Source organism: Schistocerca cancellata, chromosome 1 (assembly GCF_023864275.1).
Source record: "Schistocerca cancellata isolate TAMUIC-IGC-003103 chromosome 1, iqSchCanc2.1, whole genome shotgun sequence".
Classification (NCBI taxonomy): domain Eukaryota; kingdom Metazoa; phylum Arthropoda; class Insecta; order Orthoptera; family Acrididae; genus Schistocerca; species Schistocerca cancellata.
This window is the reverse complement of record NC_064626.1, coordinates 41504175-41576263: the sequence shown is the minus strand read 5'-3', so window position 1 is coordinate 41576263 and position 72089 is coordinate 41504175.

Here is a 72089-nt window from a genome sequence, read left to right as displayed (position 1 = left end):
CATAGATCCATAGTTTTTCATAGGGACGTTATTATTGTGTTTATTCGACAATGTGTGGGCGCGAGGAATGCAATAAAGAAGGAATAGTACATCGGAAAGGAGACAGTCGTATCCCAAAAGACAACCCTGTTGTTTCCATAGAAACGTTTCTCGATTTAGAAGGAGACATCATAGAATCCGTAATTTTCCATAGGGACGCAATTTCTGTGTTTATTCTTCAATGTGAGGGCGCGAGGAATGCAGTAAAGACGGAATAGTGCATCGGAAAGGAGATGGTCGTATACCAGAAGAAAATTCTGTCGCTTCCATAAAAATGTTCCTCGATATAGGAGGAAACATAATAGAATCCGAAGTTTTTCATAGGGACGCAATTTTCGTGTTTATTCGTCAATGTGAGGGCGCGAGGAATGCAGTAAAGAAGGAATAGTGCATCGGAAAGGAGATAGTCGTATCCCATAAGAAAATCCTGCCGTTTCCATAGAAACGTTTCTCGATTTAGAAGGAGACATCATAGAATCCGTAATTTTCCATAGGGACGCAATTTCTGTGTTTATTCTTCAATGTGAGGGCGCGAGGAATGCAGTAAAGACGGAATAGTGCATCGGAAAGGAGATGGTCGTATCCCATAAGAAAATCCTGACGTTTCCATAGAAACGTTCCTCGATTTAGAAGGAGACGTATTGAATCCATAATTTTTCATAGGGACGCAATTTCTGTGTTTATTCTTCAATGTGAGGGCGCGAGGAATGCAGTAAAGAAGGAATAGTGCATCGGAAAGGAGATAGTCGTATCCCAAAACAAAATCCTGTCGTTTCCATAAAAATGTTCCTCGATTTAGGAGGAGACGCCATAGAATCCATAGTTTTTCATAAGGACGCAATTTCTGTGTTTATTCGTCAATGTGAGGGCGCGAGGAATGCAGTAAAGAAGGAATAGTGAATCGGATAGGAGATAGGCGTATCCCAAAAGAAAATCTTGTCGTTTCCATTGAAACGTTCCTCAATTTAGGTGGAGACGTCATAGAATCCATAATTTTTCATAGGGACGCAATTTCTGTGTTCATTCTTCAGTGTGAGGGCGCGAGGAATGCAGTAAAGAAGGAATAGTGCATCGGAAAGGAGATATCCGTATCCCAAAAGAAAATCTTGTCGTTTTCATAGAAACGTTCCTCGATTTAGAAGGAGACGTCATAGAAACCACAGTTTTTCATAGGGACGCAATTTCTGTGTTAATTCGTCAATGTGAGAGTGCGAGGAATGCAGTAAAGGAGGAATAATGCATCGGAAAGGAGATAGACGTATCCCAAAAGAAAATCCTGTCGTTTCCATAGAAATGTTCCTCGATTTAGGAATAGACGTCATAGAATCCATAGTCTTTCATAGGGACGCAATTTCTATGTATATTCGTCAATGTAAGGGCGCGAGGAATGCAGTAAAGAAGGAATAGTGCATCGGAAAGGAGATAGTCGTATCTCAAAAGACAACCCTGTCGTTTCCATTGAAGCGTTCCTCGATTTAGACGGAGACGTCATAGAGCCATAGTCTTTCGTAGGGACGACATTTCTGTGTTTATTCGACAATGTGTGGGAGGAGGAATGCAGTAAGAAAGGAATAGGGCATCGGAAAGGAGATAGCCGTAACCTATAAGAAAATCCTGTCGTTTCCATAGAAAAATTCCTCGATTTAGACGGAGACATCATAGAATCAGTAATTTTCCATAGGGACGCAATTTCTTTGTTTATTCTTCAATGTGTGTGCGCAAGGAATGCAGTAAAGAAGGAATAGTGCATCGGAAAGGAGATAGTCGTATCCCAGAAGAAAATCCTGTCGTTTCCATAGAAATGTTCCTCGATTTAGGAAGAGACGTCATAGAATCCATAGTTTTTCATAGGGACGATATTTCTGTGATTATTCGTCAATGGGAGGGCGCGAGGAATGCAGTAAAGGAGGAGTAGATCATCGGAAAGGAGCTAGTCGTAACCTATAAGAAAAACCTGTCGTTACCATAGAATAATTCCTCGATTTAGACGGAGACGTCAGAGAATACATAGTTTTTCATAGGGACGCAATTTCTGTGTTTATTCTTCAATGTTAGGGCGCGAGCAATGCAGTAAAGAAGGAATAGTGCATCGGAAAAGAGGTAGTCGCATCCCAAAAGAAAAGCCTTTCGTTTCCATAGAAACGTTCCTCGATTTAGAAGGAGACGTCATGAAATCCATAGTTTTTCATAGGGACGCAATATCTGTGTTTATTCTTCAATGTGAGGGCGCGAGGAATGCAGTAAAGAAGGAATAGTGCATCGGAAAGGAGATAGACGTATCCCTAAAGAAAATCCTGTTGTTTCCATAAAAATGTTCCTCGATATAGGAGGAGACATAATAGAATCCGAAGTTTTTCATAGGGACGCAATTTCCGTGTTTCTTCGTCAATGTGAGGGCGCGAGGAATGCAGTAAAGAAGGAATAGTGCATCGGAAAGGAGATAGCCGTATCCCAAAAGAAAATCTTATCGTTTCCATAGAAACGATCCTCGATTTAGAAGGAGACGTCATAGAATCCACAGTTTTTCATATGGACGCAATTTCTGTGTTAATTCGTCAATGACAGGGTGCGAGGAATGCAGTAAAGAAGAAATACTGCATCCGAAAGGAGATAGTCGTATCCCAAAAGAAAATCCTGTCGTTTCCATAGAAACGTTCTTCGATTTAGATGTAGACGTCATAGATCCTTAGTTTTTCATAGGGACGTTATTATTGTGTTTATTCGACAATGTGTGGGCGCGAGGAATGCAATAAAGAAGGAATAGTTCATCGGAAAGGAGATAGTCGTATCCCAAAATAAAATCCTGTCGTATCCGTAGAAACGTTCCTCGATTTAGAAGGAGACGTCATGAAATCTATAGTTTTTCATTGGGACGCAATTTCTGTGTTTATTCGTCATTGTCTGTGCGCGAGGAATGTAGTAAAGAAGGAATAGTGCATCGGAAAGGAGATAGTCGTATCCCAAAAGAAAATCCTGTCGTTTCCATAGAAACGTTCCTCGATTTAGAAGGAGACATCATAGAATCCGTAATTTTCCATAGGGACGCAATTTCTGTGTTTATTCTTCAATGTGAGGGCGCGAGGTATGCAGTAAAGAAGAAATAGTGCATCGGAAAGGAGATAGTCGTATCCCAAAAGACAACCCTGTCGTTTCCATTGAAGTGCTCCTCGATTTAGACGGAGACGTCATAGAGCCGTAGTCTTTCGTAGGGACGCAATTTCTGTGTTTATTCGACAATGTGTGGGAGGAGGAATGCAGTAAGAAAGGAATAGGGCATCGGAAAGGAGATAATCGTATCCCAAAATAAAATTCTATCGTTTCCGAAGAAACGTTCCTCGATTCAGAAGGAGACGTCATAGAATCCATAGATTTTCATAGGGACGCAATTTCTGTGCTTATTCGTCAATGTGTGGGCGCGAGGAATGCAGTATAGACGGAATAGTGCATCGGATATGAGATAGTCGTATCCCAAGAGAAAATCCTGTCGTTTCCATAGAAACGTTCCTCGTTTTAGAAGGAGACGTCATAGAATCCTTAGTTTTTAATAAGGGATGCAATTTCTGTGTCTATTCTTCAATGTGAGGGAGCGAGGAATGCAGTAAAGAAGGAGTAGTGCACCGGAAAGGAGATAGTCGCATCCCAAAAGAAAATCCTGTCGTTTCCATAGAAATGTACGTCGATTTAGAAGGAGACGTCATAGAATCCATAGTTTTTCATAGGGACGATATTTCTGTGATTATTCGTCAATGTGAGGGCACGAGGAATGCAGTAAAGGAGGAGTAGTTCATCGGAAAGGAGATAGTCGTAACCTATAAGAAAATCCTGTCGTATCCATAGAAAAATTCCTCGATTTAGACGGAGACGTCAGAGAATACATAGTTTTTCATAGGGACGCAATTTCTGTGTTTATTCTTCAATGTTAGGGCGCGAGCAATGCAGTAAAGAAGGAATAGTGCATCGGAAAAGAGGTAGTCGCATCCCAAAAGAAAAGCCTGTCGTTTCCATAGAAACGTTCCTCGATTTAGAAGGAGACGTCATGAAATCCATAGTTTTTCATAGAGACGCAATTTCTGTGTTTATTCTTCAATGTGAGGGCGCGAGGAATGCAGTAAAGAAGGAATAGTGCATCGGAAAGGAGATAGACGTATCCCAAAATAAAATCTTATCGTTTCCATAGAAATGTTCCTCGATTTAGAAGGAGACGTCATAGAATCCACAGTTTTTCATAGGGACGCAATTTCTGTGTTAATTCGTCAATGACAGGGTGCGAGGAATGCAGTAAGGAAGAAATACTGCATCGGAAAGGAGATAGTCGTATCCCAAAAGAAAATCCTGTCGTTTCCATAGAAACGTTCTTCGATTTAGATGTAGACGTCATGGATCCATAGTCTTTCATAGGGACGTTATTATTGTGTTTATTCGACAATGTGTGGGCGCGAGGAATGCAATAAAGAAGGAATAGTACATCGGAAAGGAGATAGTCGTATCCCAAAATAAAATCCGGTCGTATCCGTAGAAACGTTCCTCGATTTAGAAGGAGACGTCATGAAATCTATAGTTTTTCATAGGGACGCAATTTCTGTGTTTATTCGTCATTGTCTGGGCGCGAGGAATGCAGTAAAGAAGGAATAGTGCATCGGAAAGGAGATCGTCGTATCCCAAAAGAAAATCCTGTCGTTTCCATAGAAACGTTTCTCGATTTAGAAGGAGACATCATAGAATCCGTAATTTTCCATAGGGACGCAATTTCTGTGTTTATTCTTCAATGTGAGGGCGCGAGGAATGCAGTAAAGACGGAATAGTGCATCGGAAAGGAGATGGTCGTATACCAGAAGAAAATTCTGTCGCTTCCATAAAAATGTTCCTCGATATAGGAGGAAACATAATAGAATCCGAAGTTTTTCATAGGGACGCAATTTTCGTGTTTATTCGTCAATGTGAGGGCGCGAGGAATGCAGTAAAGAAGGAATAGTGCATCGGAAAGGAGATAGTCGTATCCCATAAGAAAATCCTGCCGTTTCCATAGAAACCTTCCTCGATTTAGAAGGAGACATCCTAGAATCCATAGTCTTTCATAGGGACGCTATTTCTGTGTTTATTCTTTAGTGTGAGGGCGCGAGGAATGCAGTAAAGAAGGAATATTGCATCGGAAAGGAGATAGTCGTATCCCAGAAGAAAATCCTGTCGTTTCCATAGAAATGTTCCTCGATTTAGGAAGAGACGTCATAGAATCCATAGTTTTTCATAGGGACGCAATTTCTGTGTATATTCTTCAATGTAAGGGCGCGAGGAATGCAGTAAAGAAGGAATAGTGCATCGGAAAGGAGATAGTCGTATCCCAAAAGACAACCCTGTCGTTTCCATTGAAGCGTTCCTCGATTTAGACGGAGACGTCATAGAGCCATAGTCTTTCGTAGGGACGCAATTTTTGTGTTTATTCGACAATGTGTGGGAGGAGGAATGCAGTAAGAAAGGATTAGGGCATCGGAAAGGAGATAGTCGTATCCCAAATAAAATTCTATCGTTTCCGAAGAAACGTTCCTCGATTTAGAAGGAGACGTCATGGAATCCATAGTTCTTCATAGGGACGCAATTTCTGTGTTTATTCGTCAATGCCTGGGCGCGAGGAGTGCAGTAAAGAAAGAATAGTGCATCGGAAAGGAGATAGTCGTATCCCAGAAGAAAATCCTGTCGTTTCCATAGAAATGTTCCTCGATTTAGGAAGAGACGTCATAGAATCCATAGTTTTTCATAGGGACGATATTTCTGTGATTATTCGTCAATGGGAGGGCGCGAGGAATGCAGTAAAGGAGGAGTAGTTCATCGGAAAGGAGATAGTCGTAACCTATAAGAAAATCCTGTCGTTTCCATAGAAAAATTCCTCGATTTAGACGGAGACGTCAGAGAAAACATAGTTTTTCATAGGGACGCAATTTCTGTGTTTATTCTTCAATGTTAGGGCGCGAGCAATGCAGTAAAGAAGGAATAGTGCATCGGAATAGAGGTAGTCGCATCCCAAAAGAAAAGCCTTTCGTTTCCATAGAAACGTTCCTCGATTTAGAAGGAGACGTCATGAAATCCATAGTTTTTCATAGGGACGCAATTTCTATGTTTATTCTTCAATGTGAGGGCGCGAGGAATGCAGTAAAGAAGGAATAGTGCATCGGAAAGGAGATAGACGTATCCCTAAAGAAAATCCTGTCGTTTCCATAAAAATGTTCCTCGATATAGGAGGAGACATAATAGAATCCGAAGTTTTTCATAGGGACGCAATTTCCGTGTTTCTTCGTCAATGTGAGGGCGCGAGGAATGCAGTAAAGAAGGAATAGTGCATCGGAAAGGAGTTAGCCGTATCCCAAAAGAAAATCTTATCGTTTCCATAGAAACGTTCTTCGATTTAGAAGGAGACGTCATAGAATCCATAGTTTTTCATAGGGACGCAATTTCTGTGTTTATTCGTCAATGTGAGGGCGCGAGGAATGGAGTAAAGAAGGAATAGTGCATCGGAAAGGAGATAGTCGTATCCCAGAAGAAAATCCTGTCGTTTCCATAGAAATGTTCCTCGATTTAGGAAGAGACGTCATAGAATCCATAGTTTTTCATAGGGACGATATTTCTGTGATTATTCGTCAATGGGAGGGCGCGAGGAATGCAGTAAAGAAGGAATAGTGCATCGGAAAGGAGATAGCCGTATCCCAAAAGAAAATCCTGTCGTTTCCATAGAAACGTTCCTCGATTTAGAAGGAGACATCATAGAATCCGTAATTTTCCATAGGGACGCAATTTCTGTGTTTATTCTTCAATGTTAGGGCGCGAGGAATGCAGTAAAGAAGGAATAGTGCATCGGAAAAGAGGTAGTCGCATCCCAAAAGAAAAGCCTTTCGTTTCCATAGAAACGTACCTCGATTTAGAAGGAGACGTCATAGAATCCACAGTTTTTCATATGGACGCAATTTCTGTGTTAATTCGTCAATGACAGGGTGCGAGGAATGCAGTAAAAAAGAAATACTGCATCCGAAAGGAGATAGTCGTATCCCAAAAGAAAATCCTGTCGTTTCCATAGAAACGTTCTTCGATTTAGATGTAGACGTCATAGATCCATAGTTTTTCATAGGGACGTTATTATTGTGTTTATTCGACAATGTGTGGGCGCGAGGAATGCAATAAAGAAGGAATAGTACATCGGAAAGGAGATAGTCGTATCCCAAAATAAAATCCTGTCGTATCCGTAGAAACGTTCCTCGATTTAGAAGGAGACGTCATGAAATCTATAGTTTTTCATAGGGACGCAATTTCTGTGTTCATTCGTCATTGTCTGGGCGCGAGGAATGCAGTAAAGAAGGAATAGTGCATCGGAAAGGAGATAGTCGTATCCCAAAAGAAAATCCTGTCGTTTCCATAGAAACGTTCCTCGATTTAGAAGGAGACATCATAGAATCCGTAATTTTCCATAGGGACGCAATTTCTGTGTTTATTCTTCAATGTGAGGGCGCGAGGAATGCAGTAAAGAAGAAATAGTGCATCGGAAAGGAGATAGTCGTATCCCAAAAGACAACCCTGTCGTTTCCATTGAAGCGCTCCTCGATTTAGACGGAGACGTCATAGAGCCATAGTCTTTCGTAGGGACGCAATATCTGTGTTTATTCGACAATGTGTGGGAGGAGGAATGCAGTAAGAAAGGAATAGGGCATCGGAAAGGAGATAGTCGTATCCCAAAATAAAATTCTATCGTTTCCGAAGAAACGTTCCTCGATTCAGAAGGAGACGTCATAGAATCCACAGTTTTTCATAGGGACGCAATTTCTGTGTTAATTCGTCAATGACAGGGTGCGAGGAATGCAGTAAACAAGAAATACTGCATCCGAAAGGAGATAGTCGTATCCCAAAATAAAATCCTGTCGTTTCCATAGAAACGTTCTTCGATTTAGATGTAGACGTCATAGATCCATAGTTGTTCATAGGGACGTTATTATTGTGTTTATTCGACAATGTGTGGGCGCGAGGAATGCAATAAAGAAGGAATAGTACATCGGAAAGGAGATAGTCGTATCCCAAAATAAAATCCTGTCGTATCCGTAGAAACGTTCCTCGATTTAGAAGGAGACGTCATGAAATCTATAGTTTTTCATAGGGACGCAATTTCTGTGTTTATTCGTCATTGTCTGGGCGCGAGGAATGCAGTAAAGAAGGAATAGTGCATCGGAAAGGAGATAGTCGTATCCCAAAAGAAAATCCTGTCGTTTCCATAGAAACGTTCCTCGATTTAGAAGGAGACATAATAGAATCCGTAATTTTCCATAGGGACGCAATTTCTGTGTTTATTCTTCAATGTTAGGGCGCGAGGAATGCAGTAAAAAAGGAATAGTGCATCGGAAAGGAGATAGTCGTATCCCAGAAGAAAATCCTGTCGTTTCCATAAAAATGTTCCTTGATATAGGAGGAGACATAATAGAATCCGAAGTTTTTCATAGGGACGCAATTTCCGTGTTTATTCGTCAATGTGAGGGCGCGAGGAATGCAGTAAAGAAGGAATAGTGCATCGGAAAGGAGATAGCCGTATCCCAAAAGAAAATTGTGTCGTTTCAGTAGAAACGTTCCTCGATTTAGAAAGAGACGTCATAGAATCCATAGTTTTTCATAGGGATGCAATTTCTGTGTTTGTTCGTCAATGTGAGGGCGCGAGGAATGCAGTAAAGAAGGAATAGTGCATCATAAAGGAGATAGTCGTATCCCATAAGAAAATCCTGCCGTTTCCATAGAAACCTTCCTCGATTTAGAAGGAGACGTCATAGATTCCATGGTTTTTTCATAGGGACGCTATTTCTGTGTTTATTCTTCAGTGTGAGGGCGCGAGGAATGCAGTAAAGAAGGAATAGTGCATCGGAAAGGAGATAGCCGTATCCCAAAAGAAAATCTTATCGTTTCCATAGAAACGTTCCACGATTTAGAAGGAGACGTCATAGAATCCACAGTTTTCATAGGGACGCAATTTCTGTGTTAATTCGTCAATGGCAGGGTGCGACGAATGCAGTAAAGGAGAAATACTGCATCGGAAAGGAGGTAGTTGTATCCCAAAAGAAAATCCTGTCGTATCCGTAGAAACGTTCCTCGATTTAGAAGGAGACGACATAGAATCTATAGTTTTTCATAGGGACGCAATTTATGTGTTTATTCGTCATTGTCTGGGCGCGAGGAATGCAGTAAAGAAGGAATAGTGCATCGGAAAGGAGATAGTCGTATCCCAAAAGAAAATTCTGTCGTTTCCATAGAAACGTTCCTCGATTTAGAAGGAGACATCATAGAATCCGTAATTTTCCATAGGGACGCAATTTCTGTGTTTATTCGACAATGTGTGGGAGCGAGGAATGCAGTAAAAAAGGAATAGTGCATCGGAAAGGAGATAGTCGTATCCCAAAAGACAACCTTGTCGTTTCCATAGAAGCGTTCCTCGATTTAGAAGGAGACGTCATAGAGCCTTAGTTTTTCATAGGGACGCAATTTCTGTGTTTACTCGACATTGTGTGGGAGCAAGGAATGCAGTAAAAAAGGAATAGGGCATCGGAAAGGAGATAGTCGTAACCCAAAATAAAATTCTATCGTTTCCGGAGAAACGTTCCTCGATTCAGAAGGAGACGTCATAGAATCCATAGATTTTCATAGAGACGCAATTTCTGTGCTTTTTCGTCAATGTGTGGGCGCGAGGAATGCAGTAAAGACGGAATAGTGCATCGGAAATGAGATAGTCGTATCCCAAAAGAAAATCCTGTCGTTTCCATAGAAACGTTCCTCGATTTAGAGGGAGACGTCATAGAATCCTTGGCTTTTAATAAGGGACGCTATTTCTGTGTCTATTCTTCAATGTGAGGGCGCGAGGAATGCAGTAAAGAAGGAGTAGTGCATCGGAAAGGAGATAGTCGTTTCCCAAAAGAAAATCCTGTCGTTTCCATACTAATGTTCCTCGATTTAGAAGGAGACGTCATAGAATCCATAGTTTTACATAGGGACGATATTTCTGTGTTTATTCGTCAATGGGAGGGCGCGATGAATGCAGTAAAGAAGGAATAGTGCATCGGAAAGGAGATAGCCGTATGCCATAAGAAAATCCTGTCGTTTCCATAGAAAAATTCATCGATTTAGAAGGAGACGTCATGGAATACATAGTTTTTCATAGGGACGCAATTTCTGTGTTTATTCTTCAATGTTAGGGCGCGAGGAATGCAGTACAGGTGGAGTAGTTCATCGGAAAGGAGATAGTCGTGCCCCATAAGAAAATCCTGTCGTTTCCAGAGAAAAATTTCCTCGATTTAGAAGGTGATGTCATACAATACATAGTTTTTCATAGGGACGCAATTTATGTGTTTATACAACAATGTGAGGGCGCGAGGAATACAGTAAAGAAGGAATAGTGCATCAGAAAAGAGATAGTCGTATCCCAAAAGAAAAGCCTGTCGTTTCCATAGAAACGTTCCTCTATTTAGAAGGAGACGTCATGAAATCCATAGTTTTTCATAGGGACGCAATTTCTGTGTTTTTTCGTCTATGTCTGGGCGCGAGGAATGCTGTAAAGAAGGAATAGTGCATCGCAAAGGAAATAGTCGTATCATAAAAGAAAATCCTGTCGGTTCCATAAAATTGTTCCTCGATATAGGAGGAGACATAATAGAATCCGGAATTTTTCATAGGGACGCAATTTCCGTGGTTATTCGTCAATGTGAGGGCGCGAGGAATGCAGTAATGAAGGAATAGTGCATCGGAATGGAGATAGCTGTATCCCAAAAGAAAATTCTGTCGTTTCAGTAGATACGTTCCTCGATTCAGAAGGAGACGTCATAGAATACATAGATTTTCATAGGGACGCAATTTCTGTGTTTATTCGTCAATGTGAGTGTGCGAGGAATGCAGTAAAGAAGGAATAGTGCATCGGAAATTGGATTGTCGTATCCCAAAGGAAAATCATGTCGTTTCCATAGAAACGTTCCTCGATTTAGAAGGAAACGCCATAGAGTCCATAGTTTTTCATATGGACGCAATTTCTGTGTTTATTCGTCAATGTGAGGGCGCGAGGAATGCAGTAAAGAAGGAATAGTGCATCGGAAAGGAGATAGTCGTATCCCAAAAGAAAATGCTGTCGTTTCAGTATAAACGTTCCTCGATTTAGAAGGAGACGTCATAGAATCCATAGTTTTTTATAGGGACGCCATTTATGTGTTTATACGTCAATGTGAGGGCGCGAGGAATGCAGTAAAGAAGGAATAGTGCATCGGAAAGGAGATAGTCGCATCCCAAAAGAAAATGCTGTCGTTTCAGTATAAACGTTCCTCGATTTAGAAGGAGACGTCATAGAATCCATAGTTTTTCATAGGGACGCAATTTCTGTGTTTATTCTTCAATGTTGGGGCGCGAGGAATGCAGTAAAGTAGGAGTAGTGCATCGGAAAGAAGATAGTCGTATCCCATAAAAAAATCCTGTCGTTTCCATAGAAAAATTCCTCGATTTAAAAGGAGACGTCATAGAATCCATAGTTTTTTATAGGGACGCCATTTATGTGTTTATACGTCAATGTGAGGGCGCGAGGAATGCAGTAAAGAAGGAATAGTGCATCGGAAAGGAGATAGTCGTATCCCAAAAGAAAATGCTGTCGTTTCAGTATAAACATTCCTCGATTTAGAAGGAGACGTCATAGAATCCATAGTTTTTCATAGGGACGCAATTTCTGTGTTTATTCGCAATGTGGGGGCGCAAGGAATGCAGTAAAGAAGGAATAGTGCATCGGAAAAGAGATAGTCGTATCCCAAAAGAAAATCCTGTCGTTTCCATAAAAACGTTCCTCGATATAGGAGGAGACATAATAGAATCCGAAGTTTTTCATAGGGACGCAATTTCCGTGTTTATTCGTCAATGTGAGGGCGCGTGGAATGCAGTAAAGAAGGAATAGGGCATCGGAAAGGAGATAGTCGTATCACAAAAGAAAATTCTGTCGTTTCAGTAGAAACGTTAATCGATTTAGATGGAGACGTCATAGAATACATAGTTTTTCATAGGGACGCAATTTCTGTGGTTATTCGTCAATGTGAGGAATCGAGGAATGCAGTAAAGAAGGAATAGTGCTTCGGAAAGGAGTTAGTCGTATCCCAAAAGAAAATCCTGTCGTTTCCATAAATGAGTTCCTCGATTTAGAAGGAGACGTCATAGAGCCATAGTTCTTCATAGGGACGCAATTTCTGTGTTAATTCTTCAATGTTAGGGCGCGAGGAATGCAGTAAAGGAGGAGTAGTTCATCGGAAAGGGGATAGTCGTACCCCATAAGAAAATCCTGTCGATTCCATAAAAACGTTCCTCGATATAGGAGGAGACATAATAGAATCCGAAGTTTTTCATAGGGACGCAATTTCCGTGTTTATTCGTCAATGTGAGGGCGCGAGGAATGCAGTAAAGAAGGAATAGTGCATCGGAATGGAGTTAGTCGTATCCCAAAATAAAATTTTATCGTTTCCGAAGAAACGTTCCTCGATTCAGAAGGAGACGTCATAGAATCCATAGATTTTCATAGTGACGCAATGACTGTGCTTATTCGTCAATGTGTGGGCGCGAGGAATGCAGTAAGGACAGAATAGTGCATCGGAAATGAGATAGTCGTATCCCAAAAGAAAATCCTGTCGTTTCCATAGAATTGTTCCTCGATTTAGAAGGAGACGTCGTAGAATCCATAGTTTTTCATAGGGACGATATTTCTGTGTTTATTCGTCAATGTGAGGGCGCGAGGAATGCAGTAAAGAAGGAATAGTGCGTCGGAAAGGAGATAGTCGTATCCCATAAGATAATTCTGTCGTTTCCATAGAAAAAGTCATCGATTTAGAAGGAGACGTCATAGAATCCATAGTTTTTCATAGGGACGCAATTACTGTGTTTATTCTTCAAAGTTAGGGCGCGCGGAATGCAGTAAAGGAGGAGTAGATCATCGGAAAGGAGATAGTCGTGCCCCATAAGCAAATCCTGTCGATTCCTTAGAAAAATTCCGCGATTTTGAAGGAGACCTTATAGAATAAATAGTTTTCATAGGGACGCAATTTCTGTGTTTATTTGTGAATGTCAGGGCGCGAGGAATGCAGTAAAGAAGGAATTGTGAATGGGATAGGAGATAGGCGTATCCCAAAAGAAAATCCTGTCGTTTCCATAGAAACGTTACTCGATTTAGAAGGAGACGTCATAGAATTCATAGTTTTTCATAGGGACGCAATTTCTGTGTTTATTTGCCAATGTCAGGGCGCGAGGAATGCAGTAAAGAAGGAATTGTGAATGGGATAGGAGATAGGCGTATCCCAAAAGAAAATCCTGTCGTTTCCATTGAAACGTTCCTCTATTTAGAAGTTTTTCATAGGGACGCAATTTCTGTGTTTATTCTTCAAAGTTAGGGCGCGAGGAATGCAGTAAAGGAGGAGTAGTTCATCGGAAAGGAGATAGTCGTGCCCCATAAGCATATCCTGTCGATTCCTTAGAAAAATTCCGCCATTTTGAAGGAGTCGTTATAGAATAAATAGTTTTTCATAGGGACGCAATTTATGTGTTTATACGTCAATGTGAGGGCGCGAGGAATACAGTAAAGAAGGAATAGTGCATCGGAAAAGAGATAGTCGTATCCCAAAAGAAAAGCCTGTCGTTTCCATAGAAACGTTGCTCGATTTAGGAGGAGACGTCATAGATCCATAATTTTTCATAGGGACGCAATTTATGTGTTTATTCTTCAATGTGAGGATACGAGGAATGGAGTACAGAAGGAATAGTGCATCGGAATGGTGATAGTCGTATCCCAAAAGAAAATCCTGTCGTTTCCATAAAAATGTTCCTCGATTTAGTAGGAGACGTCATAGAATTCATAGTTTTTTATAGGGACGCCATTTATGTGTCTATACGTCAATGTGAGGGCGCGAGGAATGCAGTAAAGAAGGAATAGTGCATCGGAAAATAGATAGTCGTACCCCAAAAGAAAAGCCTGTCGTTTCCATAGAAACGTTCCTCGATTTAGAAGGAGACGTCATGGAATCCATAGTTCTTCATAGGCACGCAATTTTTGTGTTTATTCGTCAATGTCTGGGCGGGAGGAATGCAGTAAAGAAGGAATAGTGCATCGGAGAGGAGATAGTCGTATCCCAAAAGAAAATCCTGTCGTTTCCATAAAAACGTTCCTTGATATAGGAGGAGACATAATAGAATCCGAAGTTTTTCATAGGGACGCAATTTCCGTGTTTATTCGTCAATGTGAGGGCGCGAGGAATGCAGTAAAGAAGGAGTAGTGCATCGGAAAGGAGATAGTCGTTTCCCAAAAGAAAATCCTGTCGTTTCCATACTAATGTTCCTCGATTTAGAAGGAGACGTCATAGAATCCATAGTTTTACATAGGGACGATATTTCTGTGTTTATTCGTCAATGGGAGGGCGCGATGAATGCAGTAAAGAAGGAATAGTGCATCGGAAAGGAGATAGCCGTATGCCATAAGAAAATCCTGTCGTTTCCATAGAAAAATTCATCGATTTAGAAGGAGACGTCATAGAATACATAGTTTTTCATATAGACGCAATTTCTGTGTTTATTCTTCAATGTTAGGGCGCGAGGAATGCAGTACAGGTGGAGTAGTTCATCGGAAAGGAGATAGTCGTGCCCCATAAGAAAATCCTGTCGTTTCCAGAGAAAAATTTCCTCGATTTAGAAGGTGATGTCATACAATACATAGTTTTTCATAGGGACGCAATTTATGTGTTTATACGACAATGTGAGGGCGCGAGGAATACAGTAAAGAAGGAATAGTGCATCAGAAAAGAGATAGTCGTACCCCAAAAGAAAAGCCTGTCGTTTCCATAGAAACGTTCCTCGATTTAGAAGGAGACGTCATGGAATCCATAGTTCTTCATAGGCACGCAATTTTTGTGTTTATTCGTCAATGTCTGGGCGGGAGGAATGCAGTAAAGAAGGAATAGTGCATCGGAGAGGAGATAGTCGTATCCCAAAAGAAAATCCTGTCGGTTCCATAAAAATGTTCCTCGATATAGGAGGAGACATAATAGAATCCGGAATTTTTCATAGGGACGCAATTTCCGTGGTTATTCGTCAATGTGAGGGCGCGAGGAATGCAGTAAAGAAGGAATAGTGCATCGGAATGGAGATAGCTGTATCCCAAAAGAAAATTCTGTCGTTTCAGTAGATACGTTCCTCGATTCAGAAGGAGACGTCATAGAATACATAGATTTTCATAGGGACGCAATTTCTGTGTTTATTCGTCAATGTGAGTGTGCGAGGAATGCAGTAAAGAAGGAATAGTGCATCGGAAATTGGATTGTCGTATCCCAAAGGAAAATCATGTCGTTTCCATAGAAACGTTCCTCGATTTAGAAGGAAACGCCATAGAGTCCATAGTTTTTCATATGGACGCAATTTCTGTGTTTATTCGTCAATGTGAGGGCGCGAGGAATGCAGTAAAGAAGGAATAGTGCATCGGAAAGGAGATAGTCGTATCCCAAAAGAAAATGCTGTCGTTTCAGTATAAACGTTCCTCGATTTAGAAGGAGACGTCATAGAATCCATAGTTTTTCATAGGGACGCAATTTCTGTGTTTATTCGCAATGTGGGGGCGCAAGGAATGCAGTAAAGAAGGAATAGTGCATCGGAAAAGAGATAGTCGTATCCCAAAAGAAAATCCTGTCGTTTCCATAAAAACGTTCCTCGATATAGGAGGAGACATAATAGAATCCGAAGTTTTTCATAGGGACGCAATTTCCGTGTTTATTCGTCAATGTGAGGGCGCGAGGAATGCAGTAAAGAAGGAATAGTGCATCGGAAAGGAGATAGTCGTATCCCAAAAGAAAATTCTGTCGTTTCAGTAGCAACGTTAATCGATTTAGATGGAGACGTCATAGAATACATAGTTTTTCATAGGGACGCAATTTCTGTGTTTATTCGTCAATGTGAGGAATCGAGGAATGCAGTAAAGAAGGAATAGTGCTTCGGAAAGGAGTTAGTCGTATCCCAAAAGAAAATCCTGTCGTTTCCATAAATGAGTTCCTCGATTTAGAAGGAGACGTCATAGAGCCATAGTTCTTCATAGGGACGCAATTTCTGTGTTTATTCTTCAATGTTAGGGCGCGAGGAATGCAGTAAAGGAGGAGTAGTTCATCGGAAAGGGGATAGTCGTACCCCATAAGAAAATCCTGTCGATTCCATAAAAACGTTCCTCGATATAGGAGGAGACATAATAGAATCCGAAGTTTTTCATAGGGACGCAATTTCCGTGTTTATTCGTCAATGTGAGGGCGCGAGGAATGCAGTAAAGAAGGAATAGTGCATCGGAATGGAGATAGTCGTATCCCATAAAAAAATCCTGTCGTTTCCATAGAAAAATTCCTCGATTTAGAAGGAGACGTCATAGAATCCATAGTTCTTCATAGGGACGCAATTTCTGTGTTTATTCGACAATGTGTGGGAGCGAGGAATGCAGTAAAAAAGGAATAGGGCATCGGAATGGAGTTAGTCGTATCCCAAAATAAAATTCTATCGTTTCCATTGAAACGTTCCTCTATTTAGAAGGAGACGTCATGAAATCCATAGTATTTCATAGGGACGCAATTTCTGTGTTTATTCGTCAATGTGAGGAATCGAGGAATGCAGTAAAGAAGGAATGGTGCTTCGGAAAGGAGTTAGTCGTATCCCAAAAGAAAATCCTGTCGTTTCAATAAATGAGTTCCTCGATTTAGAAGGAGACGTCATAGAGCCATAGTTCTTCATAGGGACGCAATTTCTGTGTTTATTCGACAATGTGTGGGAGCGAGGAATGCATTAAAAAAGGAATAGGGCATCGGAATGGAGTTAGTCGTATCCTAAAATAAAATTTTATCGTTTCCGAAGAAACGTTCCTCGATTCAGAAGGAGACGTCATAGAATCCATAGATTTTCATAGTGACGCAATGTCTGTGCTTATTCGTCAATGTGTGGGCGCGAGGAATGCAGTAAGGACAGAATAGTGCATCGGAAATGAGATAGTCGTATCCCAAAAGAAAATCCTGTCGTTTCCATAGAATTGTTCCTCGATTTAGAAGGAGACGTCGTAGAATCCATAGTTTTTCATAGGGACGATATTTCTGTGTTTATTCGTCGATGTGAGGGCGCGAGGAATGCAGTAAAGAAGGAATAGTGCGTCGGAAAGGAGATAGTCGTATCCCATAAGATAATCCTGTCGTTTGCATAGAAAAAGTCATCGATTTAGAAGGAGACGTCATAGAATCCATAGTTTTTCATAGGGACGCAATTTCTGTGTTTATTCTTCAAAGTTAGGGCGCGCGGAATGCAGTAAAGGAGGAGTAGTTCATCGGAAAGGAGATAGTCGTGCCCCATAAGCAAATCCTGTCGATTCCTTAGAAAAATTCCGCGATTTTGAAGGAGACCTTATAGAATAAATAGTTTTTCATAGGGACGCAATTTCTGTGTTTATTTGTCAATGTCAGGGCGCGAGGAATGCAGTAAAGAAGGAATTGTGAATGGGATAGGAGATAGGCGTATCCCAAAAGAAAATCCTGTCGTTTCCATAGAAACGTTACTCGATTTAGAAGGAGACGTCATAGAATTCATAGTTTTTCATAGGGACGCAATTTCTGTGTTTATTTGTCAATGTCAGGGCGCGAGGAATGCAGTAAAGAAGGAATTGTGAATGGGATAGGAGATAGGCGTATCCCAAAAGAAAATCCTGTCGTTTCCATTGAAACGTTCCTCTATTTAGAAGTTTTTCATAGGGACGCAATTTCTGTGCTTATTCTTCAAAGTTAGGGCGCGAGGAATGCAGTAAAGGAGGAGTAGTTCATCGGAAAGGAGATAGTCGTGCCCCATAAGCAAATCCTGTCGATTCCTTAGAAAAATTCCGCGATTTTGAAGGAGTCGTTATAGAATAAATAGTTTTTCATAGGGACGCAATTTATGTGTTTATACGTCAATGTGAGGGCGCGAGGAATACAGTAAAGAAGGAATAGTGCATCGGAAAAGAGATAGTCGTATCCCATAAAAAAATCCTGTCGTTTCCATAGAAAAATTCCTCGATTTAGAAGGAGACGTCATAGAATACATAGTTTTTTATAGGGACGCCATTTATGTGTCTATACGTCAATGTGAGGGCGCGAGGAATGCAGTAAAGAAGGAATAGTGCATCGGAAAGGAGATAGCCATATCCCAATAGAAAACCCTGTCGTTTCAGTAGAAACGTTCCTCGATTTAGAAGGAGACGTCATAGAATCCATAGTTTTTCATAGGGACGCAATTTCTGTGTTTATTCGTCAATGTGAGAGCGCGAGGAATGCAGTAAAGAAGGAATAGTGCATCGGAAAAGAGATAGTCGTATCCCAAAAGAAAATCCTATCGTTTCCATAGAAACGTTCCTCGATTTCGAAGGAATCGTCATAGATCTACAGTTTTTCATAGGGACGCAATTACTGTGTTTATTCCTCAACGTGGGGGCGCTAGATATGCAGTAAAGAAGGTGTAGTGCATCGGAAAGGAGATAGTCGTATCCCAAAAGAAAATCCTATCGTTTCCATAGAAACGTTCCTCGATTTAGAAGGAACTGTCATAGATCTACAGTTTTTCATAGGGACGCAATTATTGTGTTTATTCTTCAACGTGGGGGCGCGAGGAATGCAGTAAAGAAGGTGTAGTGCATCGGAAGGGAGATAGTCGTATCCCAAAAGAAAATCCTGTCGTTTCCATAGAAATGTTCCTCGATTTATGAGGAGACGTCATGGAAACCATAGTTTTTCATAGGGACGCAATTTCTGTGTTTATTCGTCAATGTAAGGGAGCGAGAATGCAGTAAAGAAGGAATAGCGCATCGGAAAGGAGATAGTCGTATCCCAAAAGACAATCCTGTCGTTTCCATAGAAGCGTACCTCGATGTAGTAGGAGACGTCATAGAGCCATAGTTTTTCATAGGGACGCAATTTCTGTGTTTATTCGACAATGTGTGGGAGCGAGGAATGCAGTAAAAACGGAATAGGGCATTGGAAAGGAGATAGTCGTATCCCAAAGTAAAATCCTGTCGTTTCCATAAAAATGTACCTCGATATAGGGGGAGACATAATAGAATCCCAAGTTTTTCATAGGGACGCAATTTCCATGTTTATTCGTCAATGTGAGGGCGCGAGGAATGCTGTAAAGAAGGAATAGTGCATCGGAAAGGAGATAGACGTATCCCAAAAGAAAATCCTGTCGTTTCAGTAGAAACATTCCTCGATTTAGAAGGAGACGTCATGTAATCCATTGTTTTTCATAGGGACGCAATTTCTGTGTTTATTCGTCAATGTGAGGGCGCGAGGAATGCAGTAAAGAAGGAATAGTGCATCGGAAAGGAGATAGTCGTATCCCATAAGAAATTCCTGTCGTTTCCATAGAAACGTTCCTCGATTTAGAAGAAGACGTCCTAGAATCCATAGTTTTTCATAGGGACGCAATTTCTATGTTTATTCTTCAATGTTAGGGCGCGAGGAATGCAGTAAAGAAGGAGTAGTGAATCGGAAAGGAGATAGTCGTATCCCATAAAAAAATCATGTCGTTTCCATAGGAAAATTCCTCGATTTAGAAGGAGACGTCCTAGAATCCATAGTTTTTTATAGGGACGCCATTTATGTGTCTATACGTCAATGTGAGGGCGAGAGGAATGCAGTAAAGAAGGAATAGTGCATCGGAAAAGAGGTAGTCGTATCCCAAAAGAAAATCCTGTCGTTTCCATAAAAATGTTCCTCGATTTAGGAGGAGACGTCATAGAATACATAGTTTTTCATAGGGACGCAATTTCTGTGTTTATTTGTCAATGTGAGGGCGCGAGGAATGCAGTAAAGAAGGAATTGTGAATGGGATAGGAGATATGCGTATCCCAAAAGAAAATCCTGTCGTTTCCATTGAAACGTTCCTCTATTTAGAAGGAGACGTCATGAAATCCATAGTATTTCGTAGGGACGCAATTTCTGTGTTTATTCGTCAATGTGAGGAATCGAGGAATGCAGTAAAGAAGGAATGGTGCTTCGGAAAGGAGTTAGTCGTATCCCAAAAGAAAATGCTGTCGTTTCAATAAATGAGTTCCTCGATTTAGAAGGAGACGTCATAGAGCCATAGTTCTCCATAGGGACGCAATTTCTGTGTTTATTCGACAATATGTGGGAGCGAGGAATGCAGTAAAAAAGGAATAGGGCATCGGAAAGGAGTTAGTCGTATCCCAAAATAAAATTCTATCGTTTCCGAAGAAACGTTCCTCGATTCAGAAGGAGACGTCATAGAATCCATAGATTTTCATAGGGACGCAATTTCTGTGCTTATTCTTCAATGTGTGGGCGCGAGGAATGCAGTAAGGACGGAATAGTGCATCGGAAATGAGATAGTCGTATCCCAAAAAAAAAATCCTGTCGTTTCCATAGAAACGTTCCTCGATTTAGAAGGAGACGTCATAGAATCCATAGTTTTTCATAGGGACGATATTTCTGTGTTTATTCGTCAATGTGAGGGCGCGAGGAATGCAGTAAAGAAGGAATAGTGCGTCGGAAAGGAGATAGTCGTATCCCATAAGATAATCCTGTCGTTTCCATAGAAAAAGTCATCGATTTAGAAGGAGACGTTATAGAATAAATTGTTTTTCATAGGGACGCAATTTATGTGTTTATACGTCAATGTGAGGGCGCGAGGAATACAGTAAAGAAGGAATAGTGCATCGGAAAAGAGATAGTCGTATCCCAAAAGAAAAGCCTGTCGTTTCCATAGAAACGTTCCTCGATTTAGAAGGAGACGTCATGAAATCCATAGTTTTTCATAGGGACGCAATTTCTGTGTTTATTCGTCAATGTCTGGGCGCGAGGAATGCAGTAAGGAAGGAATAGCGCATCGGAAAGGAGATAGTCGTATCCCAAAAGAAAATCCTGTCGTTTCCATAAATGAGTTCCTCGATTTAGAAGGAGACGTCATAGAGCCATAGTTCTTCATAGGGACGCAATTTCTGTGTTTATTCGACAATGTGTGGGAGCGAGGAATGCAGTAAAAAAGGAATAGGGCATCGGAAATTAGATAGTCGGATCCCAAAATAAAATTCTATCGTTTCCAAAGAAACGTTCCTCGATTCGGAAGGAGACGTCATAGAATCCATAGATTTTCATAGGGACGCAATTTCTGTGATTATTCGTCAATGTGTGGGCGCGAGGAATGCAGTAAGGACGGAATAGTGCATCGGAAATGAGATAGTCGTATCCCAAAAGAAAATCCTGTCGTTTCCATAGAAACGTTACTCGATTTAGAAGGAGACGTCATAGAATTCATAGTTTTTCATAGGGACGCAATTTCTGTGTTTATTTGTCAATGAGAGGGCGCGAGGAATGCAGTAAAGAAGGAATTGTGAATGGGATAGGAGATAGGCGTATCTCAAAAGAAAATCCTGTCGTCTCTATTGAAACGTTCCTCTATTTAGAAGTTTTTCATAGGGACGCAATTTCTGTGTTTATTCTTCAAAGTTAGGGCGCGAGGAATGCAGTAAAGGAGGAGTAGTTCATCGGAAAGGAGATAGTCGTGCCCCATAAGAAAATCCTGTCGATTCCTTAGAAAAATTCCGCGATTTTGAAGGAGACGTTATAGAATAAATAGTTTTTCATAGGGACGCAATTTATGTGTTTATACGTCAATGTGAGGGCGCGAGGAATACAGTAAAGAAGGAATTGTGCATCGGAAAAGAGATAGTCGTATCCCAAAAGAAAAGCCTGTCGTTTCCATAGAAACGTTGCTCGATTTAGGAGGAGACGTCATAGATCCATAATTTTTCATAGGGACGCAATTTATGTGTTTATTCTTCAATGTGAGGATACGAGGAATGGAGTACAGAAGGAATAGTGCATCGGAAAGGTGATAGTCGTATCCCAAAAGAAAATCCTGTCGTTTCCATAAAAATGTTCCTCGATTTAGGAGGAGACGTCATAGAATTCATAGTTTTTCATAGGGACGCAATTTCTGTGTTTATTTGTCAATGTGAGGGCGCGAGGAATGCAGTAAAGAAGGAAATGTGAATGGGATAGGAGATAGGCGTATCCCAAAAGAAAATCCTGTCGTTTCCATTGAAACGTTCCTCTATTTAGAAGGAGACGTCATGAAATCCATAGTTTTTCATAGGGACGCAATTTCTGTGTTTATTCGTCAATGTGTGGGAGCGAGGAATGCAGTAAAAAAGGAATAGGGCATCGGAAAGGAGATAGTCGTATCCCAAAATAAAATTCTATCGTTTCCGAAGAAACGTTCCTCGATTCAGAAGGAGACGTCATAGAATCCATAGATTTTCATAGTGACGCAATTTCTGTGCTTATTCGTCAATGTGTGGGCGCGAGGAATGCAGTAAGGACGGAATAGTGCATTGGAAAAGAGATAGTCGTATCCCAAAAGAAAATCGTGTCGTTTCCATAGAAACGTTCCTCGATTTAGAAGGAGACGTCATAGAATCCATAGTTTTTCATAGGGACGATATCTCTGTGTTTATTCGTCAATGTGAGGGCGCGAGGAATGCAGTAAAGAAGGAATAGTGCATCGGAAAGGAGATAGTCGTATCCCATAAGATAATCCTGTCGTTTCCATAGAAAAAGTCATCGATTTAGAAGGAGACGTAGTAGAATCCATAGTTTTTCATAGGGACGCAATATCTGTGTTTATTCTTCAAAGTTAGTGCGCGAGGAATGCAGTAAAGGAGGAGTAGTTCATCGGAAAGTAGATGGTCGTGCCCCATGAGAAAATCATGTCGATTCCTTAGAAAAATTCCGCGATTTTGAAGGAGACGTTATAGAGTAAATAGTTTTTCATAGGGACGCAATTTATGTGTTTATACGTCAATGTGAGGGCGCGAGGAATACAGTAAAGAAGGAATAGTGCATCGGTAAAGAGATAGTCGTATCCCAAAAGAAAAGCCTGTCGTTTCCATAGAAACGTTCCTCGATTTAGAAGGAGACGTCATGAAATCCATAGTTTTTCATAGGGACGCAATTTCTGTGTTTATTCGTCAATGTCTGGGCGCGAGGAATGCAGTAAGGAAGGAATAGTGCATCGGAAAGGAGATAGTCGTATCCCAAAAGAAAATCCTGTCGTTTCCATAGAAGCGTTCCTCGATTTAGAAGGAGACGTCACAGATCCATAATTTTTTATAGGGACGCAATTTCTGTGTTTATTCGTCAATGTGAGGAATCGAGGAATGCAGTAAAGAAGGAATAGTGCTTGGAAAGGAGTTAGTCGTATCCCAAAAGAAAATCCTGTCGTTGCCATAAATGAGTTCCTCGATTTAGAAGCAGACGTCATAGAGCCATAGTTCTTCATAGGGACGAAATTTCTGTGTTTATTCGACAATGTGTGGGAGCGAGGAATGCAGTAAAAAAGGAATAGGGCACCGGAAAGGAGATAGTCGGATCCCAAAATAAAATTCTATCGTTTTCGAAGAAACGTTCCTCGATTCAGAAGGAGACGTCATAGAATCCATAGATTTTCATAGGGACGCAATTTCTGTGTTTATTCTTCAATGTTAGGGCGCGAGGAATGCAGTACAGGTGGAGTAGTTCATCGGAAAGGAGATAGTCGTGCCCCATAAGAAAATCCTGTCGTTTCCAGAGAAAAATTTCCTCGATTTAGAAGGTGATGTCATACAATACATAGTTTTTCATAGGGACGCAATTTATGTGTATATACGACAATGTGAGGTCGCGAGGAATACAGTAAAGAAGGAACAGTGCATCAGAAAAGAGATAGTCGTATCCCAAAAGAAAAGCCTGTCGTTTCCATAGAAATGTTCCTCTATTTAGAAGCAGACGTCATGAAATCCATAGTTTTTCATAGGGACGCAATTTCTGTGTTTTTTCGTCTATGTCTGGGCGCGAGGAATGCTGTAGGGAAGGAATAGTGCAACGCAAGGGAAATAGTCGTATCATAAAAGAAAATCCTGTCGGTTCCATAAAAATGTTCCTCGATATAGGAGGAGACATAATAGAATCCGGAATTTTTCATAGGGACGCAATTTCCGTGGTTATTCTCCAATGTGAGGGCGCGAGGAATGCAGTAAAGAAGGAATAGTGCATCGGAAATTAGATAGTCGCATCCCAAAAGAAAATGCTGTCGTTTCAGTATAAACGTTCCTCGATTTAGAAGGAGACGTCATAGAATCCATAGTTTTTCATAGGGACGCAATTTCTGTGTTTATTCTTCAATGTTAGGGCGCGAGGAATGCAGTAAAGTAGGAGTAGTGCATCGGAAAGGAGATAGTCGTATCCCATAAAAAAATCCTGTCGTTTCCATAGAAAAATTCCTCGATTTAGAAGGCGACGTCATAGAATCCATAGTTTTTTATAGGGACGCCATTTATGTGTTTATACGTCAATGTGAGGGCGCGAGGAATGCAGTAAAGAAGGAATAGTGCATCGGAAAGGAGATAGTCGTATCCCAAAAGAAAATGCTGTCGTTTCAGTATAAACGTTCCTCGATTTAGAAGGAGACGTCATAGAATCCATAGTTTTTCATAGGGACGCAATTTCTGTGTTTATTCGCAATGTGGGGGCGCAAGGAATGCAGTAAAGAAGGAATAGTGCATCGGAAAAGAGATAGTCGTATCCCAAAAGAAAATCCTGTCGTTTCCATAAAAACGTTCCTCGATATAGGAGGAGACATAATAGAATCCGAAGTTTTTCATAGGGACGCAATTTCCGTGTTTATTCGTCAATGTGAGGGCGCGAGGAATGCAGTAAAGAAGGAATAGTGCATCGGAAAGGAGATAGTCGTATCCCAAAAGAAAATTCTGTCGTTTCAGTAGAAACGTTAGTCGATTTAGATGGAGACGTCATAGAATACATAGTTTTTCATAGGGACGCAATTTCTGTGTTTATTCGTCAATGTGAGGAATCGAGGAATGCAGTAAAGAAGGAATAGTGCTTCGGAAAGGAATTAGTCGTATCCCAAAAGAAAATCCTTTCGTTTCCATAAATGAGTTCCTCGATTTAGAAGGAGACGTCATAGAGCCATAGTTCTTCATAGGGACGCAATTTCTGTGTTAATTCTTCAATGTTAGGGCGCGAGGAATGCAGTAGAGGAGGAGTAGTTCATCGGAAAGGGGATAGTCGTACCCCATAAGAAAATCCTGTCCATTCCATAAAAACGTTCCTCGATATAGGAGGAGACATAATAGAATCCGAAGTTTTTCATAGGGACGCAATTTCCGTGTTTATTCGTCAATGTGAGGGCGCGAGGAATGCAGTAAAGAAGGAATAGTGCATCGGAATGGAGATTGTCGTATCCCATAAGAAAATCCTGTCGTTTCCATAGAAAAATTCCTCGATTTAGAAGGAGACGTCATAGAATCCATAGTTCTTCATAGGGACGAAATTTCTGTGTTTATTCGACAATGTGTGGGAGCGAGGAATGCAGTAAAAAAGGAATAGGGCATCGGAATGGAGTTAGTCGTATCCCAAAATAAAATTCTATCGTTTCCATTGAAACGTTCCTCTATTTAGAAGGAGACGTCATGAAATCCATAGTATTTCATAGGGACGCAATTTCTGTGTTTATTCGTCAATGTGAGGAATCGAGGAATGCAGTAAAGAAGGAATGGTGCTTCGGAAAGGAGTTAGTCGTATCCCAAAAGAAAATCCTGTCGTTTCAATAAATGAGTTCCTCGATTTAGAAGGAGACGTCATAGAGCCATAGTTCTTTATAGGGACGCAATTTCTGTGTCTATTCGACAATGTGTGGGAGCGAGGAATGCATTAAAAAAGGAATAGGGCATCGGAATGGAGTTAGTCGTATCCCAAAATAAAATTTTATCGTTTCCGAAGAAACGTTCCTCGATTCAGAAGGAGACGTCATAGAATCCATAGATTTTCATAGTGACGCAATTTCTGTGCATATTCGTCAATGTGTGGGCGCGAGGAATGCAGTAAGGACAGAATAGTGCATCGGAAATGAGATAGTCGTATCCCAAAAGAAAATCCTGTCGTTTCCATAGAATTGTTCTTCGATTTAGAAGGAGACGTCGTAGAATCCATAGTTTTTCATAGGGACGATATTTCTGTGTTTATTCGTCAATGTGAGGGCGCGAGGAATGCAGTAAAGAAGGAATAGTGCGTCGGAAAGGAGATAGTCGTATCCCATAAGATAATCCTGTCGTTTCCATAGAAAAAGTCATCGATTTAGAAGGAGACGTCATAGAATCCATAGTTTTTCATAGGGACTCAATTTCTGTGTTTATTCTTCAAAGTTAGGGCGCGCGGAATGCAGTAAAGGAGGAGTAGTTCATCGGAAAGGAGATAGTCGTGCCCCATAAGCAAATCCTGTCGATTCCTTAGAAAAATTCCGCGATTTTGAAGGAGACCTTATGGAATAAATAGTTTTTCATAGGGACGCAATTTCTGTGTTTATTTGTCAATGTCAGGGCGCGAGGAATGCAGTAAAGAAGGAATTGTGAATGGGATAGGAGATAGGCGTATCCCAAAAGAAAATCCTGTCGTTTCCATAGAAACGTCACTCGATTTAGAAGGAGACGTCATAGAATTCATAGTTTTTCATAGGGACGCAATTTCTGTGTTTATTTGTCAATGTCAGGGCGCGAGGAATGCAGTAAAGAAGGAATTGTGAATGGGATAGGAGATAGGCATATCCCAAAAGAAAATCCTGTCGTTTCCATTGAAACGTTCCTCTATTTAGAAGTTTTTCATAGGGACGCAATTTCTGTGTTTATTCTTCAAAGTTAGGGCGCGAGGAATGCAGTAAAGGAGGAGTAGTTCATCGGAAAGGAGATAGTCGTGCCCCATAAGCAAATCCTGTCGATTCCTTAGAAAAATTCCGCGATTTTGAAGGAGTCGTTATAGAATAAATAGTCTTTCATAGGGACGCAATTTATGTGTTTATACGTCAATGTGAGGGCGCGAGGAATACAGTAAAGAAGGAATAGTGCATCGAAAAGGAGATAGTCGTATCCCAAAAGAAAAGCCTGTCGTTTCCATAGAAACGTTCCTCGATTTAGGAGGAGACGTCATAGATCCATAATTTTTCATAGGGACGCAATTTATGTGTTTATTCTTCAATGTGAGGATACGAGGAATGGAGTACAGAAGGAATAGTGCATCGGAAAGGTGATAGTCGTATCCCAAAAGAAAATCCTGTCGTTTCCATAAAAATGTTCCTCGATTTAGTAGGAGACGTCATGGAATTCATAGTTTTTTATAGGGACGCCATTTATGTGTCTATACGTCAATGTGAGAGCGCGAGGAATGCAGTAAAGAAGGAATAGTGCATCGGAAAATAGATAGTCGTACCCCAAAAGAAAAGCCTGTCGTTTCCATAGAAACGTTCCTCGATTTAGAAGGAGACGTCATGGAATCCATAGTTCTTCATAGGCACGCAATTTTTGTGTTTATTCGTCAATGTCTGGGCGGGAGGAATGCAGTAAAGAAGGAATAGTGCATCGGAAAGGAGATAGTCGTATCCCAAAAGAAAATCCTGTCGTTTCCATAAAAACGTTCCTTGATATAGGAGGAGACATAATAGAATCTGAAGTTTTTCATAGGGACGCAATTTCCGTGTTTATTCGTCAATGTGAGGGCGCGAGGAATGCAGTAAAGAAAAAATAGTGCATCGGAAAGGAGATAGCCGTATCCCAAAAGAAAATTCTGTCGTTTCAGTAGAAACGTTCCTCGATTTAGAAGGCGACGTCATAGAATACATAGTTTTTCATAGGGACGCAATTTCTGTGTTTATTCGTCAATGTGAGGAATCGAGGAATGCAGTAAAGAAGGAGTAGTGCTTCGGAAAGGAGTTAGTCGTATCCCATAAGAAAATCCTGTCGTTTCCATAGATACGTTCCTCGATTTAGAAGGAGACGTCATAGAATCCATAGTTTTTCATAGTGACGCAATTTCTGTGTTTAATCTTCAATGTTAGTTCGCGAGGAATGCAGTATAGAAGGAGTAGTGCATCGGAAAGGAGATAGTCGTATCCCATAAAAAAATCCTGTCGTTTCCATAGAAAAATTCCTCGATTTAGAAGGAGACGTCATAGAATCCATAGTTTTTTATAGGGACGCCATTTATGTGTCTATACGTCAATGTGAGGGCGCGAGGAATGCAGTAAAGAAGGAATAGTGCATCGGAAAGGAGATAGCCATATCCCAAAAGAAAACCCTGTCGTTTCAGTAGAAACGTTCCTCGATTTAGAAGGAGACGTCATAGAATCCATAGTTTTTCATAGGGACGCAATTTCTGTGTTTCTTCGTCAATGTGAGAGCGCGAGGAATGCAGTAAAGAAGGAATAGTGCATCGGAAAAGAGATAGTCGTATCCCAAAAGAAAATCCTATCGTTTCCATAGAAACGTTCCTCGATTTCGAAGGAATCGTCATAGATCTACAGTTTTTCATAGGGACGCAATTATTGTGTTTATTCCTCAACGTGGGGGCGCTAGAAATGCAGTAAAGAAGGTGTAGTGCATCGGAAAGGAGATAGTCGTATCCCAAAAGAAAATCCTATCGTTTCCATAAAAACGTTCCTCGATTTAGAAGGAACTGTCATAGATCTACAGTTTTTCATAGGGACGCAATTATTGTGTTTATTCTTCAAGGTGGGGGCGCGAGGAATGCAGTAAAGAAGGTGTAGTGCATCGGAAAGGAGATAGTCGTATCCCAAAAGAAAATCCTGTCGTTTCCATAGAAATGTTCCTCGATTTATGAGGAGACGTCATGGAAACCATAGTTTTTCATAGGGACGCAATTTCTGTGTTTATTCGTCAATGTAAGGGAGCGAGAATGCAGTAAAGAAGGAATAGCGCATCGGAAAGGAGATAGTCGTATCCCAAAAGACAATCCTGTCGTTTCCATAGAAGCGTACCTCGATTTAGTAGGAGACGTCATAGAGCCGTAGTTTTTCATAGGGACGCAATTTCTGTGTTTATTCGACAATGTGTGGGAGCGAGGAATGCAGTAAAAAAGGAATAGGGCATCGGAAAGGAGATAGTCGTATCCCAAAATAAAATCCTGTCGTTTCCATAAAAATGTACCTCGATATAGGGGGAGACATAATAGAATCCCAAGTCTTTCATAGGGACGCAATTTCCATGTTTATTCGTCAATGTGAGGGCGCGAGGAATGCTGTAAAGAAGGAATAGTGCATCGGAAAGGAGATAGACGTATCCCAAAAGAAAATCCTGTTGTTTCAGTAGAAACATTCCTCGATTTAGAAGGAGACGTCATGTAATCCATTGTTTTTCATAGGGACGCAATTTCTGTGTTTATTCGTCAATGTGAGGGCGCGAGGAATGCAGTAAAGAAGGAATAGTGCATCGGAAAGGAGATAGTCGTATCCCATAAGAAATTCCTGTCGTTTCCATAGAAACGTTCCTCGATTTAGAAGAAGACGTCCTAGAATCCATAGTTTTTCATAGGGACGCAATTTCTATGTTTATTCTTCAATGTTAGGGCGCGAGGAATGCAGTAAAGAAGGAGTAGTGAATCGGAAAGGAGATAGTCGTATCCCATAAAAAAAACATGTCGTTTCCATAGGAAAATTCCTCGATTTAGAAGGAGACGTCCTAGAATCCATAGTTTTTTATAGGGACGCCATTTATGTGTCTATACGTCAATGTGAGGGCGAGAGGAATGCAGTAAAGAAGGAATAGTGCATCGGAAAAGAGGTAGTCGTATCCCAAAAGAAAAGCCTCTCGTTTCCATAGAAACGTTCCTCGATTTACAACGAGACGTCATGGAATCCATAGTTCTTCATAGGGTCGCAATTTCTGTGTTTATTCGTCAATGTCTGTGCGCGAGGAATGCAGTAAGGAAGGAATAGTGCATCGGAAAGGAGATAGTCGTATCCCAAAAGAAAATCCTGTCGTTTCCATAGAAACGTTCCTCGATTTAGGAGGAGACGTCATAGATCCATAATTTTTCATAGGGACGCAATTTATGTGTTTATTCTTAATGTGAGGATACGAGGAATGGAGTACAGAAGGAATAGTGCATCGGAAAGGTGATAGTCATATCCCAAAAGAAAATCCTGTCGTATCCATAAAAATGTTCCTCGATTTAGGAGGAGACGTCATAGAATACATAGTTTTTCATAGGGACGCAATTTCTGTGTTTATTTGTCAATGTGAGGGCGCGAGGAATGCAGTAAAGAAGGAATTGTGAATGGGATAGGAGATATGCGTATCCCAAAAGAAAATCCTGTCGTTTCCATTGAAACGTTCCTCTATTTAGAAGGAGACGTCATGAAATCCATAGTATTTCGTAGGGACGCAATTTCTGTGTTTATTCGTCAATGTGAGGAATCGAGGAACGCAGTAAAGACGGAATGGTGCTTCGGAAAGGAGTTAGTCGTATCCCAAAAGAAAATGCTGTCGTTTCAATAAATGAGTTCCTCGATTTAGAAGGAGACGTCATAGAGCCATAGTTCTCCATAGGGACGCAATTTCTGTGTTTATTCGACAATGTGTGGGAGCGAGGAATGCAGTAAAAAAGGAATAGGGCATCGGAAAGGAGTTAGTCGTATCCCAAAATAAAATTCTATCGTTTCCGAAGAAACGTTCCTCGATTCAGAAGGAGACGTCATAGAATCCATAGATTTTCATAGGGACGCAATTTCTGTGCTTATTCTTCAATGTGTGGGCGCGAGGAATGCAGTAAGGACGGAATAGTGCATCGGAAATGAGATAGTCGTATCCCAAAAGAAAATCCTGTCGTTTCCATAGAAACGTTCCTCGATTTAGAAGGAGACGTCATAGAATCCATAGTTTTTCATAGGGACGATATTTCTGTGTTTATTCGTCAATGTGAGGGCGCGAGGAATGCAGTAAAGAAGGAATAGTGCGTCGGAAAGGAGATAGTCGTATCCCATAAGATAATCCTGTCGTTTCCATAGAAAAAGTCATCGATTTAGAAGGAGACGTTATGGAATAAATTGTTTTTCATAGGGACGCAATTTATGTGTTTATACGTCAATGTGAGGGCGCGAGGAATACAGTAAAGAAGGAATAGTGCATCGGAAAAGAGATAGTCGTATCCCAAAAGAAAAGCCTGTCGTTTCCATAGAAACGTTCCTCGATTTAGAAGGAGACGTCATGAAATCCATAGTTTTTCATAGGGACGCATTTTCTGTGTTTATTCGTCAATGTCTGGGCGCGAGGAATGCAGTAAGGAAGGAATAGCGCATCGGAAAGGAGATAGTCGTATCCCAAAAGAAAATCCTGTCGTTTCCATAAATGAGTTCCTCGATTTAGAAGGAGACGTCATAGAGCCATAGTTCTTCATAGGGACGCAATTTCTGTGTTTATTCGACAATGTGTGTGAGCGAGGAATGCAGTAAAAAAGGAATAGGGCATCGGAAATTAGATAGTCGGATCCCAAAATAAAATTCTATCGTTTCCGAAGAAACGTTCCTCGATTCAGAAGGAGACGTCATAGAATCCATAGATTTTCATAGGGACGCAATTTCTGTGCTTATTCGTCAATGTGTGGGCGCGAGGAATGCAGTAAGGACGGAATAGTGCATCGGAAATGAGATAATCGTATCCCAAAAGAAAATCCTGTCGTTTCCATAGAAACGTTACTCGATTTAGAAGGAGACGTCATAGAATTCATAGTTTTTCATAGGGACGCAATTTCTGTGTTTATTTGTCAATGTGAGGGCGCGAGGAATGCAGTAAAGAAGGAATTGTGAATGGGATAGGAGATAGGCGTATCTCAAAAGAAAATCCTGTCGTCTCCATTGAAACGTTCCTCTATTTAGAAGTTTTTCATAGGGACGCAATTTCTGTGTTTATTCTTCAAAGTTAGGGCGCGAAGAATGCAGTAAAGGAGGAGTAGTTCATCGGAAAGGAGATAGTCGTGCCCCATAAGAAAATCCTGTCGATTCCTTAGAAAAATTCCGCGATTTTGAAGGAGACGTTATAGAATAAATAGTTTTTCATAGGGACGCAATTTATGTGTTTATACGTCAATGTGAGGGCGCGAGGAATACAGTAAAGAAGGAATTGTGCATCGGAAAAGAGATAGTCGTATCCCAAAAGAAAAGCCTGTCGTTTCCATAGAAACGTTGCTCGATTTAGGAGGAGACGTCATAGATCCATAATTTTTCATAGGGACGCAATTTTTGTGTTTATTCTTCAATGTGAGGATACGAGGAATGGAGTACAGAAGGAATAGTGCATCGGAAAGGTGATAGTCGTATCCCAAAAGAAAATCCTGTCGTTTCCATAAAAATGTTCCTCGATTTAGGAGGAGACGTCATAGACTTCATAGTTTTTCATAGGGACGCAATTTCTGTGTTTATTTGTCAATGTGAGGGCGCGAGGAATGCAGTAAAGAAGGAAATGTGAATGGGATAGGAGATAGGCGTATCCCAAAAGAAAATCCTGTCGTTTCCATTGAAACGTTCCTCTATTTAGAAGGAGACGTCATGAAATCCATAGTTTTTCATAGGGACGCAATTTCTGTGTTTATTCGTCAATGTGTGGGAGCGAGGAATGCAGTAAAAAAGGAATAGGGCATCGGAAAGGAGATAGTCGTATCCCAAAATAAAATTCTATCGTTTCCGAAGAAACGTTCCTCGATTCAGAAGGAGACGTCATAGAATCCATAGATTTTCATAGTGACGCAATTTCTGTGCTTATTCGTCAATGTGTGGGCGCGAGGAATGCAGTAAGGACGGAATAGTGCATTGGAAATGAGATAGTCGTATCCCAAAAGAAAATCCTGTCGTTTCCATAGAAACGTTCCTCGATTTAGAAGGAGACGTCATAGAATCCATAGTTTTTCATAGGGACGATATCTCTGTGTTTATTCGTCAATGTGAGGGCGCGAGGAATGCAGTAAAGAAGGAATAGTGCATCGGAAAGGAGATAGTCGTATCCCATAAGATAATCCTGTCGTTTCCATAGAAAAAGTCATCGATTTAGAAGGAGACGTAGTAGAATCCATAGTTTTTCATAGGGACGCAATATCTGTGTTTATTCTTCAAAGTTAGGGCGCGAGGAATGCAGTAAAGGAGGAGTAGTTCATCGGAAAGGAGATAGTCGTGCCCCATAAGAAAATCATGTCGATTCCTTAGAAAAATTCCGCGATTTTGAAGGAGACGTTATAGAGTAAATAGTTTTTCATAGTGACGCAATTTATGTGTTTATACGTCAATGTGAGGGCGTCAGGAATACAGTAAAGAAGGAATAGTGCATCGGTAAAGAGATAGGCGTATCCCAAAAGAAAAGCCTGTCGTTTCCATAGAAACGTTCCTCGATTTAGAATGAGACGTCATGAAATCCATAGTTTTTCATAGGGACGCAATTTCTGTGTTTATTCGTCAATGTCTGGGCGCGAGGAATGCAGTAAGGAAGGAATAGTGCATCGGAAAGGAGATAGTCGTATCCCAAAAGAAAATCCTGTCGTTTCCATAGAAACGTTCCTCGAATTAGAAGGAGACGTCATAGATCCATAATTTTTTATAGGGATGCAATTTCTGTGTTTATTCGTCAATGTGAGGAATCGAGGAATGCAGTAAAGAAGGAATAGTGCTTGGAAAGGAGTTAGTCGTATCCCAAAAGAAAATCCTGTCGTTGCCATAAATGAGTTCCTCGATTTAGAAGGGGACGTCATAGAGCCATAGTTCTTCATAGGGACGAAATTTCTGTGTTTATTCGACAATGTGTGGGAGCGAGGAATGCAGTAAAAAAGGAATAGGGCATCGGAAATTAGATAGTCGGATCCCAAAATAAAATTCTATATTTTCCGAAGAAACGTTCCTCGATTCAGAAGGAGACGTCATAGAATCCATAGATTTTCATAGGGACGCAATTTCTATGCTTATTCGTCAATGTGTGGGCGCGAGGAATGCAGTAAGGACGGAATAGTGCATCGGAAATGAGATAATCGTATCCCAAAAGAAAATCCTGTCGTTTCCATAGAAACGTTACTCGATTTAGAAGGAGACGTCATAGAATTCATAGTTTTTCATAGGGACGCAATTTCTGTGTTTATTTGTCAATGTGAGGGCGCGAGGAATGCAGTAAAGAAGGAATTGTGAATGGGATAGGAGATAGGCGTATCTCAAAAGAAAATCCTGTCGTCTCCATTGAAACGTTCCTCTATTTAGAAGTTTTTCATAGGGACGCAATTTCTGTGTTTATTCTTCAAAGTTAGGGCGCGAAGAATGCAGTAAAGGAGGAGTAGTTCATCGGAAAGGAGATAGTCGTGCCCCATAAGAAAATCCTGTCGATTCCTTAGAAAAATTCCGCGATTTTGAAGGAGACGTTATAGAATAAATAGTTTTTCATAGGGACGCAATTTATGTGTTTATACGTCAATGTGAGGGCGCGAGGAATACAATAAAGAAGGAATTGTGCATCGGAAAAGAGATAGTCGTATCCCAAAAGAAAAGCCTGTCGTTTCCATAGAAACGTTGCTCGATTTAGGAGGAGACGTCATAGATCCATAATTTTTCATAGGGACGCAATTTTTGTGTTTATTCTTCAATGTGAGGATACGAGGAATGGAGTACAGAAGGAATAGTGCATCGGAAAGGTGATAGTCGTATCCCAAAAGAAAATCCTGTCGTTTCCATAAAAATGTTCCTCGATTTAGGAGGAGACGTCATAGACTTCATAGTTTTTCATAGGGACGCAATTTCTGTGTTTATTTGTCAATGTGAGGGCGCGAGGAATGCAGTAAAGAAGGAAATGTGAATGGGATAGGAGATAGGCGTATCCCAAAAGAAAATCCTGTCGTTTCCATTGAAACGTTCCTCTATTTAGAAGGAGACGTCATGAAATCCATAGTTTTTCATAGGGACGCAATTTCTGTGTTTATTCGTCAATGTGTGGGAGCGAGGAATGCAGTAAAAAAGGAATAGGGCATCGGAAAGGAGATAGTCGTATCCCAAAATAAAATTCTATCGTTTCCGAAGAAACGTTCCTCGATTCAGAAGGAGACGTCATAGAATCCATAGATTTTCATAGTGACGCAATTTCTGTGCTTATTCGTCAATGTGTGGGCGCGAGGAATGCAGTAAGGACGGAATAGTGCATTGGAAATGAGATAGTCGTATCCCAAAAGAAAATCCTGTCGTTTCCATAGAAACGTTCCTCGATTTAGAAGGAGACGTCATAGAATCCATAGTTTTTCATAGGGACGATATCTCTGTGTTTATTCGTCAATGTGAGGGCGCGAGGAATGCAGTAAAGAAGGAATAGTGCATCGGAAAGGAGATAGTCGTATCCCATAAGATAATCCTGTCGTTTCCATAGAAAAAGTCATCGATTTAGAAGGAGACGTAGTAGAATCCATAGTTTTTCATAGGGACGCAATATCTGTGTTTATTCTTCAAAGTTAGGGCGCGAGGAATGCAGTAAAGGAGGAGTAGTTCATCGGAAAGGAGATAGTCGTGCCCCATAAGAAAATCATGTCGATTCCTTAGAAAAATTCCGCGATTTTGAAGGAGACGTTATAGAGTAAATAGTTTTTCATAGTGACGCAATTTATGTGTTTATACGTCAATGTGAGGGCGCCAGGAATACAGTAAAGAAGGAATAGTGCATCGGTAAAGGGATAGTCGTATCCCAAAAGAAAAGCCTGTCGTTTCCATAGAAACGTTCCTCGATTTAGAATGAGACGTCATGAAATCCATAGTTTTTCATAGGGACGCAATTTCTGTGTTTATTCGTCAATGTCTGGGCGCGAGGAATGCAGTAAGGAAGGAATAGTGCATCGGAAAGGAGATAGTCGTATCCCAAAAGAAAATCCAGTCGTTTCCATAGAAACGTTCCTCGAATTAGAAGGAGACGTCATAGATCCATAATTTTTTATAGGGATGCAATTTCTGTGTTTATTCGTCAATGTGAGGAATCGAGGAATGCAGTAAAGAAGGAATAGTGCTTGGAAAGGAGTTAGTCGTATCCCAAAAGAAAATCCTGTCGTTGCCATAAATGAGTTCCTCGATTTAGAAGGGGACGTCATAGAGCCATAGTTCTTCATAGGGACGTAATTTCTGTGTTTATTCGACAATGTGTGGGAGCGAGGAATGCAGTAAAAAAGGAATAGGGCACCGGAAAGGAGATAGTCGGATCCCAAAATAAAATTCTATCGTTTTCGAAGAAACGTTCCTCGATTCAGAAGGAGACGTCATAGAATCCATAGATTTTCATAGGGACGCAATTTCTGTGCTTATTCGTCAATGTGTGGGCGCGAGGAATGCAGTAAGGACGGAATAGTGCATCGGAAATGAGATAGTCGTATCCCAAAAGAAAATCCTGTCGTTTCCATTGAAACGTTCCTCGATTTAGAAGGAGACGTCATAGAATCCATAGTTTTTCATAGGGACTATATTTCAGTGTTTATTCGTCAATGTGAGGGCGCGAGGAATGCAGTAAAGAAGGAATAGTGCATCGGAAAGGAGATAGTCGTATCCCATAAGATAATCCTGTCGTTTCCATAGAAAAATTCATCGATTTAGAAGGAGACGTCATAGAATCCATAGTTTTTCATAGGGACGCAATTGCTGTGTTTATTCTTCAATGTTAGGGCGTGAGGAAAGCAGTAAAGAAGGAATAGTGCATCGGAAAGGAGACAGTCGTATCCCAAAAGAAAATCCTGTCGTTCCCATTGAAAACGTTCCTCGATTTAGAAGGAGACGTCATAGAATCCATAATTTTTAATAGGGACGCAATTTCTGTGTTTATTTTTCAATGTGAGGGCGCGAGGAATGCAGTAAAGCAGGAATAGTGCATCGGAAAGGAGATATTCGTATCCCAAAAGAAAATCCTGTCGTTCCCATAAAAATGTACCTCGATATAGGAGGAGACATAATAGAATCCGAAGTTTTTCATAGGGACGCAATTTCCATGTTAATTCGTCAATGCGAGTTCGCGAGGAATGCAGTAAAGAAGGAATAGTGCATCTGAAAGGAGATAGCCGTATCCCAAAAGAAAATCCTGTCGTTTCAGTAGAAACATTCCTCGATTTAGAAGGAGACGTCATGAAATCCATAGTTCTTCATAGGGACGCAATTTCTGTGTTTATTCGTCAATGTGAGGGCGCGAGGAATGCAGTAAAGAAGGAATAGTGCATCGGAAAGGAGATAGTCGTATCCCATAAGAAAATACTGTCGTTTCCATAGAAACGTTCCACGATTTAGAAGAAGACGCCCTAGAATCCATAGTTTTTCATAGGGACGCAATTTCTATGTTTATTCTTCAATGTTAGGGCGCGAGGAATGCAGTAAAGAAGGAGTAGGGAGTCGGAAAGGAGATAGTCGTATCCCATAAAAAAATCATGTCGTTTGCATAGAAAAATTCCTCGATTTAGAAGGAGACGTCCTAGAATCCATAGTTTTTTATAGGGACGCCATTTATGTGTCTATACGTCAATGTATGTGTGAGAGGAATGCAGTAAAGAAGGAATAGTGCATTGGAAAAGAGATAGTCGTATCCCAAAAGAAAAGCCTGTCGTTTCCATAGAAACGTTCCTCGATTTAGAACGAGACGTCATGGAATCCATAGTTCTTAATAGGGACGCCAATTCTGTGTTTATTCGTCCATGTCTGGAGGCGAGGAATACAGTAAGGAAGGAATAGTGCATCGGAAAGGAGATAGTCGTATCCCAAAAGAAAATCTTGTCGTTTCCATAGAAACGTTCCTCGATTTAGAAGGAGACGCCATAGATCCATAATTTTTCATAGGGACGCAATTTCTGTGTTTATTCTTCAATGTGAGGATACGAGGAATGGAGTACAGAAGGAATAGTGCATCGGAAAGGTGATAGTCGTATCCCAAAAGAAAATCCTGTCGTTACCATAAAAATGTTCCTCGATTTAGGAGGAGACGTCATAGAATTCATAGTTTTTCATAGGGACGCAATTTCTGTGATTATTCGTCAATGTGAGGGCGCGAGGAATGCAGTAAAGAAGGAATAGTGCATCGGAAAGGAGATAGCCGTATCCCAGAAGAAAATCCTGTCGTATCAGTAGAAATGTTCCTCGAATTAGAAGGAGACGACATAGAATCCATAGTTTTTCATAGGGACGCAATTCCTGTGTTTATTCGTCAATGTGAGGGCGCGAGGAATGCAGTAAAGAAGGAATAGTGCATCGGAAAAGAGATAGTCGTATCCCAAAAGAAAATCCTGCCGCTACCATAGAAACGTTCCTCGATTTAGAAGGAGACGTCATAGAATCCATAGTCTTCCATAGGGACGCAATTTCTGTGTTTATTCTTCACTGTGAGGGCGCGAGGAATGCAGTAAAGAAGGAATAGTGCATCGGAAAGGAGATAGCCGTATCCCAAAAGAAAATCTTGTCGTTTCCATAGAAACGTTCCTCGATTTAGAAGGAGACGTCATAGAATCCATAGTCTTCCATAGGGACGCAATTTCTGTGTTTATTCTTCACTGTGAGGGCGCGAGGAATGCAGTAAAGAAGGAATAGTGCATCGGAAAGGAGATAGCCGTATCCCAAAAGAAAATCCTGTCGTTTCCATAGAAACGTTCCTCGATTTAGAAGTAGACGTCATAGATCCATAGTTATTCATAGGGACGTTATTATTGTAGTTATTCGACAATGTGTGGGCGCGAGGAATGCAATAAAGAAGGAATAGTGCATCGGAAGGAAATAGTCGTATCCCAAAATAAAATCCTGTCGTATCCGTAGAAACGATCCTCGATTTAGAAGGAGACGTCATAGAATCCAAAGATTTTCTTAGGGACGGAATTTCTGGGTTTATTCGTCAATGTGAGGGCGCGAGGAATGCAGTAAAGAAGGAGTAGTTCATCGGAAAGGAGAGAGTCATATCCCATAAGAAAGTCCTGTCGTTTCCATAGAAAAATTCCTCGATTTAGAAGGAGACGTCATAGAATCCATAGTTTTTCATAGGGACGCAATTTCTGTTTTTATTCTTCAATGTTAGGGCGCGAGGAATGCAGTAAAGAAGGAATAGTGCATCGGAAAAGAGATAGTCGTATCCCAAAAGAAAAGCCTGTCGTTTCCATAGAAACGTTCCTCGATTTAGAAGGAGATGTCATAGAATCCATAGTTTTTCATAGGGACGATATTTCTGAGTTTATTCGTCATTGTCTGGGCGCGAGGAAGGCAGTAAAGAAGGAGTACTGCATCGGCAAGGAGATAGTCGTATCACAAAGGAAAATCCTGTCGTTTCCATAGAAACGTTCTCCGATTTAGAAGGAGACATCATAGAATCCATAATTTTTCATAGGGACGCAATTTCTGTGATTATCCTTCAATGTGAGGGCGCGAGGAATGCAGTAAAGAAGGAATAGTGCATCGGAATGGAGGTAGTCGTATCCCACAAGAAAATCCTGTCGTTTCCATAGAAAAATCCCTCGATTTAGAAGGAGACGTCATAGAATCCATAGTTTTTCATAGGGACGCAATTTATGTGTTTATACGTCAATGTGAGGGCGCGAGGAATGCAGTACAGAAGGAATAGTGCATCGGCAAGGAGATAGTCGTATCCCAAAAGAAAATCCTGTCGTTTCCATAGAAACGTTCCTCGATTTAGAAGGAGACGTCATAGATCCATAATTTTTCATAGGGACGCAATTTCTGTGTTTATTCTTCAATGTGAGGATACGAGGAATGGAGTAAAGAAGGAATAGTGCATCGGAAAGCTGATAGTCGTATCCCAAAAGAAAATCCTCTCGTTTCCATAAAAATGTACCTCGATTTAGGAGGAGACGTCATAGAATTCATAGTTTTTCATAGGGACGCAATTTCTGTGTTTATTCGTCAATGTGAGGGCGCGAGGAATGCAGTAAAGAAGGAATTGTGAATCGGATAGGGGATAGGCGTATCCCAAAAAAAAATCCTGTCGTTTCCATTGAAACGTTCCTCTATTTAGGAGGAGACATCATATTTTCCATAGTTTTTCATAGGGACGCAATTTCTGTGTTTATTCTTCAGTGTGAGGGCGCGAGGAATGCAGTAAAGAAGGAATAGTGCATCGGAAAGGAGATAGCCGTATCCCAAAAGAAAATCCTGTCGTTTTATTAGAAATGTTCTTTGATTTAGAAGGAGACGTCATAGAATCCATAGTTTTTCATAGGGACGCAATTTCTGTATTTATTCGTCAATGTGAGGGCGCGAGGAATGCAGTAAAGAAGGAATAGTGCATCGGAGAAGACATAGTCGTATCCCAAAAGGAAATCCTGCCGTTTCCATAGAAACGTTCCTCGATTTAGAAGGAGACGTCATAGAATCCATAGTCTTTCATAGGGACGCAATTTCTGTGTTTATTCTTCAGTGTGAGGGCGCGAGGAATGCAGTAAAGAAGGAATAGTGCATCGGAAAAGAGATAGTCGTATCCCAAAAGAAAAGCCTGTCGTTTCCATAGAAACGTTCCTCGATTTAGAAGGAGATGTCATAGAATCCATAGTTTTTCATAGGGACGATATTTCTGTGTTTATTCGTCATTGTCTGGGCGCGAGGAATGCAGTAAAGAAGGAGTACTGCATCGGCAAGGAGATAGTCGTATCCCAAAGGAAAATCCTGTCGTTTCCATAGAAACGTTCTCCGATTTAGAAGGAGACATCATAGAATCCATAATTTTTCATAGGGACGCAATTTCTGTGATTATCCTTCAATGTGAGGGCGCGAGGAATGCAGTAAAGAAGGAATAGTGCATCGGAATGGAGGTAGGCGAATCCCACAAGAAAATCCTGTCGTTTCCATAGAAACATCCCTCGATTTAGAAGGAGACGTCATAGAATCCATAGTTTTTCATAGGGACGCAATTTATGTGTTTATACGTCAATGTGAGGGCGCGAGGAATGCAGTACAGAAGGAATAGTGCATCGGCAAGGAGATAGTCGTATCCCAAAAGAAAATCCTGTCGTTTCCATAGAAACGTTCCTCGATTTAGAAGGAGACGTCATAGATCCATAATATTTCATGGGGACGCAATTTCTGTGTTTATTCTGCAATGTGAGGATACGAGGAATGGAGTAAAGAAGGAATAGTGCATCGGAAAGCTGATATTCGTATCCCAAAAGAAAATCCTGTCGTTTCCATAAAAATGTACCTCGATTTAGGAGGAGACGTCATAGAATTCATAGTTTTTCATAGGGACGCAATTTCTGTGTTTATTCGTCAATGTGAGGGCGCGAGGAATGCAGTAAAGAAGGAATTGTGAATCGGATAGGGGATAGGCGTATCCCAAAAAAAAATCCTCTCGTTTCCATTGAAACGTTCCTCTATTTAGGAGGAGACGTCATATTTTCCATAGTTTTTCATAGGGACGCAATTTCTGTTTTTATTCGTCAATGTGAGGGCGCGAGGAATGCAGTAAAGAAGGAATAGTGCATCGGAAAAGAGATAGTCGTATCCCAAAAGAAAATCCTGCCGTTTCCATAGAAACGTGCCTCGATTTAGGAGGAGACGTCATAGAATCCATAGTCTTTCATAGGGACGCAATTTCTGTGTTTATTCTTCAGTGTGAGGGCGCGAGGAATGCAGTAAAGAAGGAATAGTGCATCGGAAAGGAGATAGCCGTATCCCAAAAGAAAATCCTGTCGTTTCAGTAGAAATGTTCCTTGATTTAGAAGGAGACGTCATAGAATCCATAGTCTTTCATAGGGACGCAATTTCTGTGTTTATTCTACAGTGTGAGGGCCGAAGGAATGCAGTAAAGAAGGAATAGTGCATCGGAAAGGAGATAGTCGTATCCCAAAAAAAATCCTGTCGTTTCCATAGAAACGTTCCTCGATTTAGAAGTAGACGTCATAGATCCATAGTTTTTCATAGGGACGTTATTATTGTGTTTATTCGGCAATGTGTGGGAGCGAGGAATGCAATAAAGAAGGAATAGTGCATCGGAAAGGAGATAGTCGTATCCCAAAATAAAATCCTGTCGTATCCGTAGAAACGTTCCTCGATTTAGAAGGAGACGTCATAGAATCCATAGATTTTCTTAGGGACGCAATTTCTGTGTTTATTCGTCATTGTCTTGGCGCGAGGTATGCAGTAAAGAAGGAATAGTGCAACGGCAAGGAGATAGTCGTATCCCAAAAACAAATCCTGTCGTTTCCATAGAAACCTTCCTCGATTTAGAAGGAGACGTATTGAATCCATAATTTTTCATAGGGACGCAATTTCTGTGTTTATACGCCAATGTGAGGGCGCGAGGAATGCAGTAAAGGAGGAGTAGTCCATCGGAAAGGAGATTGTCGTATCCCAGAAGAAAATCCTGTCGTTTCCATAGAAAAATTCCTCGATTTAGATGCAGACGTCATAGAATCCATAGTTTGTCATAGGGACGCAATTTATGTGTTTATACGTCAATGTGAGGGCGCGAGGAATGCAGTAAAGAAGGAATAGTGCATCGGAAAAGAGATAGGCGTATCCCAAAAGATAAGCCTGTCGTTTCCATAGAAACGTTCCTCGATTTAGAAAGAGACGTCATGGAATCCATAGTTCTTCATAGGGACGCAATTTCTGTGTTTATTCTTCAATGTTAGGGCGCGAGGAATGCAGTAAAGGAGGAGTAGTTCATCGGAAAGGAGATAGTCGTATCCCATAAAAAAATCCTTTCGTTTCCATAGAAAAATTCCTCGGTTTAGAAGGATATGTCCTAGAATCCATAGTTTTTTATAGGGACGCCATTTATGTGTCTATACGTCAATGTGAGGGCGCGAGGAATGCAGTAAAAAAGGAATAGTGCATCGGAAAGGAGATAGTCGTATCCCAAAGGAAGATCCTGTCGTTTCCATAGAATTGTTCCTCGATTTAGGAGGAGACGTCATAGAACCCACAGTTTTTCATACGGACGCAATTTCTGTTTAATTCGTCAGTGTAAGGGTGCGATGAATGCAGTAAAGAGGAATAGTGCATCGGAAAGGAGATAGACGTATCCCAAAAGAAAATCCTGTCGTTTCCATAGAAACGTTCCTCGATTTAGAAGGAAACGTCATAGATCTACAGTTTTTCATAGGGACGCTATTATTGTGTTTATTCTTCAACGTGGGGGCGCGGGGAATGCAGTAAAGAAGGTGTAGTGCATCGGAAAGGAGATAGTCGTATCCCAAAAGAAAATCCTGTCGTTCCCATAGAAATGTTCCTCGTTTTAGGAGGAGACATCATAGAATCCATAGTTTTTCATAGGGACGCAATTTCTGTGTTTATTTGTCAATGTAAGGGCGCGAAGAATGCAGTAAAGAAGGAATAGTGCATCGGAAAGGAGATAGTCGTATCCCAAAAGAAAATCCTGTCGTTTCCATAGAAACGTTCCTCGATTTAGAAGGAGACGTCTTAGAGCCATAGTTTTCCATAGGGACGCAATTTCTGTGTTTATTCGACAATGTGTGGGAGCGAGGAATGCAGTAAAAAAGGAATAGGGCATCGGAAAGGAGATAGTCGTATCCCAAAATAAAATTCTATCGTTTCCGAAGAAACGTTCCTCGATTCAGAAGAAGACGTCATAGAGTCCATAGATTTTCATAGGGACGCAATTTCCGTGCTTATTCGTCAATGTGAGGGCGCGAGGCATGCAGTAAAGATGGAATAGTGCATCGGAAATGAGATAGTCGTATCCCAAAAGAAAATCCTGTCGTCTCAATAGAAACGTTCCTCGATTTAGAAGGAGACGTCATGGAATCCATAGTTCTTCATAGGGACGCAATTTCTGTGTTTATTCGTCAATGTCTGTGCGCGAGGAGTGCAGTAAAGAAGGAATAGTGCATCGGAAAGGAGATAGTCGTATCCCAAGAGAAAATCCTGTCGTTTCCACAGAAACGTTCCTCGATTTAGAAGGAGACGTATTGAATCCATAATTTTTCATAGGGACGCAATATCTGTGTTTATTCTTCAATGTGAGGGCGCGAGGAATGCAGTAAAGAAGGAATAGTGCATCGGAAAGGAGATAGTCGTATCCCAAAAGAAACTCCTGTCGTTTCCATAAAAATGTTACTCGATTTTGGAGGAGACGTCATAGAATCCATAGTTTTCCATAGGGACGAAATTTCTGTGTTTATTCGTCAATTTGAGGGCGCGAGGAATGCAGTAAAGAAGGAATAGAGAGTCGGATAGGAGATAGGCGTATCCCAAAAGAAAATCCTGTCGTTTCCATTGAAACGTTCCTCAATTTAGGTGGAGACGTCATAGAATCCATAGTTTTTCATAGGGATGCAGTTTCTGTGTTTATTCGTCAATGTAAGGGCGCGAGAAATGCAGTGAAGAAGGAATAGTGCATCGGAAAAGAGATAGTCGTATCCCAAAAGAAAATCCTGCCGTTTCCAGAAAAACTTTCCTCGATTTAGAAGGAGACGTCATAGAATATATAGTCTTTCAAAGGGACGCAATTTCTGTGTTTATTCTTCAGTGTGAGGGCGCGAGGAATGCAGTAAAGAAGGAATAGTGCATCGAAAGGAGATAACCGTATCCCAAAAGAAAATCTTGTCGTTTCCATAGAAACGTTCCTCGATTTAGAAGGAGACGTCATAGAATCCACAGTTTTTCGTAGGGAAGCAATTTCTGTGTTAATTCGTCAATATGAGGGTGCGAGGAATTCAGTAAAGAAGGAATAGTGCATCGGAAAGGAGATAGTCGTATCCCAAAAGAAAATCCTGCCGTTTCCATAGAAACGTTCCTCGATTTAGAAGGAAACGTCATAGATCTACAGTTTTTCATAGGGACGCTATTATTGTGTTTATTCGACAATGTGTGGGAGCGAGGAAATACAGTAAAAAAGGAATAGGGCATCGGAAAGGAGATAGTCGTATCCCAAATAAAATTCTGTCGTTTCCATAGAAACGTTCCTCGATTTAGAAGGAGACGTCATAGAATCCTTAGTTTTTAATAAGGGACGCAATTTCTGTGTCTATTCTTCAATGTGAGGGCGCGATGAATGCAGTAAAGAAGGAGTAGTGCATCGGAAAGGAGATAGTCATATCCCAAAAGAAAATCCTGTCGCTTCCATAGAAATTTTCCTCGATTTAGAAGGAGACGTCATAGAATCCATAGTTTCACATAGGGACGATATTTCTGTGTTTATGCGTCAATGTGAGGGCGCGAGGAATGCAGTAAGGAAGGAATAGTGCCTCGGTAAGGAGATAGTCGTATCCCATAAGATAATCCTGTCGATTCCATAGAAAAATTCATCGATTTAGATGGAGACGTCACAGAATCCATAGTTTTTCATAGGGACGCAATTTCTGTGTTTATTCGTGAATGTGAGGGCGCGAGGAATGCAGTAAAGGAGGAGTAGTTCATCGGAAAGGAGATAGTTGTACCCCATAAGAAATCCTGTCGTTTCCATAGATAAATTCCTCGATTTAGAAGGAGACGTCATAGAATACATAGTTTTTCATAGGGACGCAATTTATGTGTTTATACGTCAATGTGAGGGCGCGAGGAATACAGTAAAGAAGGAATAGTGCATCGGAAAGGAGATAGGCGTATCCCAAAAGAAAATCCTGTCGTTTCCATTGAAACGTTCCTCATTTAGGTGGAGACGTCATAGAATCCATAGTTTTTCATAGGGATGCAGTTTCTGTGTTTATTCGTCAATGTAAGGGCGCGAGAAATGCAGTAAAGAAGGAATAGTGCATCGGAAAAGAGATAGTCGTATCCCAAAAGAAAATCCTGCCGTTTCCAGAAAAACTTTCCTCGATTTAGAAGGAGACGTCACAGAATCCATAGTTTTTCATAAGGACGCAATTTCTGTGTTTATTTGTCAATGTAAGGGCGCGAGGAATGCAGTAAAGAAGGAATAGTGCATCGGAAAGGAGATAGTCGTATCCAAAAAGACAATAATGTCGTTTCCATAGAATCGTTCCTCGATTTAGAAGGAGACGTCATAGAATCCATAGTTTTTCATAAGGACGCAATTTCTGTGTTTATTCGTCAATGTGAGGGTGCGAGGAATGCAGTAAAGAAGGAAGAGTGCATCGGAAAGGAGACAGTCGAATCCCAAAAGAAAATCCTGTCGTTTCCATAGAAACGTTTCTCGATTGAGAAGGAGACGTCATAGAATCCATAGTTTTTCAAAGAGACGCAATTTCTGTGTTTATTCATCAGTCTGAGGGCGCGAGGAATGCAGTAAAGAAGGAATAGTGCATCGGAAAGGAGATAGGGGTATCCCAAAATAAAATCTTGTCGTTTCCATAGAAACGTTCCTCGATTTAGAAGGAGACGTCTGAGAATCAGTAGTTTTTCATAGGGAAGCAATTTCTGTGTTTATTCTTCAATGCGAGGGCGCGAGGAATGCAGTAAAGAAGGAATTGTGCATCGGAAAGGAGATAGTCATATCTCAAAAGAAAATCCTGTCGTTTCCATTTAAACGTTCCTCGATTTAGAAGGAGACGTCATATAATCAACAGTTTTTCAAAGGGACGCAATTTCTGTGTTTATACGTCAATGTGAGGGTGCGAGGAATACAGTAAAGTAGGAATAGTGCATCGGAAAAGAGATAGTCGTATCCCAAAAGAGAAGCCTGTCGTTTCCATAGAAACGTTCCTCGATTTAGAACGAGACGTCATGAAATACATAGTTTTTCATAGGGACGCAATTTCTGTGTTTATTCTTCAACGTGAGGGCGCGAGGAATGCAGTAAAGAAGGAATAGTGCATCGGAAACGTGATAGTCGTATCCCAAAAGAAAATCCTGTCGTTTCAGTAGAAACGTTCCTCGATTTAGAAGTAGACGTCATAGAATCCATAGTTTTTCATAAGGACGCAATTTCCGTGTTTATTCGTCAATGTGAGGGCGCGAGGAATGCAGTAAAGAAGGAATAGAGCATCGGAAAGGAGATAGTCGTATCCCAAAAGAAAATCCTGTCGTTTCAGTAGAAACGTTCCTCGATTTAGAAGTAGACGTCATAGAATCCATAGTTTTTCATAAGGACGCAATTTCTGTGTTTATTCGTCAATGTGACGGCGCGAGGAATGCAGTAAAGAAGGAATAGTGCGTCGGAAAGGAGATAGTCGTGTCCCATAAGAAAATCCTGTCGTTTCCGTAGAAACCTACCTCGATTTAGAAGGAGACGTCATATAATCCATAGTTTTTCATAGGGACGCAATTTCTGTGTTTATTCTTCAGTGTTAGGGAGCGAGAAATGCAGTAAAGAAGGAGTAGTTCATCGGAAAGGAGACAGTCGTATCCGATAAGAAAATCCTGTCGTTTCCATAGAAAAATTCCTCGATTTAGAAGGAGACGTCATAGACTCCATAGTTTTTCATAGGGACTCAATTTATGTGTTTATACGTCAATGTGAGGGCGCGAGAAATGCAGTAAAGAAGGAGTAGTTCATCGGAAAAGAGATAGTCGTACCCCAAAAGAAAAGCCTTTCATTCCATAGAAACGTTCCTCGATTTAGAAGGAGACGTCATAGAATCCACAGTTTTTCATAGGGACGCAGTTTCTGTGTTAATTCGTCAATGCGAGGGTGCGAGGAATGCAGTAAAGAAGGAATAGTGCATCGGAAAGGAGATAGTCGCATCCCAAAAGAAAATCCTGTCGTACCCCTAGAAACGTCCCTCGATTTATAAGGAGACGTCATTGATCCATAGTTTTTCATAGGGACGCTATTATTGTGTTTATTCGACAATATGTGGGCGCGAGGAATGCAGTAAAGAAGGAATAGTGAATCGGAAAGGAGATAGTCGTATCCCAAAATGAAATCCTGTCATTTCCATAGAAACGTTCCTCGATTTAGAAGGAGAAGTCATAGAATCCATAGTTTTTCATAGGGACGCAATTTCTGTGTTTATTCTTCAATGTTAAGGCGCGAGGAATGCAGTAAAGAAGGAGTAGTTCTTCGGAAAGGAGATTATCGTATCCCATAAGAAAATTCTGTCGTTTCCATAGAAAAATTCCTCGATTTAGAAGGAGACGTCACAGAATCCGTAGTTTTTCATAGGGACGCAATATATGTGTTTATACGTCAATGTGAGGGCGCGAGGCATACAGTAAAGAAGGAATAGTGCATCGGAAAAGAGATAGTCGTATCCCAAAAGAAAATCCTGTCGTTTCCATTAAAATGTTCCTCGATTTGGGAGGAGACGCCATAGAATCCATAGTTTATCATAGGGACGTAATTTCTGTGTTTATTTGTCAATGTGAGGGCGCGAGGAATGCAGTAAAGAAGGAATAGTGAATCGCGTAGGAGATAGGCGTATCCCAAAAGAAAATCCTGTTGTTTCCATGAAACGTTCCTCGTTTTAGGAGGAGACGTCATAGAATCCATAGTTTTTCATAGGGACGCAATTTCTGTGTTTATTCGTCAATGTGAGGGCGCGAGGAATGCAGTAAAGATGGAGTAGTGCATCGGAAAAGAGATAGTCGTATCCCAAAAGAAAAACCTGTCGTTCGCATAGAAACGTTCCTCGATTTAGAAATAGACGTCATGAAATCCATAGTTTTTTATAGAGACCCAATTTCTGTGTTTATTCGTCAATATCTGGGCGCGAGGAATGCAGTAAAGAAGGAATAGTGCATCGGAAAGGAGATAGTCGTATCCCAAAAGAAAATCATTCCGTTTCCATAGAAACGTTCCTCGATTTAGAAAGAGACGTCATAGAATCCATAGTCTTTCATAGGGACGCAATTTCTGTGTTTATTCTTCAGTGTGAGGGCGCGAGGAATGCAGCTAAGAAAGAATAGTGCATCGGAAAGGAGATAGCCGTATCCCAAAAGGAAATCTTGTCGTTTCCATAGAAATGTTCCACGATTTAGAAGGAGACGTCATAGAATCCACAGTTTTTCATAGGGACGCAATTTCTGTTTTAATTCGTCAATGTGAGGGTCCGAGGAATGCAGTAAAGAAGGAATAGTGCATCGGAAAGGAGATAGTCGTATCCCAAAAGAAAATCCTGTCGTTTCCATAGAAACGTTCCTCGATTTAGACGGAGACGTCATAGATCCATAGTATTTCATATGGACGCTATTATTGTGTTTATTCGACAATGTCTGGGCGCGAGGAATGCTGTAAAGAAGGATTAGTGCATCTGAAAGGAGATAGTCGTATCCCAAATTAAAATCCTGTCGTTTCCGTAGAAACGTTCCTCTATTTAGAAAGAGACGTCATAGAATCCATAGATTTTCTGACGGACGCAATTTCTGTGTTTATTCGTAAATGTGTGGGCGCGAGGAATGCAGTAGAGAAGGAATAGTGCATCGGAAAGGAGATAGTCGTATCCCAAAAAAATGCTGTCGTTTCCATAGAAAAATTCCTCGATTTAGAAGGAGACGTCATGGAAACCATAGTTCTTCATAGGAACGCATTTTCTGTGTTTATTCGTCAATGTCTGGGCGCGAGGAATGCAGTAAAGAAGGAATAGTGCATCGGAAAGGAGATAGTCGTATCCCAAAAGAAAACCCTGTCGTTTCCATAGAAACGTTCCTCGATTTAGAAGGAGACTTCATAGAATCCATAGTTTTTCATAGGGACGCAATTTATGTGTTTATACGTCAATGTGAGGGTGCGAGGAATGCAGTAAAGAAGGAATAGTGCATCGGAAAAGAGATAGTCGTATCCCAAAAGAAAAGCCTGTCGTTTCCATAGAAACGTTCCTCGATTTAGAAGGAGACGTCATGGAAACCATAGTTCTTCATTGAAACGCATTCTCTGTGTTTATTCGTCAATGTCTTGGCGCGAGGAATGCAGTAAAGAAGGAGTAGTTCGTCGGATAGGAGATTATCGTATCCCATAAGAAAATTCTGTCGTTTCCATAGAAAAATTCCTCGATTTAGAAGGAGACGTCATAGAAACCATAGTTTTTCATAGGGACGCAATTTATGTGTTTATGCGTCAATGTGAGGGTGCGAGGAATGCAGTAAAGAAGGAGTAGTTCATCGGAAAGGAGATAGTCGTATCCCATAAGAAAATCCTGTCGTTTCCATAGAAAAATTCCTCGATTTAGAAAGAGACGTCATAGAATCCATAGTTTTTCATAGGGACGCAATTTATGTGTTTATACGTCAATGTGAGGGTGCGAGGAATGCAGTAAAGAAGGAATAGTACATCGGAAAAGAGATAGTCGTATCCCAAAAGAAAAGCCTGTCGTTTCCATAGAAACGTTCCTCGATTTAGAAGGAGACGTCATAGAATCCATATTTTTTCATAGGGACGCAATTTCTGTGTTTATTCTTCAATGTGATGGCGCGAGGAATGCAGTAAAAAAGGAATAGTGCATCGGAAAGGAGATAGCCGTATCCCAAAAGGAAATCCTGTCGTTCCCATAGAAACCTTCCTCGATTTAGAAGTAGACGTCATTGATCCATAGTTTTTCATAGGGACGCTATTATAGTGTTTATTCGACAATGTGTGGGCGTGAGGAATGCAGTAAAGAAGGAATAGTGCATCGGAAAGGAGATAGTCGTATCCCAAAATGAAATCCTGTCATTTGCGTAGAAACGTTCCTCGATTTAGAAGGAGAAGTCATAGAATCCATAGATTTTCTTAGGTACGCAATTTCTGTGTTTATTCGTCAATGTGTGGGCGCGAGGAATGCAGTAAAGAAGAAATAGTGCATCGGAAAGGAGATAGTTGTATCCCAAAAGAAAATGCTGTCGTTTCCATAGAAAAATTCCTCGATTTAGAAGGAGACGTCATAGAAACCATAGTTTTTCATAGGGACGCAATTTTTGTGTTTATTCTTCAATGTTAGGGCGCGAGGAATGCAGTAAAGAAGGAGTAGTTCATCGGATAGGAGATTATCGTATCCCATAAGAAAATTCTGTCGTTTCCATAGAAAAATTCCTCGATTTAGAAGGAGACGTCACAGAATCCATAGTTTTTCATAGGGACGCAATATATGTGTTTATACGTCAATGTGAGGGCGCGAGGCATACAGTAAAGAAGGAATAGTGCATCGGAAAAGAGATAGTCGTATCCCAAAATAAAATCCTGTCGTTTACATAGAAACGTTCCTCGATTTAGAAGGAGACGTCATGGAATCCATAGTTCATCATAGATACGACTTTTTTTTTTATTCTTCAATGTCTGGGCGCGAGGAATGCAGTAAAAAAGGAATAGTGCATCGGAAAGGAGATAGTCGTATCCCAAAAGAAAATCCTGTCGTTTCCATTAAAATGTTCCTCGATTTAGGAGGAGACGTCATAGAATCCATAGTTTATCATAGGGACGTAATTTCTGTGTTTATTTGTCAATGTGAGGGCGCGAGGAATGCAGTATAGAAGGAATAGTGAATCGGGTAGGAGATAGGCGTATCCCAAAAGAAAATCCTGTTGTTTCCATGAAACGTTCCTCGTTTTAGGAGGAGACGTCATAGAATCCATAGTTTTTCATAGGGACGCAATTTCTGTGTTTATTCGTCAATGTGAGGGCGCGAGGAATGCAGTAAAGATGGAGTAGTGCATCGGAAAAGAGATAGTCGTATCCCAAAAGAAAAACCTGTCGTTCGCATAGAAACGTTCCTCGATTTAGAAATAGACGTCATGAAATCCATAGTTTTTTTATAGAGACCCAATTTCTGTGTTTATTCGTCAATATCTGGGCGCAAGGAATGCAGTAAAGAAGGAATAGTGCATCGGAAAGGAGATAGTCGTATCCCAAAAGAAAATCATTCCGTTTCCATAGAAACGTTCCTCGATTTAGAAAGAGACGTCATAGAATCCATAGTCTTTCATAGGGACGCAATTTCTGTGTTTATTCTTCAGTGTGAGGGCGCGAGGAATGCAGCTAAGAAAGAATAGTGCATCGGAAAGGAGATAGCCGTATCCCAAAAGGAAATCCTGTCGTTCCCATAGAAACCTTCCTCGATTTAGAAGTAGACGTCATTGATCCATAGTTTTTCATAGGGACGCTATTATAGTGTTTATTCGACAATGTGTGGGCGTGAGGAATGCAGTAAAGAAGGAATAGTGCATCGGAAAGGAGATAGTCGTATCCCAAAATGAAATCCTGTCATTTGCGTAGAAACGTTCCTCGATTTAGAAGGAGAAGTCATAGAATCCATAGATTTTCTTAGGTACGCAATATATGTGTTTACACGTCAATGTGAGGGCGCGAGGCATACAGTAAAGAAGGAATAGTGCATCGGAAAAGAGATAGTCGTATCCCAAAAGAAAATCCTGTCGTTTACATAGAAACGTTCCTCGATTTAGAAGGAGACGTCATGGAATCCATAGTTCTTCATAGATACGACTTTTTTTTTTATTCTTCAATGTCTGGGCGCGAGGAATGCAGTAAAAAAGGAATAGTGCATCGGAAAGGAGATAGTCGTATCCCAAAAGAAAATCCTGTCGTTTCCATTAAAATGTTCCTCGATTTAGGAGGAGACGTCATAGAATCCATAGTTTATCATAGGGACGTAATTTCTGTGTTTATTTGTCAATGTGAGGGCGCGAGGAATGCAGTAAAGAAGGAATAGTGAATCGGGTAGGAGATAGGCGTATCCCAAAAGAAAATCCTGTTGTTTCCATGAAACGTTCCTCGTTTTAGGAGGAGACGTCATAGAATCCATAGTTTTTCATAGGGACGCAATTTCTGTGTTTATTCGTCAATGTGAGGGCGCGAGGAATGCAGTAAAGATGGAGTAGTGCATCGGAAAAGAGATAGTCGTATCCCAAAAGAAAAACCTGTCGTTCGCATAGAAACGTTCCTCGATTTAGAAATAGACGTCATGAAATCCATAGTTTTTTATAGAGACCCAATTTCTGTGTTTATTCGTCAATATCTGGGCGCGAGGAATGCAGTAAAGAAGGAATAGTGCATCGGAAAGGAGATAGTCGTATCCCAAAAAAAATCATTCCGTTTCCATAGAAACGTTCCTCGATTTAGAAAGAGACGTCATAGAATCCATAGTCTTTCATAGGGACGCAATTTCTGTGTTTATTCTTCAGTGTGAGGGCGCGAGGAATGCAGCTAAGAAAGAATAGTGCATCGGAAAGGAGATAGCCGTATCCCAAAAGGAAATCTTGTCGTTTCCATAGAAATGTACCTCGATTTAGAAGGAGACGTCATAGAATCCACAGTTTTTCATGGGGACGCAATTTCTGTTTTAATTCGTCAATGTGAGGGTCCGAGGAATGCAGTAAAGAAGGAATAGTGCATCGGAAAGAAGATAGTCGTATCCCAAAAGAAAATCCTGTCGTTTCCATAGAAACGTTCCTTGATTTAGACGGAGACGTCATAGATCCATAGTATTTCATATGGACGCTATTATTGTGTTTATTCGACAATGTCTGGGCGCGAGGAATGCTGTAAAGAAGGAATAGTGCATCGGAAAGGAGATAGTCGTATCTCAAATTAAAATCCTGTCGTTTCCGTAGAAACGTTCCTCGATTTAGAAAGAGACGTCATAGAATCCATAGATTTTCTGACGGACGCAATTTCTGTGTTTATTCGTAAATGTGTGGGCGCGAGGAATGCAGTAGAGAAGGAATAGTGCATCGGAAAGGAGATAGTCGTATCCCAAAAAAATGCTGTCGTTTCCATAGAAAAATTCCTCGATTTAGAAGGAGACGTCATGGAAACCATAGTTCTTCATAGGAACGCATTTTCTGTGTTTATTCGTCAATGTCTGGGTGCGAGGAATGCAGTAAAGAAGGAATAGTGCATCGGAAAGGAGATAGTCGTATCCCAAAAGAAAACCCTGTCGTTTCCATAGAAACGTTCCTCGATTTAGAAGGAGACTTCATAGAATCCATAGTTTTTCATAGGGACGCAATTTATGTGTTTATACGTCAATGTGAGGGTGCGAGGAATGCAGTAAAGAAGGAATAGTGCATCGGAAAAGAGATAGTCGTATCCCAAAAGAAAAGCCTGTCGTTTCCATAGAAACGTTCCTCGATTTAGAAGGAGACGTCATAGAATCCATATTTTTTCATAGGGTCGCAATTTCTGTGTTTATTCTTCAATGTGAGGGCGTGAGGAATGCAGTAAAAAAGGAATAGTGCATCGGAAAGGAGATAGTCGTATCCCAAAAGAAAATCTTGTCGTTTCGATAGAAACGTTCCTCGATTTTGAAGGAGACGTCATAGAATCCACAGTTTTTCATAGGGACGCAATTTCTGTGTTAATTCGTCAATGTGAGGTTGCGAGGAATACAGTAAAGAAGGAATAGCGCATCGGAAAGGAGATAGTCGTATGCCAAAAGAAAATCCTGTCGTTTCCATAGAAACGTTCCTCGATTTAGAAGGAGACGTCATAGATTCATAGTTTTTCGTAGGGACACAATTTCTGTGTTTATTCTTCAGTGTGAGGGCGTGAGGAAAGCAGTAAAGAAGGAATAGAGCATCGGAAAGGAGATAGCCGTATCCCAAAAGAAAATCTTGTAGTTTCCATAGAAACGTTCCTCGATTTAGAAGGAGACGTCATAGATTCATAGTTTTTCATAGGGACGCAATTTCTGTGTTATTCGTCAATGTGAGGTTGCGAGGAATGCAGTAAAGAAGGAATAGTGCATCGGAAAACATATAGTCGTATGCCAAAAGAAAATCCTTATAAAATATATAAAATTAATATAAAATATTAATTATTTTAATGTTACTTATTCTGTATGATGGTGATTGTAATTGTAATTGATATTTGCTTATCTGGATAATTATTCGGTATCAGACGCTTGACATTGGCTTTTTCGTAAAGGCAATGTTACTCGTAGTTGACCGTGAAATAAAATTGAAATAATCGGACTTCGTAGTTAAATCGTTTCCAAAGACTGCTGCGGTAGGTGCGGACTCATAATCTAAATCTCAATATTACAATAATTTGCCAGCCATGCCAAAACGTCATACAGAGGTGATTGTATACTAAACATAAAAAAGTTACACTGTTAGTTAAATCAGTTATATTCAATGAATAAGCCTACAATTCATAATCCTACTTACTTTTATAAATATAAATTCTTTACTGAATCGAGTGCCTAGTGTGGTTGCAACTCGCAGTAATTTTCTATAACATGAAATATGGCGGTGTGCCAGACAATAAAATAAAATACGTGCTTCTCGCACCACTTCAACCAGAGCTCTCCCTTTTCTTAATCAAACATACGAGTAACGTAATTGTGCTTTTGTTTTATCAGCGACTCAGCGCTGTAGTTGTGTGCCATAGGCTTTATTTATTTGTCACTGTTTATTTATTTAATTAATATCTCGCGTTTCCGAGGAAACTCACGCTCGGCATGCAAATGTACCTTTATATTGCCCCCTGAATTGCGAGGCGAAAGGACACACCTGCAGGCGAGCAATTCACCTAAAGGCACAAGAAAATCTAAGTTATCTACAACTACTTACATAACCTACATTATACACATTATATACAAACTTTGAATGACGCGGGTGCCCCGTAAAAGTTCTTATGTTGGCAGATAGAGTGCGCGCATGCGCAGAAGCGTCTGTGTGACTGCCGTTATGTCGTACAGTTAGATCACGCGGCACAGTATTGCAGTTCATATTGTTCGTGTGCGCGCGTCTCTCAGTCTTTGCACCAAGAAAATATTCAACCAAGATTACATATGAAGACTACATTCTATGACAGGTAACTTAGTTTTAAATTTGCAATATTCGTTATAACACAAAACAACTTAGATTGTTGAATGTTCTTAGTTACATAGTATTGTTTTAAAATACTTCAAAGAAAAATGTCCGTATGTTTCAGGTGCGTTGACCTATACACATCGTGTCGTTATCACAGTTCATATTCATCTGCTGCACAATAATTTCTTACAGGTTAGTATCGTCGTGGTAAAGTTTTTTGATCACAGTAACATCGTTGTATAACAACGTGATTAATACATAAGCATGTCCATTTCCCATTTCCATTATAGTCGTTGTGATGCAGTTCGTTGTGAGTAAAAGCATTGCTTATTACAGATCAGACGTGACCCGTCGAGTAATTGGTCCACGTGCAGTTCGTTTTTTACATTCCGTGGAAGCTTGGTTGTAGAACCTCGGACGGCACATAGCTGGCGTCGATCCTTGGACAGTCCAGGTAAGAGTGTCCGTCACATTTCGAGAACATTTCATTCCCTGAAGTTCCAACCAAAATTCTTCCACCCGTCGTGTTGTTTTCTGGACAGGCACTTTGTGTCCATTTAATCCAGTTAACATCTTGAAGTTGGGTACTGTAGTAATGTCACTAGACGATGCACGAATTATGCACTTCACATTTTCAGTTATTTGCTGAATATAGCTCACCTAAATGTTCGTAGTTATTAATCAAGGAAATCGTTAATCGCGTTTACATAGGTACAATGCATAATGAATGGCATTAACCGTTTCCTTCACATAGGTTTCTGCGTAGTTGCAGAGTTAGTAATGTTCGTTAATGTCCGTGAACAGAGGTTCACTATGCAATGTCTTTTTTGGCACTCGTTTTGTTCAAATTTTTACATGATACATCAGTTAAAAAAAAAAGTAATTATACATACACACGTCACATGTTTTCTTAGTATAAACATAATACAGTTGCACATAAACATGTTTACATCATCATTACATCGCTATAGGTTATTACATTGTGTCACATTTGATTACATGAATTGCAGATATTTACGTCCTCTTTATCGGTTTTGTGATGTCATCTGAAATTAAGATAGGTTAGACACAACATTCATTACATCAGTAGGCAAGACCAGGCGTTTTCACTACTCAATAAATATTCAAAATAGTAAGAGAGAGAAAATGTTCGATTCCTCGCGTTTTGTGCGTGTGTGTAGAGTGTCTGTGTGGCCTTGACTACTGATAGATGCTTTTCGTGTTGAGAGATGTGCGTCTAATCTATTTCTCAAAGTAAAAGATCGCTTCACAGATGACGTCTGTCAGTTCGTCAGGTGTCATACCAAGTCAGTGGTACCTACAGTCACAAATGTTCCGTGAAAAATTAATATATCATTCACTGCTACGTAATCATAAATTTTACTTTAATATTCAGTCTTCTCGGTGGAGCCGCGGCGTTGAAAGAAAAGTTCTTCTGTCTTCAACTGCGACTCTGGAACGCTGAAATGAAAATTTCTATACTACTTATTATCTGTGTTGTAACGAGTTGCTTAGCAATGTTTTGATGGGTATGACTTTGACATTATTCAGCATGAAATGCTCTAAGATCTCGGTGTGCGTATAGCCCAATAATTTTGTTAGTTCTACGATGTTGTAACAGATACGCACCAGGGTGCGGTATGTTAACAATTATATAAGGTCCTTCATATAGCAGACGCCACTTAGCGTTGCGTCGTTTGAGTGCAACAGATTTATGATGAGTACGAAGTAGTACAAGCATTCCTACCTCGAATTTTTTTTTCTTTTTATTATGTTTCTGTGATGTTTGTTTCGTATTTGTGCGTGATGTGTCAATGTAGTCAATACTTCTTTTATTTTCTGTTCAGGTGTGATTTCCTTGTCTGACAACTTAGGTAATGGTTCTATCCACTGATCGTTCTGTTTGCAATTGAACATGATCTCGTTAGGTGTGTAATTTGTATCGTAAATATTTAAGTTATTGTGTATGTCTTCGAAAAGACTTAGGTAGGACACCCAATTAGTATGTTTTGATGAAATATAGGTCCTCATGAATCGATTTAATTCTCGGAAAAGTCTCTCAGTCGCGTTACATTGTGGACTAAACCTCGAAATAAATATACTTTTAATGTTATTGTCCTTGAAGAAATTTCTCCATTTGTACCCAGAGTAGTATGCTGCATTATCTGACAGAATTGCTTTAGGTTTTCCCACGTGCGTCAGGTAATCACTTGAGAATCTTCGTATTATAGCACTTGCAGCGGCGGATTTTAAAGCATAAAGTTTAACATGTTTAGAAAATATATCGTAAAAAGCTAAGATATATTTGACGCCTCCAGAGCTTGCTGGATGCGGTCCACTGATGTCAGTACACAGAATTTCCAGGGGTTTACTGGGTAAAATAGAATGTAAATCTGTTTTTGTGGATAAATTCTGAGGTTTTGATTTTTGACATATGACACATGTTTTCAGTTCCCTGTAAATTTTTCTTCTCATATTGCTAAAATAACAGTATGTGCTGAGCTTTGCCAAACACTTTTTCGTCCCATAATGACCCCAAACTAAGTGTGTGTGCCAAATTAAATTACGTTCAGACTCTTTGGGAATGCATACACAACAGTTAGTAGCATTTGGATGTCGTCGATAAAATAACACATCATTGTGTAACTTGTAATACTTAGTCGAAGGATGATTGTGTTTTTCTACCAGTAATGTTATTATCTTATACCAGTGAGGATCAGATTTTTGTAATTCAGCCATGTTTCTGCACATATCAATATAATATTGGTGATACTGCTTGTCTTGCATTAAGAGAATCCTGTAGTCATTTATATTTTCTAAGTCACTGTTGGTATCATTCATACCTTGTGGAAGTCTAGACAAAGTGTCCGCAATGGTGTTGTCCTTACCTCTTATGTACTTAATTTCAAAAGAGTACTTCTGAAGTGTAACTGCCCATCGTGATAGTCTAGGATGTACAAGTTTACAAGTTAACAAAAATGTCAGGGCCTGGTGATCGGTGTAAATTACTGTATGTTTTCCAAATAAATAATAATTGAATTTCTTGAATGCCCATACTATGGAAAGTGTTTCTAACTCAGTAGTGGAGTATGTACGCTAACATTCAGTTAAAGTACGACTTGCAAACCCAATAATTCTTATCTGTTCCTTTTCTTTATTCTTTACAACTTGAAATAAGCAACATCCCAAGCCAGTACGTGAAGCGTCACAAGTCATACAAAAATCTAAATTGAAATCTGGATGGCTCAATATGTTAGCATTCACTAAAGCATGTTTAATTGTATTAAAGTCATTCTGGCACTGTTCCGACCAGATCCAAACTTGATTCTTTCTGAGTAGATTTAGCAGATGTTTACTGTTCAAAAGTGGTTGTGGCAAAAAACGTCTGAAAAATGAACATAGCCCAAGGAATGATTTTAACTGCTTTCTAGTTCGAGGGCTAGGAAAGTTTCTGATAGCATCTAATTTACTGGGATCAGGACGTATGCCCTGTGAATTAATGATATGTCCTAAATATTTTATCTCACTGCAACCAAATTTTGATTTTCTTAGGTTGGCTGTGACTCCAGCTTGTGCAAATTTTTCTAAAATTCTTTGAAGTGTGTCAACGTGTTCATTCCAGGATTGTGTAGCTATCAGTATATCATCTACATAGTGTGTGACTGTCTCAACTAAATCGTCGCCAAGCACGGTATCCAGGGCTGTAATGAATACCCCAGAGCTGACATTCAGTCCGAAGGGTAGAACACAAAACTGATAGGTTCGCCCCCCGAACATAAATGCAGTATATTTCCGAGAATCAGGAGTGATACCCACCTGCCAAAACGAATTAGCGAGATCTAATGTGGAAAAATATTTTGCATCTAGAAATTTCTGTAATTGCTCTTCTAAATTTTCAGGTTTTGTGTGAACCGGTAAAATTATTTCATTAATAGCTCGTGCGTCTAACACTAACCTAATGCTTCCATTTGATTTTTTGACAACAAGTAGAGGACTACAGTAAGGTGAGGTGGATGGTTCAATGACCTTCCAGTCTAACATTTGTTTTAATTCTTGCCACACAGCAGGTCGTTGAGATAACGGTACGTTATATGTCTTATGGTAGAAGATCTTGTGAGGCTTAACTTCAATCTTGTACACATACGTGTTGATAACACCTAATCGTTTGGTAAAAACTTGTAAATATTTGGATAACACTTCCTGTAGTTTTATACGTTCATGTACACTGAGAGCTGTAGCTTCACTTATCTTATGATCAAGCAATGTTTTCAAGTCCATTAGCTCTGTGTCAGATGAGTGTGTTTGCATGTCTTGAATGTCTTTGTCAAGTACTAACTGAACCTTGTACCCTGTACAGTGTTTGTCATGCTTTAGAGTTCTCCTGTCCAAATCAATAATAATTACCCTGCTTTTATCATTTAAAATACATTTACCTTTGGAGAAGTCTATAATGCAGTCCTTCTCGCTCATAATATCTATTCCTAATATGCAATTAGTCACAAGGTTTTGTACAACCAGGAATGGCCATTGTACGGTTCCATTACCTATTTTAACGTTTACAAAAACTTGCTTCGTAACCCTACATGACTTATTACCTAGTGCAGTAGTTATTTTACAGTTTTGGGCAGGAAACTCAGGCACAGGTTCCAATTCACACATCTTTTTATAAAAATTAAAAGATAAAACGCTCACAGCTGCACCTGTATCTAGGACAATAGTAGTTGGAATCCCACCTACTACACCAGTAGTGGATGCTAAAACAATTTCATTTGTGTTTAAACGACATTGTGTACTGTCTTGTAAAAGTTCATCTGATATATTGTTATTGTGGTTGTATCTTATAAATAAAACAGGTAGTTTTTGTTTAGAATTACTCGGCATATCATTATTCTGTTGTTCAAGTGTGGTGTCAAATAACTGATTAACATTGAAGCCGCCCCCCAAGAATTCTTCAGCCACGACCTGGGGCAAAGTAGTGACTGTTTCTAGTTTGTTGGATTAGCATTTGTACTAGGTACTGACACAGATTGAGGTTGTGCATCAGGTGTCATTTCTATTATATTCACATTCGGATATTGCCTATTATGATCTCCAAACTTTTGTGGTTGTTGTTGCTGTTGCGCATTATAACTTACCTGTCGGTCGTAAGGTATGCTCCAATTTTGTCCTGGTGGCTGCTGTGGTAAAGCAGAGTTTGAATGAAAGTACTGATCGTTACGAGTCCAACCTTGATGCTGTCTTGGCTCGTAGTTATTATTATTTCTATTTCTGTTCGTGTTTTTGTTGTTGCCTTTGTATCCGTTGTTACCGTTGTAGTTATTACCGCAGAGCCTTTTGTATGGATTGCCGCATGAAGTGTTATTACTGTTGTAACTATTGTTTGTATTGGAATACGCGTGTTGATTTTGATTTCCGTATTGAAACGGCATGTGAGTTTGCTGTTTTTGCTGTACCGCGTATCCAACTGTGGGCGCGCCAGAATTGAGTTGGCAAGCCTGCATGTTTTGCATACCACTAGTGTAAACATTGTGGCTGCTGTTTTGCCGCGCGAAGCGCTGATCTTCAAGTAACATGTCAACCGAATCTAAGGCTGTTAAAAAATAATCTGAATCGTCATCCGGGATATGTAGGAGTTTTTCTTTAATGTTGAAAGGCAATTTGGCCTTCAACGCACGGAGTATATCACGCGTTGCGACTGGTTCGTCTAAAAAGTGTCCCATGTTCAAGTATTTTTCAAAATATCTGCGTAAGTTGCCATTTTTACTGTTAAAAGTTTCAGGTTCTAAAATTTGTCTTCTGAGTCGCTCCTGGACGGATTGCGACCAGAATTTGTTCAGAAAAGCACGCTCAAACTCACTGTACGTGGTACATACGTCAGCTTGACTGTATGCCCAGACAGCTGCATCGCCTTGGATGTAACCGACAATATATGAAATCTTCTTCCGGTCACTCCAAGTGCGTGGAAATGCGTTACTAAAAGATTTAAGAAAAATCACCGGATGAATGGTTCGTTTTTCTGGGATAAAAATCTGAAATTGCCTGTGTTTCATTAAGCTTTCGTCTTCCTTTGCATTATGATATGGATTTGTCCCACTGTAATTACTGCTATGTCCAGCTGGCGAGTAATTACGATAATGTTGCTGTGGTTTACCATGATAATAGCTTGTGTTTGTGTTTGCACATCGTGGTATGTGTTGTAGTCGTGGTGCGTTTTGTTCTTGTGTATTTGTCGTGTGCGGAATGTGTGTATCATACTCGAATGTATATTGGTTTCTGAACTGTACATTTTGACTGATATTTTCGTTACATTCAGACTGTGGTCGATCGGTGAATTGTCCCATGGGTGCAGTGACGGATTGTACTGCGTCACTGATCAGCTGTTTGTTATTAGTAATGTATTGCGCTACGGAGTCGTGCACAATTGTTGGTAGATTTTCACGTAAGCATGTATCAAAATGTTTGTCTTTGTTCACTACCCAATCATTAAATTCTTTATTAATATTTTCAAAATGAGCTGTGGCATCAGATTTTAAGATGTCAGTCAGGTGTTGTTCAACATTGTCAAATTTATTCTGTACGTCAGTAATTCGTTTTTCAAGGTTGTCATGTACTGAAGGATATGTTTGAATTTGTTCAGTAAGAACTTCACACGTGACATTAAGGTTTTTTATTTGTGTCTGTAAAAGTGCTACGTCAGTTGTAGTCTTTTCTTGTCTCGTATTAAGCTGGGAAAATTTAGTACTGAGTTCAGTCATCTGTTTGGTCAGTGTGGCGTCTATAAGTTCCACACGTTTACATAAAGTGTCATTACCTGTCTTGAGTGCTATGAGGTCAGATTTAATTGCGTCATTTTGTGTCTTTAAGGTTGCCATGTTTTCGGCGTTCTGTTTGATTAACATTTGTAACATGTCGGCAATGTTTACCGTTTGCAAGGTCTCTGCCCCCGCCGCGTCATTAGACGTGACGTCATGCATTAACATGGGCACTGATTGAGACTTTGAAATTTTTGTGGTGGAAGGCCTATTGTCAAAATTTTTGTCAACACTTGCGTCAATGTTTGATGAATCGTCACTACCGGTTGCTGTCGTAAAGTCATTTTCTAACACTTGTCTCACGTCCGAGTCGGATTGCGTCTGAATAGTACGTCCTTGCTGTTCCATTTTTGCGTATTGTTTTCTAGTTATTACCATGCCACACGTGATATATGTTTCAAGAAAATATTTGACACTGATTTTAAAATAAAATGCAGTTGAGCATGAATCGCTCGTAGCAACAATGGCTGTCTATTAATTTAAAAATATAAACTGAATTTGAGATTATTGGTAATGGCTGCTGTCCATGTTACTACGTATCGTACAGAAGTCGGCCATATTGTACACTCGTGTATTGGTATTGTTGCATACGTTATTGTTTAGGGAAAAGTACTGAGAATGAAATTTATCACTGAAACTGTTATGCGGAAAAGAAACACTACAGAATTTACTGAAAAGCTAATACACTGAATTATACGTCTGGTCAAGCCTGCCAATGCAAGGATGCTGCGTCTTACCTTATTTTGCTGGAAGCTTCTTTGCGTCTTCCGGCAAAATTTCAGAATTGCAATGTCTTCAAATTTTGTTATCTCTCATACATTGACGTCCAGGTCCAGAAAGTTGATTTTTTACATGAAACAAAGAGAACAATGTAACAAATGACAAAATAACGAGTCCGACACGCAATCGCCAATATAAAATAAATAAAATTAATATAAAATATTAATTATTTTAATGTTAATTATTCTGTATGATGGTGATTGTAATTGTAATTGATATTTGCTTATCTGGATAATTATTCGGTATCAGACGCTTGACAATGGCTTATCCTAAAGGCAATGTTACTCGTAGTTGACCGTGAAATAAAATTGAAATAATCGGACTTCGTAGTTAAATCGTTTCCAAAGACTGCTGCGGTAGGTGCGGACTCATAATCTAAATCTCAATATTACAATAATTTGCCAGCCATGCCAAAACGTCGTACAGAGGTGATTGTATACTAAACATAAAAAAGTTACACTGTTAGTTAAATCAGATATATTCAATGAATAAGCCTACAGTTCATAATCCTACTTACTTTTATAAATATAAATTCTTTACAGAATCGAGTGCCTAGTGTGGTTGCAACTCGCAGTAATTTTCTATAACATGAAATATGGCGGTGTGCCAGACAATAAAATAAAATACGTGCTTCTCGCACCACTTCAACCAGAGCTCTCCCTTTTCTTAACCAAACATACGAGTAACGTAATTGTGCTTTTGTTTTATCAGCGACTCAGCGCAGCAGTTGTGTGCCATAGGCTTTATTTATTTGTCACTGATTATTTATTTAATTAATATCTCGCGTTTCCGAGGAAACTCACGCTCGGCATGCAAATGTGCCTTTATATCCTGTCGTTTCCATAGAAACGTTCCTCGATTTAGAAGGAGACGTCATAGATCCACAGTTTTTCATAGGGACGCTATTATTGTGTTTATTCTTCAATGTAGGGGCGCGAGGAATTCAGTAAAGAAGGAACAGTGCATCAGAAAGGAGATAGTCGTATCCCAAAAGAAAATCCTGTCGTTTCCATAAAAATGTTCCTCGATTTAGGAGGAAACGTCATAGAATCTATAGTTTTTCATAGGGACGCAATATCTGTGTTTATTCGTCAATGTGAGGGCGCGAGGAATGCAGTAAAGAAGGAATAGTGAATCGGATAGGAGATAGGCGTATCCCAAAAGAAAATCCCGTCGTTTCCATTGATATGTTCCTCGATTTAGGAGGAGACGTCATAGGATCCATAGATTTTCATAGGGACGCAATTTCTGTGTTTATCCGTCAATGTGAGGGCGCGAGGAATGCAGTAAGGAAGGAATAGTGCATCGGAAAAGAGATAGTCGTATCCCAAAAGAAAATCTTGCCGTTTACATAGAAACGTTCCTCGATTTAGAAGGAGACGTCATAGAATCCATAGTTTTTCATAGGGACGCAATTTCTGTGTTTATTCTTCAATGTGAGGGCGCGAGGAATGCAGTAAAAAAGGAATAGTGCATCGGAAAGGAGATAGCCGTATCCCAAAAGAAAATCCTGTCGTTCCCATAGAAACCTTCCTCGATTTAGAAGGAGACGTCATTGATCCATAGTTTTTCATAGGGACGCTATTATTGTGTTTATTCGACAATGTGTGGGCGCAAGGAATGCAGTAAAGAAGGAATAGTGCATCGGAAAAGAGGTAGTCGTATCCCAAAAGAAAATCCTGCCGTTTACATAGAAACGTTCCTCGATTTAGAAGGAGACGTCATAGAATCCATAGTCTTTCATAGGGACGCAATTTCTGTGTTATTTCTTCAGTGTGAGGGCATGAGGAATGCAGTAAAGAAGGAATAGTGCAACGGAAAGGAGATAGCCGTATCCCAAAAGAAAATCCTGTCGTTCCCATAGAAACGTTCCTAGATTTAGAAGGAGACGTCATTGATCCATAGTTTTTCATAGGGACGCTATTATTGTGTTTATTCGACAATGTGTGGGCGCGAGGAATGCAGTAAAGAAGGAATAGTGCATCGGAAAGGAGATAGTCGTATCCCAAAATGAAATCCTGTCATTTCCGTAGAAACGTTCCCCGATTTAGAAGGAGAAGTCATAGAATCAATAGATTTTCTTAGGTACGCAATTTCTGTGTTTATTCGTCAATGTGTGGGCGCGAGGAATGCAGTAAAGAGAGAATAGTGCATCGGAAAAGAGATAGTCGTATCCCAAAAGAAAATCCTGCCGTTTCCATAGAAAAATTCCTCGATTTAGAAGGAGACGTCACAGAATCCATAGGTTTTCATAGGGACGCAATATATGTGTTTATACGTCAAAGTGAGGGCGCGAGGCATGCAGTAAAGAAGGAATAGTGCATCGGAAAAGAGATAGTCGTATCCCAAAAGAAAAGCCTGTCGTTTCCATAGAAACGTTCCTCGATTTAGAAGGAGACGTCATGGAAACCATAGTTCTTCATAGGGACGCAATTTCTGTGTTTATTCGTCAATGTCTCGGCGCGAGGAATGCAGTAAAGAAGGAATAGTGCATTGGAAAGGAGATAGTCGTATCCCAAAAGAAAACCCAGTCGTTTCCATAGAAACTTTCCTCGATTTAGAAGGAGACGTCATAGAATCCATATTTTTTCATAGGGACGCAATTTCTGTGTTTATTCTTCAATGTGAGGGCGCGAGGAATGCAGTAAAAAAGGAATAGTGCATCGGAAAGGAGATAGTCGTATCCCAAAAGAAAATCTTGTCGTTTCGATAGAAACGTTCCTCGATTTTGAAGGAGACGTCATAGAATCCACAGTTTTTCATAGGGACGCAATTTCTGGGTTAATTCGTCAATGTGAGGTTGCGAGGAATATAGTAAAGAAGGAATAGCGCATCGGAAAGGAGACAGTCGTATGCCAAAAGAAAATCCTGTCGTTTCCATAGAAACGTTCCTCGATTTAGAAGGAGACGTCATAGATCCATAGTTTTTCGTAGGGACAAATTTTCTGCGTTTATTCTTCAGTGTGAGGGCGTGAGGAATGCAGTAAAGAAGGAATAGAGCATCGGAAAGGAGATAGCCGTATCCCAAAAGAAAACCTTTTCGTTTCCATAGAAACGTTCCTCGATTTAGAAGGAGACGTCATAGAATCCACAGTTTTTCATAGGGACGCAATTTCTGTGTTATTCGTCAATGTGAGGTTGCGAGGAATGCAGTAAAGAAGGAATAGTGCATCGGAAAACATATAGTCGTATGCCAAAAGAAAATCCTGTCGTTTCCATAGAAACGTTCCTCGATTTAGAAGGAGACGTCATAGATCCATAGTTTTTCATAGGGACGCTATTATTGTGTATATTCGACAATGTGTGGGCGCGAGGAATGCAGTAAAGAAGGAATAGTGCATCGGAAAGGAGATAGCCGTATCCCAAAAGAAAATCCTGTCGTTCCCATAGAAACGTTCCTCGATTTAGAAGGAGACGTCATTGATCCATAGTTTTTCATAGGGACGGTATTATTGTGTTTATTCGAATTTGTGTGGGCGCGAGGAATGCAGTAAAGAAGGAATAGTGCATCGGAAAGGAGATAGTCGTATCCCAAAATGAAATCCTGTCATTTCCGTAGAAACGTTCCTCGATTTACAAGGAGAAGTCATAGAATCCATAGATTTTCTTAGGGACGCAATTTCTGTGTTTATTCGTCAATGTGTGGGCGCGAGGAATGCAGTAAAGAAGGAATAGGGCATCGGAAAGGAGATAGTCGTATCCCAAAAGAAAATCCTGTCGTTCCCATAGAAACGTTCCTCGATTTAGAAGGAGACGTCATTGTTCATAGTTTTTCATAGGGACGCTATTATTGTGTTTATTCGACAATGTGTGGGCGCGAGGAATGCAGTAAAGAAGGAATAGTGCATCGGAGAGGAGATAGTCGTATCCCAAAATGAAATCCTGTCATTTCCGTAGAAAAGTTCCTCGATTTAGAAGGAGAAGTCATAGAATCCATAGATTTTCTTAGGTACGCAATTTCTGTTTCTATTCGTCAATGTGTGGGCGCGAGGAATGCAGTAAAGAAGGAATAGTGCATCGGAAAAGAGATAGTCGTATCCCAAAAGAAAATCCTGCCGTTTCCATAGAAAAATTCCTCGATTTAGAAGGATACGTCACAGAATCCATAGTTTTTCATAGGGACGCAATATATGTGTTTATACGTCAAAGTGAGGGCGCGAGGCATGCAGTAAAGAAGGAATAGTGCATCGGAAAAGAGATAGTCGTGTCCCAAAAGAAAATCCTGTCGTTTCCATAGAAACGTTCCTCGATTTAGAAGGAGTCAACACAGATCCATAGTTTTTCATAGGGACGCTATTATTGTGTTTAATCTTCAATGTTGGGGCGCGAGGAATGCAGAAAAGAAGGTGTAGTGATTCGGAAAGGAGATAGTCGTATCCCATAAGAAAATCCTGTCGTTTCCATAGAAAAATTCCTTGATTTTGAACGAGACGTCATAGAATCTATAGTTTTTCATAGGGACGCAATTTCTGTGTTTATTCTTCAATGTTAGGGCGCGAGGAATGTAGTAAAGAAGGAGTAGTGCGTCGGAAAGGAGATAGTCGTATCCCATAAGAAATTCCTGTCGTTTCCAGTGAAAAATTCCTCGATTTAGAAGGAGACGTCATACAATCCATAGTTTTTCATAGGGACGCAATTTATGTGTTTATACTTTAATGTGAGGGCACGAGGAATGCAGTAATGAAGGACTAGTGCATCAGAAAAGAGATAGTCGGATCCCAAAAGAGAAGCCTGTCGTTCGCATAGAAACGTTCCTCGATTTAGAAGGAGACGTCGTGAAATCCATAGGATTTTATAGAGACCCAATTTCTGTGTTTATTCGTCAATGTCTGGGCGCGAGGAATGCAGTAAAGAAGGACTAGTGCATCGGAAAGGAGATAGTCGTATCCCAAAAGAAAATCATACCGTATCCATAGAAACGTTCCTCGATTTAGAAGGAGACGTCATAGAATCCATAGTCTTTCATAGGGACGCAATTTCTGTGTTTATTCTTCAGTGTGAGGGCTCGAGGAATGCAGCTAAGAAAGAATAGTGCATCGGAAAGGAGATAGCCGTATCCCAAAAGGAGATCTTGTCGTTTCCATAGAAATGTTCCTCGATTTAGAAGGAGACGTCATAGAATCCATTGCTTTTCATAAGGACACAATTTATGTGTTTATACGTCAATGTGAGGGAGCGAGGAATGCAGTAAAGAAGGAAAAGTGCATCGGAAAAGAGATAGCCGTATCTCAAAAGAAAACCCTGTCGTTTCCATAGAAACGTTCCTCGATTTAGAAGGAGACTTCATAGAATCCATAGCTTTTCATAGGGACGCAATGTATGTGTTTATACGTCAATGTGAGGTTGCGAGGAATGCAGTAAAAAAGGAATATTGCATCGGAAAAGAGATAGTCGTATACCAACAGAAAAGACTGTCGTTTCCATAGAAACGTTCTTCGATTTAGAAGGAGACGTCATGGAAACCATAGTTCTTCATAGGGACGCAATTTCTGTGATTATTCGTCAATGTGAGGGCGCCAGGAATGCAGTAAGGAAGGAATAGTGCATCGGAAAAGAGATAGTCGTATCCCAAAAGAAACGTTCCTCGATTTAGAAGGAGTCGTCATAGAATCCATAGATTTTCTTACGGACGCAATTTCTGTGTTTATTCGTCAATGTGTGGGCGCGAGGAATGCAGTAAAGAAGGAATAGTGCATCGGAAAGGAGATAGTCGTATCCCAAAAAAATGCTGTCGTTTCCATAGAAAAATTCCTCGATTTAGAAGGAGACGTCATAGAATCCATTGCTTTTCATAAGGACACAATTTATGTGTTTATACGTCAATGTGAGGGAGCGAGGAATGCAGTAAAGAAGGAAAAGTGCATCGGAAAAGAGATAGCCGTATCTCAAAAGAAAACCCTGTCGTTTCCATAGAAACGTTCCTCGATTTAGAAGGAGACTTCATAGAATCCATAGCTTTTCATAGGGACGCAATGTATGTGTTTATACGTCAATGTGAGGTTGCGAGAAATGCAGTAAAAAAGGAATATTGCATCGGAAAAGAGATAGTCGTATACCAACAGAAAAGACTGTCGTTTCCATAGAAACGTTCTTCGATTTAGAAGGAGACGTCATGGAAATCATAGTTCTTCATAGGGACGCAATTTCTGTGTTTATTCGTCAATGTCTGGGCGCGAGGAATACAGTAAAGAAGGAATAGTGCATTGGAAAGGAGATAGTCGTATCCCAAATGAAAACCCTGTCGTTTCCATAGAAACGTTCCTCGATTTAGTAGGAGACGTCATAGAATCCATATTTTTTCATAGGGATGCAATTTCTGTGTTTATTCTTCAATGTGAGGGCGCGAGGAATGCAGTAAAAAAGGAATAGTGCATCGGAAAGGAGATAGTCCTATCCCAAAAGAAAATCTTGTCGTTTCCATAGGAACGTTCCTCGATTTAGGAGGAGACGTCATAGGATCCATAGATTTTCAAAGGGACGCAAATTCTGTGTTTATTCGTCAATGTGAGGGCGCGAGGAATGCAGTAAGGAAGGAATAGTGCATCGGAAAAGAGATAGTCGTTTCCCAAAAGAAAATCCTGCCGTTTACATAGAAACGTTCCTCAATTTAGAAGGACACGTCATAGAATCCATAGTTTTTCATAGGGACGCAATTTCTGTGTTATTTCTTCAGTGTGAGGGCGTGACGAATGCAGTAAAGAAGGAATAGTGCATCGGAAAGGAGATTGCCGTATCCCAAAAGAAAATCTTGTCGTTTCCATAGAAACGTTCCTCGATTTTGAAGGAGACGTCATAGAATCCACAGTTTTTCATAGGGCCGCAATTTCTGTGTTAATTCGTCAATGTGAGGTTGCGAGGAATACAGTAAAGAAGGAATAGTGCATCGGAAAGGAGATAGTCGTATGCCAAAATAAAATCCTGTCGTTTCCATAGAAACGTTCCTCGATTTAGAAGGTGACGTCATAGATCCATAGTTCTTCGTAGGGACGCTATTATTGTGTTTATTCTTCAATGTGGGGGCGCGAGGAATGCAGTAAATAAGGTGTAGTGCATCGGAAAGGAGATAGTCGTATCCCAAAATAAAATCCTGTCGTTTCCATAGAAGTGTTCCTCGATTTAGGAGGAGATGTCATAGAATCCATAGTTTTTCATAGGGACACAATTTCTGAGTTTATTCGTCAATGTGAGGGAGCGAGGGATGCAGTAAAGGAGGAATAGTGATTCGGAAAAAGATAGTCGTATCCCAAAAGAAAATCCTGTCGTTCCCATAGAAAAATTCCTCGATTTAGAAGGAGACTTCATAGAATCCATAGTCTTTCATAGGGACGCAAATTCTGTGTTTATTCTTCAGTGTGAGGGCGTGAGGAATGCAGTAAAGAAGGAATAGTGCATCGGAAAGGAGATAGCCGTATTCCAAAAGAAAATCTTGTCGTTTCCATAGAAACGTTCCTCGATTTAGAAGGAGACGTCATAGAATCCATAGTTTTTCATAGGGACGCAATTTCTGTTTTTATTCGTCAATGTGAGGGCGCGAGGAATGCAGTAAAGGAGGAATAGTGCATCGGAAAGGAGATAGTCGTATCCCATAAGAAAATCCTGTCGTTTCCATAGAAATGTTCCTCGATTTAGAAGGAGACGTCATAGAATCCATAGTTTTTCATAGGGACGCAATTTATGTGTTTATACGTCAATGTGAGGGTGAGAGGAATGCAGTAAAGAAGGAATAGTGCATCGGAAAAGAGATAGCCGTATCCCAAAAGAAAATCCTGTCGTTTCCATAGAAGTGTTCCTCGATTTAGAGGAGATGTCATAGAATCCATAGTTTTTCATAGGGACACAATTTCTGAGTTTATTCGTCAATGTGAGGGAGCGAGGGATGCAGTAAAGGAGGAATAGTGATTCGGAAAAAAATAGTCGTATCCCAAAAGAAAATCCTGTCGTTTCCATAAAAATGTTCCTCGATTTAGGAGGATACGTCATAGAATCTATAGTTTTTCACAGGGACGCAATTTCTGTGTTTATTCGTCAATGTGAGGGCGCGAGGAATGCAGTAAAGAAGGAATAGTGAATCGGATAGGAGATAGGCGTATCCCAAAAGAAAATCCCGTCGTTTCCATTGAAACGTTCCTCGATTTAGGAGGAGACGTCATAGGATCCATAGATTTTCATAGGGACACAATTTCTGAGTTTATTCGTCAATGTGAGGGAGCGAGGGATGCAGTAAAGGAGGAATAGTGATTCGGAAAAAGATAATCGTATCCCAAAAGAAAATCCTGTCGTATCCATAGAAACGTTCCTCGATTTAGAAGGAGACGTCATGGAAACCATAGTTCTTCATAGGAACGCAATTTCTGTGTTTATTCGTCAATGTCTGGGCGCGAGGAATGCAGTAAAGAAGGAATTGTGCATCGGAAAGGAGATAGTCGTATCCCAAAAGAAAACCCTGTCATTTCCATAGAAACGTTCCTCGATTTAGAAGGAGACGTCATAGAAACCATAGTTTTTCATAGGGACGCAATTTATGTGTTTATACGTCAATGTGAGGGTGCGAGGAATGCAGTAAAGAGGAGTAGTTCATCGGAAAGGAGATATTCGTATCCCAAAAGAAAACCCTGTCGTTTCCATAGAACCGTTCCTCGATTTAGAAGGAGACGTCATAGAATCCATATTTTTTCATATTGACGCAATTTCTGTGTTTATTCTTCAATGTGAGGGCGCGAGGAATGCAGTAAAAAAGGAATAGTGCATCAGAAAGGAGATAGTCGTATCCCAAAAGAAAATCCTGTCGTTTCCATAAAAATGTTCCTCGATTTAGGAGGAAACGTCATAGAATCTATAGTTTTTCATAGGGACGCAATTTCTGTGTTTATTCGTCAATGTGAGGGCGCGAGGAATGCAGTAAAGAAGGAATAGTGAATCGGATAGGAGATAGGCGTATCCCAAAAGAAAATCCCGTCGTTTCCATTGAAACGT